Genomic DNA, 72,089 nt, shown 5'->3' with positions numbered 1-72,089 from the left:
AGCAGAGATCACTGGGACACTACAGACTGTACAGGAACCCAGCAGAGATCACTGGGACACTGCAGTCAGTACATCAGCCAGCGGAGATCACTGGGACACTGCAGTCAGTACAGGCACCCAGCAGAGATCACTGGGACACTGCAGTCAGTACAGCCACTCAGCGGTGATCGCTGGTCCACTGCAGTCAGTACATCAGCCAGCAGAGATCACTGGGACACTGCAGTACATCCCCCAGCAGAGATCACTGGGACACTGCAGTCAGTACAGACACTCAGCAGAGATCACTGGGACACTGCAGTCAGTACATCAGCCAGCAGAGATCACTGGGACACTGCAGTACATTTCCCCAGCGGAGATCATTGGGACACTGCAGTCAGTACAGGCACCCAGCAGAGATCACTGGGACACTGCAGTCTGCATATCACCCAGCAGAGATCACTGGAACACTGCAGTCAGTACAGCCACCCAGCAGAGATCACTGGGCCACAGCAGTCAGTACATCAGCCAGCAGAGATCACTGGGACACTGCAGTCAGTTCAGGAACCCAGCAGGGATCACTGGACACTGCAGTCAGTACATCAGCCAGCAGAGATCACTGGACACTACAGACAGTACAGGCACCCAGCAGAGATCACTGGGATGCTCCAGACAGTACAGGCACCCAGCAGAGATCACTGGGACGCTACAGACAGTACAGGCACCCAGCAGAGATCACTGGGACACGGCAATCAGTATGTCACCCAGCAGAGATCACTGGAACACTGCAGTCAGTACATCAGCCAGCAGAGATCACTGGGACACTGCAGTTAGTACAGACACCCAGCAGAGATCCCAGGGACACTGCAATCAGTACATCAGCCAGCAGAGATCACTGGCACACTGCAGTCAGTACAGCCACCCAGCAGAGATCACTGGGACATGCACTCAGTCCAGGCACCCAGCAGAGATCACTGGGACACTGCAGTCAGTACAGGCACTCAGCAGAGATCACTCGGACACAGCTGTCAGTACAGGCACACAGCAGAGATTACTGGAACTCTGCAGTCAGTCCAGGCACCCAGCAGAGATCACTGGGACACTGCAGTCAGTACATCAGCCAGCAGAGATCACTGCCACATTGCAGTCAGTACAGGCACCCAGCAGGGATCACTGAAACACTGCAGTCAGTATATCAGCCAGCAGAGATTACTGGGACACTGCAGTCAGTACAGGCACCCAGCAGAGATCACTGGAACACTGTAGTCAGTACATCAGCCAGCAGAGATCACCGGGACACTGCTGTCAGTACAGCCACCCAGCAGAGATCACTGGGACACTGCAGTCAGTACATCAGCCAGCAGAGATCACTGCCACATTGCAGTCAGTACAGGCACCCAGCAGAGATCACTGGGACACTGCAGTTGGTACATCAGCCAGCAGAGATCACTGGGACACTGCTGTCAGTACAGGCACCCAGCAGAGATCACTGGGACACTGCAGTCAGTACATCAGCCAGCAGAGATCACTGTGACACTGCAGTACATCCGCCAGCAGAGATCACTGGGACACGGCAGTCAGTATAGCCACCCAGCGGAGATCACTGGGACACTGCAATCAGTACATCAGCCAGCAGAGATCACTGTGACACTGCAGTACATCCGCCAGCAGAGATCACTGGGACACGGCAGTCAGTATAGCCACTCAGCAGAGATCATTGGGACACTGCAGTCAGTACAGGCGCCCAGCAGAGATCACTGGGACACCGCAGTCAGTACAGACACCCAGCAGTGATCACTGGGACACTGCAGTTGGTACATCAGCCAGCAGAGATCACTGGGACACTGCAGTCAGTACAGGCACCCAGCAGAGATCACTGGGACACTGCAGTCAGTACAGCCACCCAGCGAAGATCACTGGGCCACAGCAATCAGTACATCAGCCAGCAGAGATCACTGTGACACTGCAGTACATCCGCCAGCTGAGATCACTGGGACACTGCAGTCAGTATAGCCACCCAGCGGAGATCACTTGGCAACTGCAGTCAGTACATCAGCCAGCAGAGATCACTGGGACACTGCAGTCAGTACATCAGCCAGCAGAGATCACTGGGACACTGCAGTACATCCACCAGCAGAGATCACTGGGACACTGCAGTTAGTACAGACACCCAGCCGAGATCCCTGGGACACTGCAGTCAGTATAGACACCAAGCAGAGATCACTGGGACACTGCTGTCAGTACAGCCACCCAGCAGAGATCACTGGGACACTGCTGTCAGTACCGCCACCCAGCAGAGATCACTGGGACTCAGCAGTCAGTACAGGCACCCAATAGAGATCACTGGGCCACTGCAATCAATACATCAGCCAGCAGAGATCACTGGGACACTGCAGTCAGTACAGGCACCCAATAGAGATCACTGGGACACTGCAGTCAGTACATCAGCCAGCAGAGATCACTGGAAAACTGCAGTCAGTACAGGCACCCAGCAGAGATCACTGGAACACTGCAGTCAGTACAGGCACATAGCAGAGATCACTGGGACACTGCAGTCAGTACCGGCACCCTGCAGAGATCACTGGGACTCTGCAGTCAGTACAGACACCCAGCAGAGATCACTGGGACCATGCTGTCAGTACAGCCACCCAACAGAGATCACTGGGACACTGCAGTCAGTACATCACCTCGCAGAGATCACTGGGACACTGCAGTCATCACAGGCACCCAGCAGAGATCACTGTGATACTGCAGTCAGTACAGACCCCCAGCAGTGATCACTGGGACACTGCAGTTGGTACATCAGCCAGCGGAGATCACTGGGACACTGCGGTCAGTACAGGCACCCAGCAGAAAGCACTGGGACACTGCAGTCAGTACAGGCACCCAGCGGAGATCACTGGGACACTGCAGTCAGTACATCAGCCAGCAGAGATCACTGGGACACTACAGACTGTACAGGAACCCAGCAGAGATCACTGGGACACTGCAGTCAGTACAGCCACTCAGCGGTGATCGCTGGTCCACTGCAGTCAGTACATCAGCCTGCAGAGATCACTGGGACACTGCAGTACATCCCCCAGCAGAGATCACTGGGACACTGCAGTTAGTACAGGCACCCAGCAGGGATCACTGGAACACTGCAGTCAGTACATCAGATAGCAGAGATCACTGGGACACTGCAGTCAGTACAGAGACCCAGCAGAGATCACTGGGACACTGCAGTTAGTACAGACACTCAGCAGAGATCACTGGGACACTGCAGTCAGTACATCAGCCAGCAGAGATCACTGGGACACTGCAGTACATTCCCCCAGCGGAGATCATTGGGACACTGCAGTCAGTACAGGCACCCAGCAGAGATCACTGGGACACTGCAGTCTGTATATCACCCAGCCGAGATCACTGGAACACTGCAGTCAGTACAGCCACCCAGCAGAGATCACTGGGCCACAGCAGTCAGTACATCAGCCAGCAGAGATCACTGGGACACTGCAGTAAGTTCAGGAACCCAGCAGGGATCACTGGACACTGCAGTCAGTACATCAGCCAGCAGAGATCACTGGACACTGCAGTCAGTACATCAGCCAGCAGAGATCACTGGACACTACAGACAGTACAGGCACTCAGCAGAGATCACTGGGACGCTACAGACAGTACAGGCACCCAGCAGAGATCACTGGGACACGGCAATCAGTATGTCACCCAGCAGAGATCACTGGAACACTGCAGTCAGTACATCAGCCAGCAGAGATCACTGGGACACTGCAGTCAGTACAGACACCCAGGAGAGATCCCAGGGACACTGCAATCAGTACATCAGCCAGCAGAGATCACAGGGACACTGCAGTCAGTACAGCCACCCAGCAGAGATCACTGGAACTCTGCAGTCAGTCCAGGCACCCAGCAGATATCACAGGGACACTGCAGTCAGTATAGCCACCCAGCAGAGATCACTGGGACACTGCAGTCAGTACATCAGCCAGCAGAGATCACTGGGACACTGCAGTCAGTGTAGCCACCCAGCAGAGATCACTGGAACACTGCAGTCAGTCCAGGCACCCAGCTGTGATCACTGGGACACTGCATTCAGTACAGGCACCCAGCAGGGATCACTGGGACACTGCAGTCAGTACAGGCACCCAGCAGGAATCACTGGGACACTGCAGTCAGTACAGCGACCCAGCAGAGATCACTGGGACACTGCAGTCAGTACAGCCACCCAGCAGAGATCACTGGGACACTGCAGTCACTCCAGGCACCCAGCAGAGATCACTGGGACACTGCAGTCAGTACAGCCACCCAGCAGAGATCACTGGGCCACAGCAGTCAGTACATCAGCCAGCAGAGATCACTGGGACACTGCAGTCAGTCCAGGCACAAAGCAGAGATCACTGGGACACTGCAGTCAGTACAGGCACCCAGCAGGGATTACTGGGACACTGCAGTCAGTACATCAGCCAGCAGAGATCACTGGGACACTGCAGTCAGTACAGACACCCCGCAGAGATCACTGGGACACCGCAGTCAGTACAGACACCCAGCAGAGATCACTGGGACACTGCAGTCAGTACAGGCACCCAGCAGAGACCACTGGGACACTGCAGTCAGTACATCACCCAATTTCGATCGCACCACTCTGTCATCCTCTCCAAGGAGAATGTGTGAAGTTCTGAGGTTATCAGTGAGCTAGAATCACCTGCTATAGCCACCTCTTGAAATCTGCTCCACTGAGCAAACAGCACTGCTTCGGGATGTCTCAGGTCATCTTGCTCCAAGCAGTATACCAGAGGTGATCAGATTCAATAGAATTATGTTAAAGGAAACTGGATAAGGAGTTGTACTGAAAAACATACGAGGGCCATTGAGAAAAAAATAGTGGAATTGTTTGACTTAATTAGCTCTTCCAAAGACTCAGCTCAGACAAAATCCTCTCTGCTGTATCAAACCTATAAGCTCCAGCTCTCAAAGCTACTCCCCTGTCTGTTAAGCCACTAGAGCTATTCCAGTTGCTACCTTCCTGTTTGTGACTCATCCCTTTGCACTCGTATGATCATAGTTCATATCATTTTGTGGACCAGCTGTTTTCTTTTATTAGCAAACATATTAGTCTGAATCTTGTGGTTAGTCGTGAAACCAGATTCCTCTCCAATGACCTTGAAGAAACGTCACTGAGAGATCTCGTGATCTCTGTCTCTTTTTCACATTTTTATTCATGGTGATTCCAGACATGGAGCTTCAGTGATGTCAGCAAGCTGACCAAGAACCCAATCAGATTGCAAAGAGATGTTGCGAACTAAAGTGAATGGGTAAGACTGTGTCAGGGGAACTTCACTGCACCTAAGTGTGTGCTAATCCAAACAGAATTGCTTTGAGTATTTTTAAGTAGTGACAAGTTCAGAATAGTGAAGGTTAAAAGTCTTTACTGCTTTAGAATGAATGAACCCAGATCTTCTAAGATAGTTGTAACTGGTTTGAAAGTCGTCCTCCAAAACTGATATATTTTTCATACACCATTCAGACAATTGTGATATAGGAAAGGAAGTATCAGTGAAAATAGGGATGCTGAACAGGAGCTGTCAAGATTACATAATGACAAGAAAATTTCCTGTAACAAAGTGTTTCAGGGCAAAACTAACCACCCCAGATGGGACTTGAACCCACAATCCCTGGCTTAGGAGGCCAGTGCCTTATCCATTAGGCCACTGAGGCCACAGCAATGGTTACAATCACATTATATTAATACCAAACATCCCCAAACAATAATTCAATTTGTTACAGATTCTTAGTAATTGGCATTGTTAATCACTGTGTAAAATGTTGATGGGATATGAAATGTTGACCCACCTCAATGTTTCAGTCACTTACAGCATGGAAACTGGGCTTCATTAGTGTGTTTCATAATGAGGAATAAAGAGCAGGTATTCACAGAATAAAGATTAACTGCATTCCTAGTGGGACTGAACCTCACAAATGCAAACACTCCTGAAGGCAGTACCTTATTTATTCAGCTACAAGAACACAACATCATCCTTTGTGCACTTGGTGTTTGCTGTGGGTTCATTTTAAATCCCACTTGTACTTGTGACCACCCACTTTATTTGCAGCAGCTTATCACCAATTCCATGGAGCAATGACTGGTAGCAGTGTGGAAGGATCTAATTTTCAGAAGCCATTTGTTCAATGATAATGTTTTACCCTCTTGTGAACATTACAACCGATCACTAGGAAAAAGAGCTCATTAAGCAGCTGTCCTTTGACTTTGAAAAGCGATATCACGTTGATTAGGGTCCTACTACTGGATATGTTCCCTCCCTTTGTAGTGATGTGAGGTCCATTCTGATGAGTGAACATTAACTTGCTTTATTGAACGTAACCATTTATTAGAGATGGTGAGAGGGGTCATCCTGCTGGAACCTTACCAGACTCTGAAATCACCAACAAAGCTCTTTTTGCACATACTCGGTGCTATTTTCAAAGATATAATTAACCCTTAAATTTCCATTCCAGCCCCCAAGTTCTTTCACAGTATCCCATTTAACTATGAATATTTAGCATTTTATTCTGGCTTACCAGACACCCCAGATCTCTAACAAGTCTCAGATTGCAAGAAACTACAGTAGTGAACACAGCCCAGTCCATAGGGCAAGCCAGCCTTTTGACTCCATCTTTATTTCCTGCTGCCTCTGGAAAATAGCCAACATAATCAAAGACTGCTCCCAGTCCGGTTACACTCTCTTCCACCTTCTTCCTTTCGGCAGGAGATATAGAAGTTTGAATACACGTATGAACAGATTCAAAAACAGCTACTTCCCCATTGTTACCAATGGGGAACTGACCTCTCAAACTTTAATATTGATCTCTCTCTCTGCACCCTTCTTTGCACTGTAACTCTTTATTCTGCTTTCTGTTCTGCCACACTGATGCACTTTGTATGGTCAAATCTGCCTGCAGACATGCAAAACAACACTTTTCACTGTACATGTGACAACAATAAATCAAACTCAATCCCCAACAGCATACTCAGCTCCCTTAGCGGACATGTACGATGTATGGACTCCCTTGTTGTCATCAGGTAGGATGCGGAAAAGGTTAGAGTAGAATTCCACCTTCTCTGTTAACATGAACATTTATGGAACTCCATCAGAAAGTAGAATTGCATCCTAATAGGTGAGGAAATAAACCTCACAACCAGAATCGATGAGCTGTTCCAATGTGGCTGTGCAATTTGCAGCTGGATGGTAAGTTGGGTTACTTCCTTATGCATTGCTAAGCCTTTAGTGTTTTACTTTTATTTACAAGAATTAATTTATTTATTTAAATGTCATTACAGTTGCTGCACTTTCTTGTAAAATTCTTGTGAAATAATTAGACAACTTAAACTCTTTTTACAAATAATTTCTTTAATAAATTAGTAATTCCCCTCAAAAGGAATTATTTTGGGCAGCACGGTAGCTCAGTGATTAGCACTGCTGCCTCAGAGCGCCAGGAACCCGGGCTCGATTCTAGCCTCGGGCGACTGTCTGTGTGCAGTTTGCACATTCTCCCTGTGTCTGCATGGGTTTCCTCCAGGTGCTCCGGTTTCCTCCCACAATACAAAGATGTGCAGGTTTGGTGATTTGGCCGTGCTAAATTGCCCATAGAGTTAGGTGCATTAGTTAGGGGGAATGAGTCTGGGTGGGTTACTTTCCGGAGGGTCGGTGTGGACTTGCTGGGCCGAAGGGCCAGTTTCCACACTGTAGGGTGTGAAATCTAATTCCGCACAAAAGGAAATGTAGACAGTTCTAGGACAGTGCCGCTCAAATCCAAGAATTCAAGGAGTGTGTGTAGAATGAACTTCCAGAGGAAGTGGTGGATGTGGGTACAAATACATTTAAAAGTACATGATCAAGAAATGTTTGGAGGTATACGGGCCACGCGCAGGCAGATGGAATTAGTTTAGTTTGGGATTATGATTAGCGTGGACGGATTGGACTGAAAAGTCTGTTTCTGTGCTGTACGACTATGACTTTATGATTAAATACTTTGCCTCCAATAAATGAATGACATGAGTTGTGGGTTCCTTCTCTATGACTGTATCTTGAAAGAGAAAAGCAAGTAGAATGCCTTTTGGTGGATGCTCTCCTTCAACTTGCTACCGTGTTTAACCACTTGGCTTTGAACTTGTAAAGCTTTACAAAAATGCCTGTTTGTTCTTATGGGATGAGAACATCATTGGCTAGGCCAGCATTTATTGCCCTTCCTTAATTGCCCTTGAGAAGGTAGTGGAGTATCACTTTCTTGAACTGCTGCAGTACAGAGGGGTAAGTACATCCATAGTGCTATTAGGGAGACGATTCTAGGAAATTTCCACGTGATGGTGTTCCATGCATCTGCTGGTATTTTCCTTCTAGGTGGTAGATATCACAGGATTAGAAGCTGCTGTTGGAGAAAGTTTGGTAAGTTGTTTGATTACATCCTGCATATAGTTACACTGTGCATCAGCTAGGCATTGATAAGAAAGGAGGGTAGTAACATATTGCATAATTCCCAGCCTCTGGCCTACTCAGAGTCATAGCTGGTCCAGTTCAGTTTCTGAATGCCGATAGTTGGTAAATCAGCATGAGTAATGCCATTAACTGTCAAGGGGCAATGGTTAGGTTGTCTCTTGGTGAAGATGGTCATTGCCTGGCATTCTAATGACACACCTGTTACTTGCCACTTATCTGGCCAAGCCTGATGTTGTCCAGGATGCAGACTGCTTCACCTTCTGATGACACACAAATGGTACTGACACAAGAATGGTCTGAAAGTTTTCCACTTCCACATTGAACAGAGGTCCAACCATTCCCCATCCACCACCATCTATTTTTTGCCTGGCTGAACTTGTTCTCTCATTGAACATTTTTTTTTCTCAACTCCACTCCTTTCCTCTAAATAAAATGTGTTGCTTTGTGTAGTCACATAGGTTCTGGTGGTGATGTAGAGTTTCTGATTGTCAATTATTTTACTCTGATACCTTCCCTTTTGATCTTTTCTCCAGTTTCTCCTACATCAAACCCGTCACATTTTCCCATCTCTGAGACATTTACAGGTTTTCTCATCACTTCAGGCGCTGCCTGGCTTGGTAGAAATAGAATCTCTCCACAAATTCTGCCAGACTTGAGGACTTTCTCCAGCACTTCTGGCTTTCATTTACCCGTCCGTGTCAGCCAATGGAAATGATCGGGTGGGGTTTACCTGCACATCCACCGATGTCATTTATTGTATCCGTTGCTCCCGATGTGATGTCCTCTACATTGGGGAAACTGGACGCCTCCTAGCAGAGCGCTTTACGGAACATCTTCGGGACACTCACACCAATCAACCACACCGCCCCGTGGCCCAACATTTCAACTCCCCCTCCCACTCTGCCGAGGACATGGAGGTCCTGGGCTTCCTTCACCGCCGCTCCCTCACCACCAGACGCCTGGAAGAAGAACGCCTCATCTTCCGCCTCGGAACACTTCAACCCCAGGGCATCAATGTGGACTTCAACAGTTTCCTCATTTCCCCTTCCCCCACCTCACCCTAGTTCCAAACTTCCAGCTCAGCACTGTCCCCATGACTTGTCCTACCTGCCTATCTTCTTTTCCACCTATCCACTCCACCCTCCTCCCTGACCTATCACCTTCATCCCCTCCCCCACTCACCCATTGTACTCTATGCCACTCTCTCCCCACCCCCACCCTCCCCTAGCTTATCTCTCCACGCTTCAGGCTCTCTACCTTTATTCCTGATGAAGGCATCCTCGGATGCTGCCTGAACTGCTGTGCTCTTCCAGCACCACTCTGATCTAAACTTGACCCAGCAGAGTCAACCAATGGAAATGAGGGGACGCCTGTGAGCCGATGGAGGCGGGGATTGCCTGTCAGCATCAGCCAATGGGACTGAAAGGGGCGGGATTACCTTTCCCGTGGCAGCCAATGGGAGTTTGGATGGCGGAGATTACCTGGCAATGTTAGCCATTGGGAGAGAGGGAGGCGGGGATTAAATGGCAGCGTCGGCCAATGGAGTGAGAGGGGCGGGAATTACCTGGCGGTGTTAACCAATGGGGGCGGGGGAGCCCTGGCATTGTCGACCAATGGAGGCAATGGGGCGCGGCTTGCTGACAGAGTCAGCCAATGGGAGCGACACTGGCTGGTTTTATCGGGCAGTGTCAGCCAATGGTGGTGACGGGAGCGCGTCTTACCCGGCGGCATCAGCCAATGGCGGTGGCCGATGCTGCGGGGCGGGGTCTGCCCGGCAGCGGCGGCAGGGACAGGGTCAAGATGGCGGCGGTGAGCGGCCTGTCAGGACCGGAGTTGCTGGAGGACGCGGCGCACGCCCGGGCCTTACTCCGGGAGCTCAAATCCTTCTATGACGCCCGGCTGCTGGTGGATGTGACCTTGGAGGTGGAGAGCGGCAGCCGCTTCCTGTGTAACCGCAATGTCCTGGCCGCCGCCAGCCCGTATTTCAGGAGTATGTTCACCGGCGGCCTGTTCGAGAGTAAACAGCAGAGAATCACCATCCACGAGGTGGACTCGGACTCCATGGCCCTGATCATTGATTACTGCTACACCGGCCGGGTCACCGTCTCCGAGGCCAGCGTCCAGAAACTCTACGTCGCCGCCAACATGCTGCAGCTCGAGTATGTCCGGCAGGCGTGCGCCGCCTTCATGGCCCGGAGGCTGGACCTCTACAATTGCACCGGCATCTTCAAGGTGAGGGGTGAGAAGGGAGGGGAGGGGCATGTGGAAGAGGGCGGGGCAAAGGTGAGGCGTGGGGGGCGGGGCAAAGGTGAGGCGTGGGGGGCGGGGCAAAGGTGAGGCGTGGGGGGCGGGGCAAGGTATGGTCAAGGGAAGGTGCGTGGACAAGGAGTTCGAGGGGCGGGGCAGGGGGCGGGGCGAAGGTGAGATGAGGGGGCGGGGCGAAGGTGAGATGAGGGGGCGGGGCGAAGGTGAGATGAGGGGGCGGGGCGAAGGTGAGATGAGGGGGCGGGGCGAAGGTGAGATGAGGGGGCGGGGCGAAGGTGAGATGAGGGGGCGGGGCGAAGGTGAGATGAGGGGGCGGGGCGAAGGTGAGATGAGGGGGCGGGGCGAAGGTGAGATGAGGGGGCGGGGCGAAGGTGAGATGAGGGGGCGGGGCGAAGGTGAGATGAGGGGGCGGGGCGAAGGTGAGATGAGGGGGCGGGGCGAAGGTGAGATGAGGGGGCGGGGCGAAGGTGAGAGGAGGGGGCGGGGCGAAGGTGAGAGGAGGGGGCGGGGCGAAGGTGAGAGGAGGGGGCGGGGCGAAGGTGAGAGGAGGGGGCGGGGCGAAGGTGAGAGGAGGGGGCGGGGCGAAGGTGAGAGGAGGGGGCGGGGCGAAGGTGAGAGGAGGGGGCGGGGCGAAGGTGAGAGGAGGGGGCGGGGCGAAGGTGAGAGGAGGGGGCGGGGCGAAGGTGAGAGGAGGGGGCGGGGCGAAGGTGAGAGGAGGGGGCGGGGCGAAGGTGAGAGGAGGGGGCGGGGCGAAGGTGAGAGGAGAGGAGGGGGCGGGGCGAAGGTGAGAGGAGAGGAGGGGGCGGGGCGAAGGTGAGAGGAGAGGAGGGGGCGGGGCGAAGGTGAGAGGAGAGGAGGGGGCGGGGCGAAGGTGAGAGGAGAGGAGGGGGCGGGGCGAAGGTGAGATGAGAGGAGGGGGCGGGGCGAAGGTGAGATGAGAGGAGGGGGCGGGGCGAAGGTGAGATGAGAGGAGGGGGCGGGGCAAAGGTGAGGCGTGGAGAGGAGGGGGCGGGGCAAAGGTGAGGCGTGGAGAGGAGGGGGCGGGGCGAGGTATGGTCAAGGGAAGGTGCGTGGACAAGGTCGAGGGGTGGGGCAGGGGGCGTGGCATGGTCAAGGGAAGGTGCGTGGACAAGGTCGAGGGGTGGGGCAGGGGGCGTGGCATGGTCAAGGGAAGGTGCGTGGACAAGGTCGAGGGGTGGGGCAGGGGGCGTGGCAAAGGTGAGACGTGGAGAGGTGGGGGCGGGGCAAAGGTGAGACGTGAGGTGGGGGCGGGGCAAGGTGTGGGCTGGGTAGGAATATCTAAATATTCCATTCACCTTGCAATAATGACAAGTCTCTTTGCCTTACTACTCACTTCCTGTACCTGCCCAATAGTGTATGATTTCATGTGCTGGGATATCCAAGACCCTCTGTACTGAAGAATTCTGCCATCTTTCCATCAAATTACTAACTCCACTGTAAATTATTTCTATCATTGTGAACCTTTGCTGTGTGCAAGTGACACACCTATGTGACGGCAGTAACTACAGTTCAAAAAGTACTTGATTAGGTTGTGTAATGTCTTTATCACTGCACTTTCAAAACTGTCTATCCATACATTTCCTTATATGAGAAGTGCTTGTCAGACTCAACTATTCTGTGTCTTAGTTTGCAGATGCCTTTGATAATGTGGAACTGAAAGAGAAGGCACGTGCGTTCATTGCACGCAACTTGCAACATCTATGCAGGATGGAGGAATTGTGTGAGCTCTCATCTGAGCAGATAAAAGAAATCCTCAGTTTGGACACGCTGGATGTGGACAACGAGAGGAAAGTGTGTATGGCTGCAATTCAGTGGATTAAAGCAAATTTCAGTGAACGTGCTGCACACGCAATGGATGTACTCAAGTGTGTCCGGTGGCATCACTTCACTGAGAAGGACAGAATGTACCTTGATGGTCTTAAATCTCAGCTCTTTATCAAAAACAAGCCTCTCTGCTCCATCATAGAAGACATTTCTGCATCCCAGGGGGCTGATGTGCCCGCAACGATACAAAACTCTTCCAAGAGGATTGGATTCAGTGCTAAGGAAATGGTTATATTCTTTGGCCATCGGAAGGAACCTTTCCTCTGTTATGATCCATACTCTGGTGACATTTATACAATGGCTTCACCTTTGACTAGTCCTGCACTTACCAAGTCCATCAGTTCACTGGCTGTTTGTGTTTCACCAGACAATGATGTCTTTTTGGCAGCACAGCCGACCAAGCAGCTTTGGGTGTACAATGCAGTTCAGAACAGCTGGCAACAACTGGCCGAGCGGTTGCTGGCAAGAGAGAGAATGGATGTTGCTTACCTTAACGGATATATTTACATCCTTGGTGGTCGTGATCCATCTACAGGCCTGAAAATTAAGGAGGTTGAGTGTTACAGTATTCAGAGAAATCAGTGGATATTTGTGACACCCCTGCCTCATGCATTGCACTTGTTTGAACTGATCACAGTTGGAGACTGTTTGTACGCTGTTAATAACAAGAGAATGTTGTGCTATGTGCCAGAAAGGAATCAGTGGCTGAACTGTGCCTCTCTCAAACGGAGTGAGTTCCAGGAGGCATGTGTTTTCAATGATGAAATCTATTGCATATGTGACATTCCAGTCATCAAGGTTTATAACCCTTCAAAGGGAGAATGGCGAAGGATTAGCGATATCCCGATTGACGCCAACATCCACAACTTTCAAATTGTGTGTCATGGGAATAAACTGCTTCTCATCACCACCACTGTTCCACAGTGGAAGAAGAACAGGGTGACAGTTCATCAGTATGATACAACTGGGGATCAGTGGGTCAATGTTGGTACCATGTTGGGACTGCTGCACTATGACAGTGACTTCATATGTCTTTCAGCGCGTCTATATCCTTCGTGTCTGGAGCCGGGCCAAAGCTTTATCAGTGAGGAGGATGATGTGCGCAGTGAGTCGAGTGCAGACTGGGATTTTGAAGGCTCCAGTGATATTGACTCTGAGTCGGGGAGCTCGAGTTCATTTTCAGATGATGACTGGCAGCCACCAGAAGGTCTCAGAGTTGAAAGAATACAGCGAAATGGTCACTTGGCACCAGCAGAGAACAGAGCGTCTCATATCAATGGCCAATTGGGAAACTAACGAGCGCCGTCTTAAATGGCCATCAATGAGACGAATCAAAAGTCATAAAAGAAAACTAGTTTTTTTTCTGATTGTTGCAGATATGGTAGTTTTGGACAAATATAGACAGTTATATTTTGCAGTATGTGTTAAAGTCTTTGGAGGAACTGAAAAAATAAAAGTTGCTTTGAAAATATCTTTCCCCTCATTGGCAGATACACTAGTTTTTTTTTCCTGTTCTATCCTTCTGCACGTAGGCCTCACTTTTTAAAGAAATGATTAGGGTAGTTTAAATAGATTCAGTATTCTTCTTAGCAACAATGGAGAGTTCAGTCTTTTAGCTGTTATACTGCTTTGTGAAATCTTTAAAAAAAATACTCAGAAGATATATTGTAGTTTGGAAGTTGCTGAAGCGATGGTAATGAAATAGGCAGTTTCACCTGGCTGATTTGAAGAGACAGTGACATTGTTTTGCACTGGCCTACAGGAACTGCCAGCTCTGGCTTATTGAAGGAGAACTCTTTTTTTTGAGAGCACGAAGAAATCCAAAGTTTTATCCTGCAAGTTTCCTCTGGTTAATTTGCCATCTCTTAATGAGGTTAAGTAACTTGGCAGCTTCATGATGTTGCATATTGGAAGAAAGCAGACTTGATGGTTGGAGTAATTGTGTTTCATATACCCTAACGTCAATGTGAATTCTTCTGTAAAGCTGGTTGTTAGAACTTTGGTAGTGTTCACATGCTTCAGAAATTTATCACATTGAAAATCTTTTTCGTGTATTTCTGTATAAATTTATCTATTTGTTTTATTTTGCTTTGCTGCAAGTAACAATGTAAATGATGATCAGTGATAATGGTGCTGGTCCTTCTGAGCCGGGCTGCATGAAGTACAACGAAAGATAAAGTTCTAAGTAATGAAATGTGGATAATCAGGGCACAGGAGAAGCCTGTTGTGTCACTGTTTTTCACATTTCACTTCAGAATTAATCCCCCCCCCCCCCCCCCACTGCTGACTCTCTCAGGTCTGCACTGTCCTCCGAGATAACCCTTTGATCTTTGAAGCTTTTCACATGTAATTTAATTTCTGCTAACTTTCCTGGGCCATTTGAAATTTTAAAAAATTTCTGAAATTGATGGAAGAACAAAGAACAGCAATGTCAGTTGCTAGACATTTTTAAAAAATGTTTTAGAACTCTTCAGTTAGCTTCTGGGTGACATTCTCTGAGGCTGGTCACCAAAAGTGGGGGTTTCTCCAATCACTACGTTCTGTGCCATTGGGAAAAAAAAAGCTTCAAAAATTTGTGTGGGATTGAAACTGAATTGATACCTCCCTTCTTTTGAATAAAAGAACTGACGAGGCCACGTCCATGCTTTAAAAAGAAAGTTGAATTCTATGGTAATTTGAATTAAATAGCTGAATCAATTGATTGATTGACCCATTGATTTTATTTTTGTCATTCATTCTTGTCTTAATCTTGATGTAGGTGTTACTGAAAATGCCAGCATTTGTTAGCTGTCCTTCATTGAGCAAGCCGCTCAGTTCAAGAGTAATCATTGCAGAGGGCAAATAAAAGTCCACTACGTTGCTGGAGTCATACCTAGGCTTGGCCTGGGCATGATGGCAGATTTCCTTCTCTACTTTCAGCTGTCATGTTTTGGATGTGGAATCAAATCTAACCATTATTCTTGGCCTCTAGTTTATCAGTTGAGGTGCCATTACTAATAAACCATAATCACCCCTCTGCTAAACCTTGATGTTCAAATTTGGACGAATGGAATAAGTGATGTTTCAAACTGGCTTTTTAAATATTTTTGTTAACTATTAGTGAACAAAAGGAATTTTCTGGATGTTTAGAAATACCACCTTCTGGCCCAACACCAGCGTTTAAACACTATTTGATTTTAGTGTAATTTCCATTTATTTATCTGAACAGACATGGAAGCAGAAGATATGACCTCTTTCTGTGCACGTGATCCTGTCAGCATTTTGGACAAAGTGGGTTTAAAATAGAGCATTTTTGCCTTTTGATTACCAGTAAATGAACTAAACTTCGTGAACTGATTTAAAGGCCTGTTTCCTGAAATCATCCTCCCTCACTCCACAAGATAGAAACAATCTCTGGTTTACAAAATCATCACAAGCCTTCATAGGTTTCACTGGGGAGTTAAATAAATTGAGTGAAAATACGTATTAGTAATGTGCAGTGTGTTTAAAGTACAGATTAGGGAGCAAATGTTTTGCAAGACATGCCACAACGTTTTATATTCTGTAAAATTGTTTACGTGATAGACGGTTAACCCACACTCAGAATTTTGCTTTTTTGTAATATTTTCAATAAACACTATCTTTTGCATTTGTCCAAGTATTCAAATTATTTACTTGGAACTTACTTGGATTTAAACTGTCCTAATTTAAAATATTAAAAATCACACAACACCAGGTTATAGTCCAACAGCTTTATTCGGAAGCATTAGCTTTCGGAGCGCTGCTCCTTCATCAGGTGGTTGTGGAGAATAAGACCGTAAGACACAGAATTTATAGCAAAAGATTACAGTGTCATGCAACTGAAATGATATATTGAACAAACGTGGATTGTTAAGTCTTCCATCTTTCAGAATGTTTCCATTCATTAATAATGTAATTCCCAGAACTTATTTTAAGTCACCTTCTCGAGATAACAAAGTTTTATAGCAAAAGGTGACATCTCTGCACAGACAATGCATTAAAAGGTATTTGCAGAATTACATTTGCAGATGCACAAAATAGAAATGTATCTGCAAATGTAATTCTGCAAATATTTAGTAAATTCCACTTTGGAAATAAAACCAGTCTGACTCAAGATTGGGACACAGACTGAGTTTAACCTCACACCTTTTAATGCATTGTCTGTGCAGAGATGTCACCTTTTGCTATAAAACTTTGTTATCTCGAGAAGGTGACTTAAAATAAGTTCTGGGAATTACATTATTAATGAATGGAAACATTCTGTAAGATGGAAGACTTAATAACAATCCACGTTTGTTCAATATATCATTTCAGTTGCATGACACTGTAATCTTTTGCTATAAATTCTGTGTCTTATGGTCTTATTCTCCACATCCACCTGGTGAAGGAGCAGCGCTGTAAAAGCTAGTGCTTCTAAATAAAGCTGTTGGACTATAACCTGGTGTTGTGATTTTTAACTTTGTCCACCCCAGTCCAACACCAGCTCTTCCACATCAATTTTAAATGGGCATTGCTGCCTTTAATGTTTGCAATATCCAGGTCTATTATTTACAGACAATAATATTATCTATATGTATGGTTGTAAAATTGTGACGAAAATGATGCGCTGCCTTCCAGCCCCAAATTCTTTGCAATTTACTCTGTGCATGTGAACGTGGAGGTAATAATAGACTGGTTCATTATCTAGTTCTAAAACTATTGTATTTATCTTGTTTATGGTATGACAGCTAGCTACTGGCCTGTGGGTATGTGATTCAACTCAAAAGTTAGTTAATCCTGGCTTTTAGGGTACGAGTTAAGGAAAAGCTACAGTTTGAAAATAAGATTTGATTGTGTTGGTTTGAATGCATTTATATTTAATTGACTTTGGATACATGTGTTTGTGATGAGAAAATGGCCAACAGTTGCACCTTTTAATGGAAGCTTTAAGTAGCAAACGCCCTTCTTTATCAAGCCCTGCAAATTGCTTTCCTTTTCCAACAATTGTTTTTCTACACCACTGTCATGTAATATGATAATTCCATTTAACAGCTTTTATGATAAATAGGCTATCATCATTTCCCCATACCTCTAACCTCATGAGTATTTAATAAATATACAGCTTGCATTTGTACAGCACCTTTCATCAACATGGTAAAATACTCAAAACTGTACTCTTTTTCAATTGAAAAATCTAGGTTTCAGGCTTTAAGGCATAACAAAGGTTGGAAAAAAATTAGATTAGATTCACTACAGTGTGGCAACAGGCCCTTCGGCCCAATGAGTCCACACCAACCCTCCGAAGAGTAACCCACCTAGTCCCATTTCCCTCCGACTGATGTACCTAACACTATGGGCAATTAAGTATGGCCAATTCACCTAACCTGCACATCTTTGGACAGTGGGAGGAAATCCACACAGACAGTCGTCCAAGGCTGGAATCGAACCTGGATCCCTGGTGCTGTGAGGCAGCAGTGCTAACCACTGAGCCACCGTACTTTAATTTATTACTGGCACGTGTAGTGAGGTACAGTGAAAGTGTTTTGCCTTACAAGTGTATCAGGGTAACAACAGAATGCAGAAGTTGTTTTCTCTCTGTACTATTAACAGTTGAGGTCTATTCAAAAGTCTGGTAACAGCAGGAAGAGGCTATTCTTGAAACTGTTTGCACATGTATGCAAACTTTTATAATCTTCTGCCTAATGGAAGAAGGTGCAAGAGGTCTTTGATTCAAATGGGTCTGATGAAGTTGGCACTTCTGGACTGGCAGGACTGATGTATGAGGAGAAGTTGAGTCAGTTAGAATTGTGTGGAAAAGGGGGAAGAATTTCACAGAAACCAATATAATTCGAACAGGTTAGATGCAGAAAAGGATGCTCCCAATAGTGAGGGAGTCTAGAACCAGGGGTCACAGTTTAAAGGACTGTCTGGGTGAAGAAATTTCTCCTTATCAATGGTGAGCCTGTGGAATTCACAACAACAGAAAGTAGTTGAGGCCAAAGTTTTTTGTTTTGCAAGGAAGAGGTAGACTGTGGCTGAAGGGATCCAGTGATTGGGGGGAGTAGGATTAGGGTATTATGCTTGATTAATGGAGCAGGCTTGAGGTTTCAAATGAATTACCCCCCTTAGCTATGTTTCTACGTTTCAATTCATACATTGTAGAATAGGAGAATAATGCTGGCTGTTTTGAAGAGCTATCCAATTAGCCCTAAATCCCTGCAAAATCTTTTTCCTTCAATCCCTTAATTTAGTCCCTTTTTGTTGAGGTCTACTATTTCATTGTGTATCAAACAATGAAGTCTGAGGACACGGTACTTTTCTATTGTTTCAGATGGAAAGGCATTTAAAACTGCTTGAATAATTACATACACTTTTAGATCATAATTGATGTTCCAGTTGTAATATTTCATGTCACTTTTGAAAATGTGGTATTTCTAACTTTTATACAAAGTACTGGGTCAGTGTAAATGTCACTGAAGTATTCCTTACTGCATCCTTCCCAGGAAACCCGTGTCAAAGGAACCAGGACACTGCAAACAGACTTGCTGCCTGGTTTTAATTGATTCAACTAAATGACAGCATCCACAATTTACAACTCAACATAGCCAGAACTTGAATCTTAATAAGAAGAGGTTGCTTTTAGAAAATCATACATTAGTCTGCATCGTTTCTTTTAAATATTTAATTCTACAATTATTTTAGCTTTACCTCGCTTCAGTAATTCATTTATTTCTAGTTTCTATAAGTTCCAGAACAGCTTCGTTTTCTGCTGCCTCCAGAAGCTTATCAATCAATTCATTCAGTTGTCTCCCACCATTCAGAAGCTCCTAAAACAGAACAGAAGTGTAAGCCACAGGACATGGTGCTATTTCAAGTAACTGAAAACTGGGTTGAAGAACCCCTTTGTTAAATGCTGCTACTGATAATTCAGTCGATGGTTTATGGATCTCCATTAAAGAACCGCGCTCAGTCTGGAATTGGAGACTCAACACTTTTTTTTGTCTGCAGACAGAATTCATAGTTCTGTAGGTCAGACCAATCCAAAAGAGTGATCAAGCCAAACAACAGTGTTTGAACTGAGGGGGCAAAATAAAAAAGAGGTATTTGAAAGGACTCCTACTACATTTTTTTTATGGACAGCCAATTAAATAAACAAAGCCGGTGGTGAGAGGAACTTACTTGAAGTAGTGATATCAAGAAAGCTCAAATAATTTGGACATATAATCAAGCCATTTGGAAAAAGAGTTTCTGCAAGACAAAACACTGTGGAATATGTGCACAAGGAAGACCAGAGATAGACATAAATGTGAACAGGCAGTGAGGACAGCAGAGAATTAAACTCAGTGGGGTAAGATTGTGTCACGTACTCCGAATTAAAGGATGGATGAAAGACAGCACAGGATAAGACTAGAAATCTCATATGGGGCCTCGAACTTAAAATCTGTCCGAATAAACATTTATTTCCTAAACAATTTTAAACAAGCTTTAATGACCACTCCCTCACCTTAATGTCTCTGATAACGTAGTTAATCCGGTGGTCAGTCACTCTGTCTTGGGTGAAGTTGTACGTTCGAATTCTCTCTGATTGTGCTCTTGTTCCAACCTATAGTGAAAATACAGTTCAAGTAAATCTCCCAGCTGAAAGATACATATCATTTGATCAAAGTAATTGTAGAGTCATACAGCATGTATTATGGACCAGATTTCCCCCCTCAGTATATTTTAAGAAGGAGCCCAGACCCTAACATTGTCTTATTTTAAAGGTAAATGTGAAGTGCGTGTCCCACACACAATGCGACTGGTCAAACAACCTGACATCAAGCAAAATACAATTTATTTAAACGCTATTATAAAAATATAAACAAAAGAATTTAAAATAACAACTATTAGAAAACAGCTAAATAATAGATAGAATACCTATTACTAATTAATTGTTTCAATATAGTAAGATCCCAAGAACACACCCCTCAGCAAAAAGGCAAATTCTTACACAGATCCTCAGATACAGTTTTCCAGTCGAGAAGAAAAAACACTGAGAAAATTGAGAGAAAGTAGCAGCTAGGAGACTGAAGCTTCCAACTTTTTGAGACACCCAAGGCTTCTGCTCAAAACTAAACCTAAAAACTTAAAAAAAAAACTAGAAAGTCTTATGATTAGATTAGATTACTTACAGTGTGGAAACAGGCCCTTCGGCCCAACAAGTCCACACCGACCCGCCGAAGCGCAACCCAGGCTCCACCCAGGTGTGAGAGTGGTGGAGCCTGGCTCCACCCAGGCTGCTACCATAGTTCCAACTTTAAAAATAACCCCAAAGCCTCACAAATTGTTTATTTTCCTAGAGACAGCTTGGTGCCTCTACCTCACAAACTCTCTTCAAATAAAAAACAATCAGGACAAAATAACCCCTCTTAAAGTGACAGCATTGTGACGTGGAAACAACCCCTTCGAAACAACCAGTCCAGGCCGACCATGTTCTCAAACTAAACTAGGATATACTTGCTGAGCTTTAGGCCTGTATTGGGAATGCTTTGAGATACTTCAAAATCCCTGCACCATCAACACAACAGGTGTTATGATGAAAAAGGAGGCCGATTGACCTCCAGGCTCTCCAATGAGCTTAATGATTTAATGCCAATCTCCTACCTTTTTTCCACAGCCTTACACATTGGTTTAATAGAAACAATGTCCAATGCCCTCTTGAATGCCTCAATTGAAACTGCCTCCACACCACCTCCTGGCAGCACATTCCAGATTTGAACCATATATTGCAAGAAAATGCTTGTTTCTTTTGCAAATAACTTTAAATCTGGGCCCTCTAAGTCTCAATCCTTTTAACGAGTGGGAACAGTTTCTCCCTATTTACTCTTTGCAGCCCCCTCGATATTTTTGGAAACCTAATTCCCAGTCACAACCTTTCCAATGTATCCTCACACTTGAAGTTTCTCATCCTTGGAACTGTTCTAGTAGACCTCTTCAGCACTCTTTCCAATGCATTCACATTCTTTCTATAGTGTGGCGCCCGGAACTAGACACAATATTCCAACTGTGGTTAGACCTCAGACACAGGACAAGTCACAGCAAAGCCAATGACCAAGTTAAAAGCTATCCCTCTAGCAGTTTGTACTCTCTTAAGCAGTACAATCAGAAACTTGAGGAAATTACTTGAGTGAATCCAGAGTGTCAGATTTCAGGAAACTGGACTCATCCAAAACCTGCCATCCACTGATGAGACTGAACTGTGTTCCTTATGAACTAGGAGAAAGTGAGGACTGCAGATGCTGGAGATCAGAGCTGAAAATGTGTTGCTGGAAAAGCGCAGCAGGTCAGGCAGCATCCAAGGAGCAGGAGAATGCCCGAAACGTCAATTCTCCTGTTCCTTGGATGCTGCCTGACCTGCTGCGCTTTTCCAGCAACATATTTTCAGCTCCTTATGAACTAACCTGTAATTTCCGAGTACTCTGCCTCTGCTCCAGCCCTCTCTCTGCAACCTGCTGATATAGTTTTGCTTCCAATATGCGCATGGCAAGCTTCCTGTTCTCCAATTGTGATCGGTGCTGTTGGCATTCTACTGTTAAACCTAGAAAGGTCACACTGAAATTAATGACAATTTGGATATCATAAACAACACATTTTTCAGGAGCATTACAAATTTCATATCCCCTTTGGCACTGTAGTGGTATGGATCACTGAGTATGTTCAGGATTGGCATGTCATAAAAGGCACATCATGTGTCTAACACCAGGTTATCCTTGTAATCTGAATCGGACCTTAGGATGTTTGCTTATGCCCAACTCCAACTTGCTCGCAGTAAGCAGAGGCCTCGTATAAACAGTTTATCTTGCAGACTGCTGGGAACACACAGTAATAGGCACTCTTAAAAAATCTAACTTTGGTGGTTTACTGACATTCTGACATTGGTGTAACATCGAGGGCTGAAGGGCCTGTACTGCGCTGTAATGTTCTATGTTCTCATTATCATCTTCCCCATTTAATGACTATCCCGTAGACTTGCCAAAGCCAGCTCTCTTTCCTCTGCCTTGCTCAGTGGAGAACGGGCTTGTTCTCAGCTGAACATGAACCATGCTAACAGCCTCAATGTGAAGCTTCCCTAGCCCTCTGCCCAACACTAGCAGAAGCGCTGACGGGTTGAACAAAAAAACATGGCAACTGAGTGTGTACCAGACTTCCACAGTGCAAATGGGAAACCAACTGGAATTTAACAGCTGCAGTTCAGGTATTCCAGGGCTTGGGAAAGGTGGCACAGGAAGTGGGTGCTGCAGGCTCCGCAAGTCCAGTGTTCTTTACAGAACTTCCCAATTCAGGAGATGCAGGAGTACTCTTTCTTGGTCTACTTCTCTGACATCACCCCAGCCCCTTGCGGATGCTCTTGTCTTGCTGCCTAGCCCCGCCCAGCTCAACTGATATCTCCGAAGCCCCCCCAACATCGTAGATCTTCCTGATAATCTTCCTTACCGATAGTCCTCAGTTGTGGTTTCCTGGCTGCACCCAATCAGCCAAGAAATGGAAACAGGAAGTGTTGATGTGGTCCTTCTGTTTAAATTCAGTAGGATCCTCAGACATTTGCAGCCTCGCCCACTCTAAATATCATGAGCAACGAGTCAATGGACTGCTGCCCGAGTTTCAACATAAACCGGAACGTCTCATGCACTTTAACATATACCTTCAATATCTGATCCCTTAACATGAATAAGAGGAGGAATAGATCACTCCATTTTGTAATGGGATCATGGATAATCTGCTGTACTTCAACACTACTCCTCTGTACCATCCCTCTGCAAATCTTGAGTTTCCAAAGGCCTTTGAGACGTTGAATTCCACAGATTCATCTCCCCCTTGATGAATAAACTCCTCCTCACCCAAGTCCTTAATAACCAACCCCTTATTCCAAGACTGTATCCTACCCATCACTACCTCAGTCTGGGAGAATGGTTAAAATGTCCAAAAGGCAATGGCACTAGTGACAGTAATATTAGTGGCACTTTGTTACCTGAGTAAACACATATTGTTACTCAGATAAACATGTGCACTTAAAAAAGGTAAAGTGGACAGTCACTCACTTGTTGGAATATGAACAATTCTCACTGCGCTGTCTGTTGTATTCACATGCTGTCCCCCTGCTCCTTTAGCTCGAAAGGTATCAATCCTCAAATCGTTGATATCTACTTTAATGTCGACCTGAAACAGGTAACAGATTAAAGCAAAACATTAACCCTTTGTGGTTCTGAATTGACTGCAGCATCCTAGTTGCAGCATACTCCCAAAAAGACAGTTTTCTTTTTACACGTTTTGGCAGTTGTTTAAATGCAATGACTAAATTATCAGGAACTCTGTCAAGCGTCATGCATGAATCTTTGCACTGGGCAAAACTGGATGCTCAGAAATGGACACAGACAAGAAATCAATCTGCTCCTGCCTTTTGCAGAGTTGTTGTCACATTCTGTTTAACTAGTTTTGAAAGTGGTGGTGGTAGCTTCTGTCTCATAAGATAATGGTTAGTGCTGTGGTGATCGGATCTATGGGAAGCATTATCTGGTTGTGGCAGAGAAGCCCCACTCTGGTATAGAGGTCGGTTGAATTTGCTGCAGAGGAAGACAGCACAATTTGCTGGCCTCTCTTTCCTCTAGGCCCTCTCCTCAGGCGCTGTGCTTTTCTCATTTGTTCTTCCAACATCCTCCTTCAGCGTCCAGTGACAGCGACTGTCACCTACTTGGCAGTGTCAATCTCTGCTGTCGTCATATCTCATTTACATTTATCCTTGTTGCAGAGATATGGATGCCCTGGAGGAGGTCATGACCTAGTGAACAGTTGTAAGAAGGTTGGTTTTGGGTGTACAGCTGTCATCTTGTCTGATGAACATGACCAAGTCAGTACAGACATCATTGGCTTAGTAACAAATGTTTGCTGATGAAATTAGCACGGCGTAGGATCTGAACTCGTGACCTTTTCCTGCCAAGGGATGATGAGGATACACTGAAATAGTGATGACCTGCTGGTATTACCACTTGATTCTCATTCCTGATGAAGGGCTTTTGCCCGAAACATTGATTCTCCTGCTTCTCCAATGCTGCCTGACCTGCTGTGCTTTTCCATCACCATTCTAATCTTGACTCTAATCTCCAGCATCTGCAGTACCCACTTCTGCCTTATCACTTGATTGTTAATCTAGAGAACCAGCTAAATGTTCTCGGGACATGGGTTCAAATCCTACGATAGCAAATAGTGGAATCTTAATTAATAGAGATGTACACCACAGAAACAGACCCTTTGGTCCAACCCGTCCATGCCGACCAGATATCCCAACTAATCTAGTCCCACCTGCCAGCATCCAGCCCATATCCCTCCAAATCCTTCCTATTCATATACCCATCCAAATGCCTCTTAAATGTTGCAATTGTACCAGCCTCCACCACTTCCTCTGGCAGCTCATTCCATACACATACCACCCTCTGAATGAAAACGTTGCCCCTTAGGTCTCTTTTATATCTTTCCCCTCTCACCTATGCCCTCTAGTTCTGGACTCCCCTGACCCCAGGGAAAAGACTTTGTCTATTTATCCTATCCATGTCCCTCATGATTTTATAAACCTCTATAAGGTCACCCCTCAGCCTCCGATGCTCCAGGGAAAACAGCCCCAGGCTGTTCAGCCTCTCCATATAGCTCAAATCCTCCAACCCTGGCAACATCCTTGTAAATCTTTTCTGAACTCTTTCAAGTTTCACAACATCCTTCCGATAGGAAAGAGACCAGAACTGCACACAATATTTCATAAGTGGCCTAACCAATGTACTATACAGCTGCAACATGATCTCCCAACTCCTGTACTCAATACTCTGACCAATAAAGGAAAGCATACCAAATGCCTTCTTCACTATCCCACCTACCTGCGACTCCACTTTCAAGGAACTATGAACCTGCCCTCCAAGGAGTTTTTGTTCAGCAACACTCCCTAGGACCTTACCATTAAGTGTATAAGTCCTGCTAAGATTTGCTTTTCCAAAATGCAGCACTTCACATTTATCTGAATTAAACTCCATCTGCCACTCCTCAGCCCATTGGTCCATCTGATCAAGATCCCATTGTAATTAGATTCCATACAATGTGGAAACAGGCCCTTCGGCTCAACCAGTCCACACCAACCCTGCAAAGAATAACCCACCCAGACCCATTTCCCTCTGACTAATGCACCTAACATTATGGGCAATTTAGCATGGCCAATTCACCTGACCTGCACATCTTTGGACTGTGGGAGGAAACTGGAGCACCCTTAAGAAACCCACGCAGACACAGGGAGAATGTGCAAACTCCACACAGACAGTAATCTGAGGCAACCTTCTTCACTGTCCAATACAGCTCTAATTTTAGTGTCATCTGCAAACTTACTAACTATACCTCTTATTCTCACATCCAAATCATTTATATGAATGATGACAAGTAGAGGACCCAGCACCAATCCTTGTGGCACTCCAATGATCACAGATCTCCAGCCTGAAAAACAACCCTCCACCACCACCCTCTGTCTTCTACTTTTGAGCCAGTTCTGTATCCAAATGGCTAGTTCTCTCTGTATTCCATGAGATCTAACCATGGTCAACAGTCTCCCATGGGGAACCTTGTCGAATGCCTTACTGAAGTCCATTTTTATCAAGTCTACTGCTCTGCCCTCATCAATCCTCTTTGTTACTTCTTCAAAAAAATCAATCAAGTTTGTGAGACATGATTTCCTACGCACAAAGCCACTGATCTGGAATCAAGTGCTAAACGAAACCATTGCTGGAAAAACCCATCTGGTTCACTAATGCCCTTCAGGGAAGGAAATGTACATGTGATTCCAGACCCATGGCAATATGGTTGACTCTTAAACAATTAATGCTGACCTAAACAGCGACTGAATTTTAAAAAAACCTGAGCAGCCTTTTCCCCTGCTCAGTGTACACTGTCCAGGTCTTGCCATTATACAGGAGTGCACTGAGGACACAGGTTTATGGAGACTTAGTTCTCAGTCAGGTTTAACGCAGTCTCACTTGGACAGAATTACAGCTTTCATGGTTGATGCAGAATTTAACGCTGACTGACAGTGGTGGTGACTAAAGTTTAGATATGTGTGAAATCAAGCTCCTGCAGCATTACATTTTTCATGCTGATACATGGCATTGTGACAATCATCTGTGCTTTCTTGATGCTGATGGTTAAACCAAACTCTTGACAGACCTGAGTCTGTCCAGTTGCTACTGAAGGTGTTTGTCAGTATGGAACGCTCGTGCAACCTAATCAGTGTACAGTAAATTTCTGATAAGGACTTGGATCTCCAGTGATGTCTTGATGATGTGAGCAGCTTTCCCTCAGTCCTGATTTGAGAGTAGACAGCTTGTGTAGATCTGAAGGCATAGGACATCAGCATAGAAAGGAACACACCAAATAGTGTTGGTGTCAGATCACAACCACATTTGACCCCATTGCAGATTTTAAAGGGTTTCAATGTTGCCCTGTTACAGCTGACCTTACATCAGGTTATCATGGTAGGAGGATATGGCTTTGAGCAGCCTTTGGTGGACAACCAGTTATCTACCTAAGTAGATCACCTCTTTTCTCAGTGAGATTGATTAAGTAGTCTCTTTTATTCACAGCGTTTTTCTTGCTGGATTGAGAAGATCATGTTAACTGTAGATTTTGCAGATCTGAAACACACATATGTGCTGAACAGGGAGATAATGGTTGTGATTATTGCAACCCCCTATGTGTTTTGACAGGGTCACAGTTTTTCCATTCAGCATTCCCGCCCACCACCTGACCTACACCACCCCATCCCATCCACTCACCCTCTACCCCATCCACACGCCCACCACCACAACCTCCCCATTCCCCTTTTGCCCCCCACCCCCAGCAGAGAAGAACAAGTTTGTGCAGAAACACCAGTTTCAGTTCTAGGTTGTATAAATATAAGTGTGGAAGCCTTGGAGAGGGTGCAGAGGAGATTTACCAGGATGCTGCCTGAACTGGAGGGCATGTCTTATGAAGAAAGGTTGAGGGAATTAGGGCTTTTCTCTTTGGAGTGAAGGAGGATGACAGATGACTTGATAGCAGTGTACAAAATATTGAGAGGCATAGATAGAGTGGATAGCCAGAGACTTATTCCCAGGGCAGAAATGTCTGTCATAAGGGGACATAATTTTAAAGTTTGGGGAAATGTCAGAGGTATGTTCTTTACACAGAGTGTGGTGGGTGCATGGAATGCACTGCCAGCAGTAATAGTAGAGCCAGAGACATTAGGATGTTTAAGCGACTCTTGAATAGGCACATTGAAGATAGTACAATGAAGGATATGCAGGTTAGGTCTAATCTTAGAGTGGGGGCCAGCAGAACATAGAGGAAGAAAGTGATTGTACTATGCTGTACTGTTCTATGTTCTAAGTTATTGGGCAGGTTGGACAGAAAGAGCCTTTTTCCTTGGAAGGCAATGGCTAGCACGAGGGGACAATGCTTTAAATCGAGGGGTGATAGATATAGGACAAATGTCAGAGGTAGTTTCTTTACTCAGAGAGTAGTGGGGGCGTGGAACGCACTGCTGGCAACAGTAGTGGACTTACCAACTTTAAGGGCATTTAAATGGTCATTGGATAAACATATGGACAAGAATGGAATAGTGTAGGATTGATGGGCTTCAGATTGGTTCCACAGATCAGTGCAACATTAAAGGCCGAAGAGTCTGTACTGAGTTGTAATGTTCTATGTTCTTATTGTAAAATTAGTTTTTGGAGCTTTGCCCAAGTTGAGTGAAACAATAGCTTTCCTAAGTCTTTCATATTGGGTTTGATATCCAGCACTTGCATGACAGGCAGGTTTTTTAAGAAGACAACACATTCCATCCATTTTTCAGACTGTTATTTGCAACTGGTGATGACCTCCCCTGCACTTTCTTTTTTCTTTGCTGGTGGACACGATATGTTTTGATCCCTTCATGCGCTCCCCTATCATTACCTGTGCTGAAGGACATCTGGATTTTTTTATTAATTCAAGGGATGTGGGCGTTGCTGGCTGGGTCGGGATTTATTGCCCTTTTCTAGTTTCTCTTGTGAAGGGAACAGTGACCCACTGCAATCCAGTGCTAAAGGTTGACCCACAATGCCATTAGGGACAGAATTCAAAATTTTGATCCAGCGACATTGAAGGAATGATGATTTTTTTTCTGAGTCAGGATGCTAAATGGGTTTGAGGGAAACTAGCAAGAGGTGGTGTTCCCAGATACCTGCTGCTCTTGTCTTTCTAGATGGAAATGGTCATGGGTTTGAATGTGCTGTCTAAGGACAGATGGTGGACAGGCTCTGGGGAGTCAGGAATGAGTTACTCATTGCAGTAGTCCTAACCTCTGAGCTGCTTTTGAAGCCACTGTATTTATATGGCGAGTCCAGATGAGTTTCTGATCAATGGTAATTCCCAGGATGTTTTTAGTGGATTCACTGATGATGAATGTCAAGAAGCAGTGGTTAGATTGTCTCTTATTGGAGATAGTTATTGTCTGGCATTTATGTGGTATGAATGCTACTTTTCATTTGTCAGCCCAAGCCTGGATATTTTCCAGATCTTGTTGCAGTTAAACATGGACTTCAGCATTCCAGGGACCATGAATTATGCTGAACATTGTGCATTCATTGGCGAACATTCCCACTTCTGATCTTTTGATAGAGGGAAGGTCATTGATGAAGTAGCTGAAGATGGTTGCCCCTATGTTACTACCATGAGGAACTCCTGCAAAGATATCCTGAAGCTGAGACGACTGACTTCCAATAACCACAACCATCTTCCTATGTTCCAGGAATGACTCCGACAAGTAGAACGTTTGCCCCTGATACCCAATGATTCCTGGTCAAATGTACCCTTGACATCAAGAGCGGTCACTCTCGCCTCACCTCTGCCAAATATGGACAGGAGCTGATTTCCAATGAGGTCAGGAGCTGAGTGGCACTGGCAGACTCACTGGCAAAGTTGTAATCAGTAGTCATTGGTGCACCACCTAGATATCTGTTGGACTTTACTTTAAGTGCATTTTAGTGCATTCAGTCTTCTTGCTCAGATCTCTCTTGTAATTGATGACAGCAGACAACTTGGTTCTGATGACAGGTTTCAGCACAGCAGGGTTAGCCTCAAACTAATCAACATTTTTCCCCTCTTGCTTATTACATGTTAGAAGTGCTCCTTTGTGGACAATGTTTTGAAGTGCGGTCCATTTTACTTCTGCAATTATGTGGGACTGCTGGACAGAATGTGTCTATTCAATTCCAGGAACTGCTGGATTTTATCTGGGAAGGCAGTATGGCTGACGTTATAGGTGGATGACATTTTTGCCTTGAATTAATTAATTTCAAGGGTTGTGTCCTCATGCTGGTGCACACCAGGTAGTGATCTTCATCACAGCCAGTGCTTGGCAGCTCAAGGTGTTGAGAATATTGTTCAGAAAATAATGTCTAGTCCAGACTGATCTTGGATGTCTCCAGGGCATCTTCATGCGTGATTTGTTCTAAAAGGTGTTAGTGACACAGAGCATGTGGTATCACCGAGACCCAGTTGGATCTCATTGATTGTTATCAGGCCAGGATGTCTGAGGGAGTAGTGCCAGATCTCATTGACTATGCTGAAAACCCCCAGTAGCACCAGGGTGATACTAGGGATTGCAGGTCTGTCCTATGAGGAGAGATTGGTTTGACTGGGCCTGTGTTCACCGGAGTTAAGAAAGATGAGAGGGGGAATTTGACTGAAACATACAAAATTCTAATGGACGAGATGCAGGGAGGATGTTTTCCCTGATTGGAGAGTTTAGCACTAGAAGTTACACTCTCAGGACATGGGGAGGACCATTTAGGATTGAGATGAGGAAAACTTTCTTCACTGTGAAACTCAAGCAAGAGATAGATAAGTTTTTAGACTTTAAAGGCATTGAGGTGCATGAGGAGATGGTGAGAATATGGCATTGAGATAGAGAATCAGCCATGATCCTAGTGTATGGTGGACAGGCTTGAAGAGCGAATGGCCTACTTCTACTGTTGGCTGTTATGTTTCTATGTTTCCTGTATATTAAACAGAGTACTGTTAGCTGTCAGTTCATTTCAGAGTTCTTTCTCCCTCTCTTCATCAATATCAGGCAAACTGCGGTGGCAGGGCAGGTGCTGACAGAATCGATGTGCTGTCTATCTTACCTTATCAGCCTGGGGGAGAACGATGACAGTCATGGTGCCAGTATGGATCCGTTGCATTCGCGATGATAGGCCCATTTCAGGAATCCTCTGAACTCTGTGGGTCCCGCCTTCATTTTTTAAAAAGCGATAGACACTCTCCCCTGAAATACTTGCTGATGCATGATGCAATCCTCCTTAACAGGGAGGACACAAATAAAAAGAGCTTGGATAAAAGAATCGACCGCGGGGAGAGATGAAGCAGTTGGACGTTTTATTCATGGATGAGGCGCGGCAAAGATTTGGAATCTATTCCAAACTAGAAATGCTACTTTTAACCCTAATCTTCTGCTGAAATACTTGAAATCAGTTTGTACTAGCAACATGGTGAAGTTTCAGTGCTGCCTCTAACCTGCTGCATTAGCTGAGCAGGCAATGCATTGGTTGGTGTAACCCAACTAGCAAGACAAAGGAGAAGAAAATCAACCAACATTCTGAAGCCTGACCACGATCCACTCCTAGTTTGGAAGTATGTTTGTGTCCTTGTGTGAACATGTATGTGGACGTGTGTGTACATGGATGTGTGCTGACATTCACGGACATATGCAGACTCTTGTCCATATGAATGTTAACACGCATCTATACATGTATTCATATGTAGATGTGTACATTTGTGATCTTACAAATAAGTAGCATACAATCCTAGCCAGTCTAACTTTCATCGTAAGAAAACTCTCCCATTTACGTATGAGTCTGGTTTTCCAAACTACTCACAAGGCATTTTACATCTTTGCCTCAATAACGAGATTAAACTTTTACAGTTCTCCAGACGTGGTCTTACCAATTCCCTGCATAAATGAAGCATAACCTTTATGTATTCAATTTCCCTTAGAATAAACATTAACATTCTACTAGCTTTCTTTATCATTTGCTGAAACTACATACTAATGCTTTGTGATTCTGCACTCAGACACCCGGATCCCCCTCCGCATGTCAAAGCTCTGTAATCTCTCACTGGTTAGATAATACACTTGTTCATTCTTACTTCCAAAATGGAGAGTTTCACATTTTCCCACATTATATTCTGTCTGCTAGATCTTTGCTGACTCACCTAACCTATTTGCATCGCTTTTGTAGCTTTCTTATATTCTCTTCACAATTCATTTTCCTTCCTGTTTTTGTATCATCAGCATATTTAGCAGTCATACATACCTTCGATCCCCAATCCAAATCATTTATATAAATTATTAAAAAAAAGTTGGAGGCCCTAACAGTGATCACTGTGGCACATGACTTAATACATGTTGTCAACCAGAAAATGACCCATTCATGCCAATCTCTTATCTATACCAACATGTTACCCCTTTATTTTCTGCAGTTACCTTTAATGTGGCATCTTACCAAATATCTTCTGGAAATCTAAGTTCAGGACATCACAGCATCACATCACAGTTTTTCTGCAGTATTTTAAATTATCAAAGACCTCCAATACATTGGTGAAAAATGTTTTCCCTTTCACAAAAACCATGTTGACTCTGCCTGGTTACCTTGTATCTATTTTAAACACCCTGATGTAAAATCTTTAATAATAAGTTTTTAGTATCATACCTTGGACAGATATTAAGCTAACTGGCATGTCATTTTCTGCTGTGTGTCTCCCTCCCTTTAGAACAAAGGAGTTACGCTTACTATTTCCAATCTAATGGAACCATGATTCTCGGGAATTTCGCAAAATTCTTACTTGCTACTTCTTTTACAGCGCCAAGATGAAACTCATCTGGACCTAAGTATTTGTCAAGAACTGCCATTTGCCAAGAATTGGACACAAAGTTCCAGTTGAAGCCAAGCCTGTGTTTTATAAATGTTCACCATGCATGTGATATTTATCTTTGTCAATCAGACCTTGTGAGAACTGTGCCTGGGCTTCATCTCAGGATCGGAATGCCTGAGCTCACTCTTCTCCACTTCCTCCAGCTGAAACATCATGGTGTTCATCTGATGATTATACATTCCAGAATCTTTAACCAGTGTGTGGGTCTATGGCCATGTGTGAACTTGCTTTTTATGTTTTTTAACAATTTTCTCAGCCTACCCTGCTATCTCCAAGAATGTGTGCACATGTACACTCAAGTTGTCCCAGTAACATCTTTCAAATTGTATCATTTAGGTTTTATTGCCTTCCCCGGTTTGCCTAACCGAAATGTGTCATCTCTGCATTACTTCATCTGCCATGTGCCCAGCTATCACTCGAGTCTAAAGCTATGCTCTGCACAGTCAACCATTCTTTGACGAGTTTGTCAGCTGCAAATTGTGAAATTGTACAGTATTCACCCAAGTCATTAATGTGTGTGAAAGAAAAATAAAATTATGTGAGATATAAATAGAGTTAATGGTAGGTGTCTTTTCCTTAGAATGAGGGATTTCAAGACAAGGGGTCATATTTTTAAGTTGGGAGGAGAGAGATTTAGAAATGACGTAAGCGACAACTGTTTTACAGACAGGGATTTCAAGACTGTGGGGGAGGGGCACACCTTTAAGGTGAGAGGAGAGAGATTTAATCTACACGTGAGACACTTTTATACAGCGGGTTGTTCGCATGTGGAATGAACTTCCTGAGGAAGTGGTGGGCGTGGGTACAATTAAAAATTTTAAAAGACATTTGGATAAATACATGAAAAGGAAAGGTTTGGAGAGATATGGGTCAGGAGCAGGCTAGTTGAGTTTAGGATTGGTTGAACCAAAGGGTCTGTTTCTGTGCTGTATGACTCCTTATAACAACCCCTAGGAAGGCTGACTGTAAAGTTTCCTCCAGCCCCAAAAGCAACCATTCACCACTCCTGCCACTTGGCAAATTCTGTATCCATTTTCCCTTTTAAGCCTGGGATTTCCAACATCCTACGGCATTCTCTCTCTCTTTAGTAGTCACATTCTCTTTAATTAATAATGCCATTCCTGCTGCATTTTTTCCTTCCCAACCTTCCCTGAACACTTTGTATTTAAGAATAATTAGCATCCTATTTTCTCAGCCAGATCCTTGTTAATACGAGACCATCGTAACTACACACGGTTATTTGAGCCGATAGCTCATCAGCCTCCTTTGTCATATTTAATGCACGTAAACCTGTCCGTATTTCGTCTTACCTCACCTTTTTTCTCTTCTCTCTGGTGCCAAAGGTTTCTCCTAATCCTTTTCAAAACTTATTTCTTCTCGATAATGTAGTTCAAATGATTTTTCTGGAACATCGGGGAATATTGGAGAACATTGTCCCTTTACATATAATCCTTGGGCATGTGTTCTGCATTTAAGCAAAAACCTCCAAGATCAAGGACTGAGCAGCTTTGACCCCACAAAGTGGGGATGGGGGGTGGCAGAGAGGAGGTGGAGTGGCATTTTTGATAAGGGATAGCATTACTGCTGTACTTCAGGAGGATATTCCCGGGAATACATCCAGGGAAGTGATTTGGGTGAAACTGAGAAATAAGGAAGGGATCACCACCTTATTGGAATTGTATTATAGACCCCTCGAATAGTCAGCGGGAGATTTCAGTTATCTGTAACAATAATAGGGTGGTTATGGTAACTTTCCAAACATAGTCTGGGACTGCCATAGTGTTAAGGGTTTAGATGGATAGGGATTTCTTAAGTGTGTACAAGAAAATGTTCTGATTCAGTATGTGGATGTACCTACTAGAGAAGGTGCAAACCTTGACCTACTCTTGGGAAATAAGGCAGGGCAGGTGTCAGTGAGGGAGCACTTTGGGGCCAGCGTTCATAATTCTATTCGTTTTATAATAGTGATGGAAAAGGATAGACAGGATCTAAAAGTTGAAGTTCTAAATTGGAGGAAGGCTAATTTTGACGGTATTAGGCAAGGGCTTTCAAAAGCTGATTGGAGGCAGATGTTCGCAGGTAAAGGGACGGCTGGAAAACGTGAAGCCTTCAGAAATGAGATAACGAGAGTACAGAGAAAGTATATTCCTGTCAGGGTGAAGGAAAGCTGGTAGGTATAGGGAATGCTGGATGACTAAAGAAATTGAGGGTTTGGTTAAGAAAAAGAAGGAAGCATATGTCAGGTATAGACAGGATAGATTGAGGGAATCCTTACAAGAGTATAAAGGCAATAGGGGTATACTTAAGAGGGAAATCAGTAGGGCAAAAAGAGGATATGAGGTAGCTTTGGCAAATAGGATTAAGGAGAATCCAAAGGGTTTTTACAAATATATGAAGGACAAAAGGGTAACTAGGGAGAAAATAGGACCCCTCAAAGATCAGAAAGGCTGCAGGAGATGGGGGAGATACCTTGCATCAGTGTTTACTGTGGAGAAGGACATGGAAGATAAGAATGTGGGGAAATAGATGGTGACATCTGGAAAAATGTCCATATTACAGAGGATGTCTTGAAATACATAAAAGTGGATAAATCCCCAGGACCTGATCAGGTACTCTGTGGTCTCTATGTTCAGCAATGCTCCCTAGGACCTTACGATTAAGTGGATAAGTACTGTTCTGATTTGCCTTTCCAAAATGCAGCACCTCACATTTATCTAAATTAAACTCCATCTGCCACCCCTCAGCCCGTTGACCCACCTGATCAAGATTGCTTTGTACTCTAAGATAACCTTCCTCACTACACCTCCAATTTTGGTGTCATCTGCAAACTTACTAACCATACCTCCTATGTTTGTGGTACTCTGTGGAAAGCTAGGGAAGTGATTGCTGGGCCACTTACTGAGGTATTTGTATCAATAGTCACAGGTGAAGTGCCGGAAGACCGGAGGTTGGCTAACGTGGTGCCACTATTTAAAAAGGGTGATAAGGACAAGCCAGGGAACTATAGACCAGTGAGCCTGACCTCGGTGGTGGGCAAATTGTTGGAGGGAATCCTGAGGGACAGGATGTACATGTATTTGGAAAGGCAAGGACTGATTAGGGATAGTCAACATGGATTTGTGCATGGGAAATCATGTCTCACGAACTTGATTGAGTTTTTTGAAGATTAGGGCAGAGCAGCAGATGTGATCTGTTTAGACTTCAGTAAGGCATTCGACAAGGCTCCCCATGGGACACTGGTTAGCAAGGTTAGACCTCATGGAATACAGGGAGAACTAGCCATTCGGATACAGAACTGACTCAAAGGTGGTGATGGAGGGTTGATTTTTCGGATTAGAGGCCTGTGACCAGTGAGTGCCACAATGATCAGTGTGAGGTCCACTACTTTGCATCATTTATATAAACGATTTGGATGTGAACATAGGAGGTATGGTTAGTAAGTTTGCAGATGACACCAAAATTGGAGGTGTAGTGAGGAAGGTTATCTTAGAGTACAAAGCAATCTTGATCAGGTGGGTCAACGGGCTGAGGGGTGGCAGATGGAGTTTAATTTAGATAAATGTGAGGTGCTGCATTTTGGAAAGGCAAATCAGAACAGTACTTATCCACTTAATCGTAAGGTCCTAGGGAGCATTGCTGAACATAGAGACCATAGAGTGCAGGTTCATAGTTCTTTGCAATTTGAGTTGCAGGTAGATAGGATAGTGAAGAATGTGTTTGATATGCTTTCCTTTATTGGACAGAGCATGGAGTACAGGAGTTGGGAGGTCATGTTATGGTTGTACAGGACATTTGTTAGGCTACTTTTGGAATACTGCATTCAATTCTGGTCTCCTTCCTATCAGAAGGATATTATGAAACTTGAAAGGGTTCAGAAAGGATTTACAAGGATGTTGCCAGGGTTGGAGGATTTCAGCTGTAGGGAGAGGCTGAATAGGCTGGGGCTGTTTTCCCGGCAGCGTCAGAGGCTGAGGGATGACCTTATAGAGTTTATAAAATCATAAGGGGCATGGATGGGATAGATAGACAAAGTCTTTTCCCTGGGGTGGGGGAGTCAAGAACTACTGGAGGTTTAGAGTGAGAGGGGAAAGATATAAAAGAGACCTAAGGAGCAACGTTTTCACGCAGAGGGTGGTGTGTGTATGGAATGACCTGCCAGAGGAAGTGGTGGAGGTTGGTACAATTGCAACATTTAAAAGGCAAATGGATGGATATTTGAATAGAAAGGATTTAGAAACATATGGGTCAAATGCTGGCAAAGTAGGTCAGGATATCTGGTCGGCATGGACGAGTTGGACTGAAGGGTCTGTTTCCATGCTGTATGTCTCTATGACTCTATGACAAGAATTGAAACACAGTGAAGAAACTTTACCATAGTCTGAAGGAGTGTAGTTCAACACTTCAAAGTTCCAGTCCTTGAAGCCTGCATAGTGTTTGTACATATCGAAAATCTCCCTTGTAAACTGCTGGCAAATGTCACCTGGAAAAATAAGATCAAGAGTTAACACCACTTGTGAGCAGCCCACACTCAGCAGAATTGGTCCAGTTTTGACCTGAGAACAACCGAGATAATAAACAGCAGTTTACTAGAGGGTGTGGTCCCATCAGAAATTTAGGACTTTCCAGCACAGCTCACTGGACAGACATCAAGTCTAGGAACCTCCTGTGATTCTCCTTATCTCGAATGCAGGGCTTGAGGGTGGCAGCAATTGCTGCCACATGAGTGAAGCACAGAGCAGGAACAAAATCCAAAACCTCTTGATTTGGTGGAATTATGTGATAGTTCAGCAGCAACTCAATGCACTGACATGGGGAGAATGTCCAGCAGTCACTTTTCAATGCAAATGAGGAGATGAATGGTATCAGAGAACAGTAAACTATCAGAGTCTGGAAACTGAGCAAGTGAGAGATAAGATGACATTGTGGGAAAAAGTAAAGCACAGAATGGAAATATAAACTCAGTGAGAGGACATGTAAGTCGTGGACAAATAAAGACAAAATTCCTTGAAGTTCCATCTAGATAAAGCTGTGAAATGATTAATAGATTTGTGTGCTTTAGATAGACATAGACTGCAAACACAGCAATGTTTTTCTGCAAATTATCGGTTCAGCCACATTAGATTATTGTTTGGACTAATGTCTGGTCACCTCAAAGTTTATTAATGTCATTACCTAAGGCTAAGAAATAGCAGGCTGTGGCTATTAATTGTCCAAGTACCCATGTGTTAGGAGCACCTATAACACAGGGGAGGGAGGATTTAGAAGGAGTTGTGGGACTGAGTAGTTAATAAACTCTATCCATAAAGGAGGGGGAACTTGATTTATGCCTCACTTATTGCCTTGGATCCAAACTGAAAACACATGAGGAAAGATGTCAAAAATGAGCACAAAGACACAAACTGTTATATGGCTCTGAAATGAAGAAAAACTGCTTCTGCTCAGGTTTAAATATTCCCAGCTCTTCACAATAATGGAAAAAAGTTTAAATATATTAAAGCCTTAAGAAGCAATTCAAAAGGCCTCTAGCCTCCTGCTGTTTCTCCATAGCTGGATAATATTGTAGTGACTGGACCTATAACACAGGATTGTAGAGACCGGACATTTACAGATGGACAGTGACTGAAATCTTCATATTGAACATCACAACAAAGTCTGGAATACTTATAATGAACATTACAGCAGAGTCAGTACAGTCAGTCTATACAGAAACAGACCCTTCAATCCAACTCATCCATGCTGTCCAGACACCCCAATCTGACCTGGTCCCATTTGCCAACACTTGGCCTGTATTCCTCTGAACCCTTCCTATTCATGTATCCATCCCGATGCCTTTTAAAATGTTGTAATTGTACCAGCCTCCACCACAGCTCATTCCATAGACGTACCACCGTCTGAGCGGAAAAGTTGCTCCTTGGGTCCTTTTAAATCTTTCCCCTCTCATCTTAAAGCTATACCCTCTAATTTTGGACTCCCCCACCCTAGGTAAATGACCTTAGCTGTTCACCCTATTCATGACCCTCATGACTTTATAAACCTCAATAAGGTCACCCCCGCAGCCTCCGATGCTCCAGGGGAAAAAGCCAATTCAGCTTATCCCTGTAGCTCAATCACTCCGATCCAGTGTCTGGAATACTGAAGATAGATATTACACCAGAGGCATGAATATTCACAACTGGGTGATTCCACAGGCTCTATTCACTCTCTTAGGTGAATATTATTTGGAGATCACACTAATCAGCTAATGCTGAAACATTGTTCACTGTATGTGCCACTGTGACCGTGCCCAACCCCAGTGTCCGCTGTTCCCTGCACACCAGTCAGTGGAGGAGTGGTCAAAGCAAACTCTGACAACATATCCTGGCAGAGGACCTGCCTCCATTGACTGTACCTTAACTGCTGGCACAGCAGAGACTGGAGCATCTCATGTGGTACTTACTCAGGTCTCTGACCACATGTGAATGTGGAGTCAGAGGGAACTCCATGCAGTGAGGCATTTAATGGCAATTGTAAATTGCATGGATTCTCACCTCCTGTTGTTCTTCCTGCCGTCACCTCAAGGATCACATTGCTTTCATCATGTTTCTCCTTTTGCACCAGCATCCGTAGGATCTAAAGGTGTAGGAAAGGAAGCAATTCGCTGAAAGGAATGAACACGCTTAAAACATCACTGACACGCTGTTTATTTTGTTTGCAGAAAGATGGGCTTTCAGAAACACTCTTTAAAAATTGTAGTTACATCATTACATTTCCACCTCAGCTTCTGATCGACAGACCGCACTGTAACACGCAGACATCAGCAATCCTACAATTACACACAAACTTGCTACAGAGTGCACAGACACACTGGAGGGAAAGAGGTTTCAGGACTTGATCGGGGGAAATCAAGAGTTGGGCTCAAGGCTTGGGTTGAAAGTGTGTGTCTCTGTGAGTGTGGGTCTGTGTGTTTCTGTGTCTGTGTGTGCGTGGTCGGGTGTAGGCTTGAGGCTGAAGGGGTCAGGTACAAGCCTCAGATTAGGGTGTTGGGTCAGGGACACAGAGCCATGCTTTTGATCACTTTAATGACTCCTGAAATAGCAGGGTCATGATGTTAGAAGATATTTATTGAGTGCTTTTGATGACAATTGAGTATTGGAGTTGAGACATTGTTTTGCAGTTGTACAGGACATTGGTGAGACCATTTCTAGAGGACTGTGCACAGTTCTGGTCACCCTGCTATAGGAAGGATATTATTAAATTGGAGGAGCTGCAGAAAAGATTTACAAGGATGTTACCAGGACTGGAGGGTTTGAGTTTTAAGGAGAGGCTGGATAAGCTGGGACTTTTTTCACCAAAGTATAGGCGGTTGAGGGGTGACCTTAAACAAGTTTAAAAAATCATGAGGGGCATTGATAAGGTGAATGGCCAAAATCATTTGCCCAGGCTGCAGGAGTCCAAAACTTGATAGCATAGGTTTGAGGTGAGAGGGGAAATATTTAAAAGGGACTTGAGGGGCTACTTTTTCACACAGAGGGTGGCTTGTAAGTGGATTGAACTGCCAGAGGAAGTGGTAGTTTCAGGTACAGTTACAACAATTAAAAGACATTTAGACACGTACATAAATACGAAAGGTTTAGAGGGACATAGGCCAAATGCAGATAAATGTTTCAATAAGATCACCTCTCCTTCTCAATTCCAATGGATACAGGTTTAATCTCAACCTTATTGCAAAAGCCCATCCCTTTATCCAAACAATCAGTTACATAAATGTTCTTTGATCTGTTTCCAATATTCAAGTTTCCCTCTTCAAATAAGGAGCTGTCCACAGTACTCCATGTGCAGTCTGACTTATGTCTATACAGTTGTAACAAGACTTCCCTACTTCTAAACTTTTACAATAAAAGCCAACATTGAATTTGCCTTCCTAATAACCTGCTGCACTTGTACTGTATGTCAGGCACAAGGTCGTCCAAATCTCTCCACACCACAGCATTCTACAATCACTCTCTGTTTAAATAATATTCTGCTTTTCTGTTCTTCCTGAGAAATTGGACCTCACACAATGTACTACATTTGCCACATTTTACCCCACTCGCTTAGCCTCAATTTATATCCACTTGAAGACATCCTGTGCTCCCCTCAACATTTGCTTTCTGATCTTTGTGCCATCTTTGGCTACAATGTAGTCTATCCCTTCAGCGAGTCATCAATATAGGTCACGAACAGCTGAGGACTGAGCAACGATCTTTGCAGCACACCACAAGTTGTCAACGTGTAAACAACAAATTCATCCCAATTTTCCTTTTTAGTTTCTTCATCCATTGGATAGGCATTTACTGCCCACTCTTTTATTGCCCTGGGAAGGTTGGCACTGAGCTGTCTTCTTGAACTGCTACAGTCCACCTGGTATGAGTACGCCCACAGTGCTGTTTGGAAGGGTACTGCAGGATATTTACTCAGCAACAGTTAAGGAATTATTGTTATTGTTCTAATTCAGGATGGTGTGGGGCTTGGGCAAGAACATATTGCTAGTGGTGGTCTCCCACACCAGCTGCCCTTGTCCTTCTCAGTGGTACTGGCTGAGAGTTTGGAAGATGTTTGGTGTAAGCTGATCCTCTATCCACACTAACGTATTTCCCCAATGCATGGGGAAGCAGTGACATAGAGGTAATATCACTGGATTAACAATCCGGAATCCCAGCCCAATGTCCTGAGGACATAGATTCAAATCCTATCGTGGTATGTGGAGAAATCTGAATATTATAATAATAATAATAATAATAATAATAATAATATTGATCTAATAGCAAACATGTGACCACTGTCAATATTATAAAAACCCACCGGGTTCATTCATATCTCTTTCGGGAAGGAAATCTGCTGTACTCATCTCGACTGGCCTACATGTGACTCCAGACTCACAGTAATGTGGTTGACCCTTGACTGTCCTCTGGGCAATAAATGCTGGCCTAGTCAGCGACGCCCACATGCCACAGATAAATAAAGAAATCACATGGTGCTGTGCAGTAACCTTTTATATCGCACTTTAGCAAATATCTTTTTGAAGTGCCAGATAACCTTTAGACCAAACATGACATTGTGTCCTATTCAGAGGCAAGTGACAGAGGTTGGGTCAATGGCTAGAGAATATAGTCTGTAAGAACAAGTGGACACCGATAGAGGCCTACAGCACAGAGACAGGCCCTTTGGCCAATACTGGTCCATGCCGATCAAAATGTCTATCCACGCTAATCCCATTTCCCTGCACATGGCCCATATCCTTCTAAACCTTTCCTATCCATGTATTTGTCCAAATGCCACTTAAATGTTGTTAATGAACCCCCCTCAATCACTTCAGCTGGCAGCTCATTCCAAATGTGTACCACCCTCTGTATAAAAAGTTTGCCCCTTGGGTTCCCTTTTATTCTTTCCCCTCTAACCTTAAACTGATGCCCTCTAGTCCTCGATACCTCAACCCTGCAAAAAAGACTGAGCGCATTCACCCTATCCATGCCTCTCATGATCTTATACATTTCTAGAAGATGCCGCTCCCCCCACCAGAGTCCCCTACGCTCTGAAGAAAAAAGTTCTAGCTTGCCCGACCTGTTCGCTATAACTCAGAACCTTGAGTCCTGGCAGCATCCTTGTAAATTTCTTCTGCATTCTTTCAAGTTTAATAACATCCTTCCTATAGCAAGGTGACCAGAACTAAACTCAATACTCCAAGTGCAGCCTCACCAATGTCCTGTACAACAGCAACAGAACTTCCCCACCACCTGATGAAGGAGCAGTGCTCCGAAAGCTACTGCTTCCAATTAAACCTGTTAGACTATAACTTGGTGTTGTGTGATTTTTAACTTTGTATTTCCCAACTTCTATACTCAATGCCCTGACTGATGAAAGCCAGTGCCAAGAGCCTTCTTCACTGCCCTGTCTGCCTGTGACTCCACTTTCAGAGAACCATGCACGTGAACTCCAAGGTCCCTCTGTTCCAGCGCACTCCTTAAGGCCCTACCACTCACCCTGAAACTCTTACCTTGATTTGACCTTCCAAAATGTAAGACCTCACACTTATCTATATTAAACTCCATTTGCCATTTCTTGGCCCAATTCCCCAGCTGAGCAAGATCCTGCTGCAATTTCTGATAACATAGAACAGTACAGCTCAGAACAGGCCCTTCAGCCCCCGACGTTGTGCCGACCATTGATCCTCATGTAAGGTAAACCTAATGTACGAACCCTCAAATTTCTGTGACCATATGTATGTCCAGCAGTCTCTTAAATATCCCCAATGACCTTGCTTCCGCAACTGCTGCTGGCAACGCATTCCATGCTCTCACAACTCTCTGTGTAAAGAACCTGCCTCTGACAACCCTTCTTTACTTTCCGCCAAACAGCTCAAAACTATGACCCCTCATGTTAGCCATTTCTGCCCTGGGAAAAAGTCTCTGGCTATCGACTCTATCTATGCCTCTCATTATCTTGTATACCTCAATTAGGTCCCCTCTCTTCCTTCTTCTTTCTGATGAAAAAAGTCCGAGCCCAGTCAACCTCTCTTCGTAAGATAAGCCCTCCATTGCAGGCAGCATCCTGGTAAACCTCCTCTCCAAAGCATCCACATCTTTCCTATAATAGGGCAACCAGAACTGGACACAGTATTCCAAGTGCGGTCTAACCAAAGTTTTATAGAGCTGCAACAAGATCCTCATGATAGTGTTAAGCACATTAGTCAGAGGGAAATGGGTTACTCTTCGGAGGGTCGAAGGGCCTGTTTCCACACTGTAGGGAATCTAGTCTAATCATTAGTAGAGGGGTCAATAAACAGGAGGCATAGACTTAAAGTAAAATGCAAAAGGGTATGCTGAGAGTTAAAGAGAACTCTGCCTGTAAGGGTGCTTTAATCAGAAACTCTCCTAACATTTAAACAGTATTTAGATGTTAACTTGTATTGCCATAGTCTCCAGAGCTACAGGGCAAGAGCTGAAAAATGGGATTCCTATGATCAGATCTTTAACCAACACAGATACAATGGGCCCAACGGGCTTCCTCTGGGGTCTAAGTGTTTGAATCCACTTAAAGAAAACTTCTGCTGCTTCAGTAGTGGAAGTTGGACAAGCTATCCAACAAATGAACCGGACCACTTTTTAAAGAATTTCCTGGATGCCCATTTACACTCACATTTCCCTGTAAAACCGTCAAATTTTTGTTCAGCTGCTGGCGTTCTTCAAGGACCAATGGTATCAACTCCTGGTCATCTCGGGCCTTCAGATCTGAAAGCAAGGTGGTTAAAACTTAGTAATAAATAAACACTTTAAAACTACCCAAGAAATTCAAAGGCTTTTTTGTTTAGTTTCAGGTTATTTAAATTGTCCAATAGCCAGAATATAGCAGTTCTAACTAGTCCACAAATTTGTAGGGCTATATCAAACATGAAGTGCTCAGTATCTACCCACAATGTTTCAATCTCATTCACTTCTGCTTGACTCACTCATATCGTCACCATTCTTTTAAGCAGAAGTTTACAGCACAGAACCCAACTATTCAGACCACAGGTTAGCTTAGTGTTTAACCTTTCCTCATAGCTCAGGCCCTCCAGCCCAGGTAGCATTCTGGTGAATCTCCTCCATTCCTTCTCTAATGCAATCACATCTTTCCTAGAATGCGGTGACCAGAACTGCACACAGAACACCAGAACTAACCAACATAAGCTTCCTCCCACCTCACTTCATCTCATTCCTTTCATACAAACACTGGAGCTGAGGTAAGCCTCGGTCCCACGAGCCTGCTCTGCCATTCTAAGTTATGGTTGATCATCTACCTCCACCATTTTCTCATGCTATCTGCTTATCCCTTGATAGCACTGGTATCTGGGTAATATTGATCTCTGACTTGAACCAGCTCAATGATTTGAGTTTCCACAACCCTTTGGGGTTGAGAATTCCAATACAGAATTGGGTAGTGCAGTCTCTCTGTCTCTGCAAAGGGCAATCCCACCATCCAGAATTAGTCTGGTGAACCACTACTGCACTCCCTTCCATAGCAATTTTATCTTTATTCTATAAAGAAGACCTAGATTAGAACATCTATAATACTGGCCTCAATTATTTTACGTTATCGAGTTCCACATTCTCAACACTGTCCAGATAAAAACATTTCTCCTGATCTCCCGAATGGAATACTTTGTGACGATCTCATATTTATGGCACCCCGAGTTGGTCTCTGCAGTAAATTATCTATTCAATCAAACCCTTTCATGGTTTTATAGATCACTCTATGAAGTCTCGAGGTCAGCCTTCTCTTGTTGAATATTTTGACTTTGATGTACTAGCACTTAATCTGCAACAATTTGTAATTATACAGACTCCTCAATAAGAGAGGACCCAAGAATCTTGTGGGATGGTGGTAGTGTTCCCACCACTAGGCCTGAAGGTCTGGGTTCAAATTCCACCTTTCATACTGTGTCTGAACTGGTCAATCAAAGCAAAATAAAAAGGCCTTTGCAATTCCCTGAGGAGATATGGGCGTGCAGCTGGAGTTGGAATGGTAGGTAGACGTACCAAGGCAAGGTTAGATAAAAGATTGGTCAGGAGGATGTTGGGAAAGCAAAGGGTTATAAGGACAGGAGTTTCAGGAAGGGAGAACCTGATGGCTGGTGGGTCTGGTATTGATGATGGGCCATGGGCACAGGGATACAGAAACATGGAGTACTTCATAAGCAGAGATCACATTCTGGAATCTGAAGCCAGTTGAAAATTAAATGCCACACTTGCACAACTTCTCAAGGGAGGTTGTACCATATTGTTGAGGTATCAAACACTTTATCAAATAAAATTCTTTGCCAGAAAAGAAAGGCTTAATGCAGACATTGGGTTCAATCAGCAGATAACTATGCATTCACCTCAACTGTGCTATCTCATCTGTCTGTTGCAGAGCAGAGTTACTTTGGGCTGTTTGAACCACCAGTTATCAGAGAGGATTTAACAAACCAATTTTGTAGATGGAAGGCATATCAGTGTTATATGTGCTTCTCTATGTGCTTCACTCCACATGAAGAGCTCTGGTAACATCAGGAAGACAGTGGAACATCAGACATAAAAGCAGGAGTAGACCATTTCCGTCTATTCTGCCTTTCATTAAAATTATTGCTGATCGGGTCGTGATCTTAGCTCCACTTTCCTGTCTGACCCCCATAATCTTTGACTCCCTTATCTGACAAAAATCTACCTACTTCAGCCTTGAACAAAGACCCAGACTCCGTTACCTTCTGCAGAAGAGAATTCTATATTCGAACAATCCACAGAGAAGACATTTCTCCTCATCCCCGTCTTTAAGGGGAGATCTTTTATTCTCAAAACAAGTTGCTTGCTCAACATAGTCGTGTTGCTACAATCCAATGAGTTTAGAGGAAGAATTAGCACAGAACCAGGCTATTTAGCCTAACTGCTCTATGCAACTGCTCCACACAAACCTCCTCTCAATCTATCTACAGATCCCTTTGTGCTTTTATCCCTCATTTAATTTCTTCTTAGGTGCATTTCTGCCATTCACCTTAACATAGGGGTGAATTCCACATTTTCGTGTGCTTCCAACTTCCTCTTTAATTCCCTATCGAATTTATCAGTGGTACCTCATGTTAGACTCTCCCGCAGGTTGGTTTAAAATAGCCCACACTTGGAGGTCATTAAAAGCAACACAAAGAAAATGCCGAAGATTGACAAAACGATATCAATGCCAAATATAAAAGTAGAACTCTGATTACTATTGTACATTGATTCCAACTCGAACAAATCTTTTTCTGACGACTGCAGCTCTTCCAAAAGTGAAGCAAGTGGAGCCAGGTTGACGTGGCGTCTACTTAATAACCTTCCATCTTCCTCACGTGGCTGAATGCAACTCAATCTGTTCTTGATTTCTTTGTATTCATCTTTCAGACCATCAATGTACTTCCTCACAGCTTCCAGCTGAAGTAGTTCACTGAAGTCATTATGATGGTGCCTCTCTGACTGGGGCTTGTAAATGGTGCTTGGCACATTTCTGGGGAGATGCCACCACCAAAATCTGGCGGTCCGTCCACGCGCTGTTACGTTTCGTGTCAGCCGGCAAACGCGTCTGCAGGTCCTCCCAAGGTGACCCTGCCTCCGGAGGGAGTTGCTGATGAACCAACTGAGTCCATGTTCCATAATCTGAACAATCTGTCAAGCTCAGGAAGAGGAGGGTATGGTCATCTGAGAGAGTCAGGAGAGATAGCAGATTAGTTGCGGGCTGAACACAAACAGTGTATTGACATATACTCGGCATGCAACATTTTGAAAAACCTCACAGTTGGAGTGGAGGTTTATCAGCAAAATGGTCAAGAGAAGTGGGGTTGATCTCCTTGCAAAGTGAAGGTTAATGGTAGATTTAACCTCATTGTTCACAATAAGGAAGGGGGTTGATATGCAAGAAGAAACAGTTTCCATTTCCAGAGTATCAGTAACCAGAAGGGACAGTTATAAAAATCTTAAGGGATTGGAGTAAAAATAGGCCTTTCGCCCATTCAATGAGATCACGGCTGACTTGATTATCCTCAGCTCCACTTTCCTGTCATTTCCCTTGATTCCTTTACTGATTAAAAATCTCTCAGCTTTAAATGTACTTAATGAGTCAACCTTAACAGCCCTCTGTGGTAAAGAAATCCACAGATTCACCACCATCTGAGAGAAGGAACTCCTGCCCACCTCTGTATCAAATGTGCAAGTCCCGAAAAGTCAGCACTTAAGTGGAGAATTACTGTTCTTTTCTCCACTGTCTTATGATCTTTAATGCAGTCACTAATGAAAGTATGTTTCACACAGTAACTATCGACATGGGACCAGATAAATATAGTTTGGCCATTTGCTCCCTTGAGTCTGTTCCACCATCCAAATAGATCATGGCTGACCCACCTCAACTTTTTCCCCATATCCCTTAATATCTACTGATCTCAGTTTTGACTATATTCAATGAATGAACCTCCACAAATTCCCAAGATTCACCTTCCTCTGGATGAAGAAATTCCTCACCTCAGTCCAAAATGACCTGTGCCTTATTGTGAGACGATATATCTGGTTCTAGACCACAAAGCCAGGGAGGCATCCTTTGTGCCTTTACCCTGTCTGTCCTACACACATTTTGTACTCTTCAACGAGATAATTCCTCATTCTTCTAAACTCCAGAAAATACAGGTCCACTCTCATCAAAACCTCCTCATTGGGCATTCTTAACGTGGAAGAGATATATTTTGTGAACTTCTATTGCTATTCGTTAATGGGTAGTATATCCTTCCTTAGCAAGGAGACAAAAAATTTATTTTTCTTTTCAATAATCAAGGCAAGTATGTTTAACAAAAATGTACCACGCATAAGGCAGGTGAAAATGCACACAAGGCTACATATTTTAATGTACTGAAGATTTTTCTGTATAAATCGATCCATCCCTTTCTGCTAATAAACTCTGTCAACTACCTGGATTATACCAGTATTAAAAAAAAAGTTTTTTTTTTAAATACTGAAATGCAGCACAACTATTATTTCAATCATAACTTTATTGACCTTTAGTAAGTCCGTTTTCCATCTGAACATAACTGAACAGAAATAATGAATTGAAACCAGACTGGGAATTTACAAGAAAAACATGTTAATTTTTTATCCTATTAACATCTTTAACTGCTTTGTGACCCATTAAACTATCCAATGTACAAAATTTTGTAGGTGTTGTGTCACATTGACTCTGGGAATTGCTATAACATGTAGTTTTGTGGAGGTCCTGATAATTGCTGCAGTTTAAGGAGGGCCACTAATGATCAATAAAAGTGTCCTAAAGACCATTCCTAAAGATCTACCTTTAAAATGAGTTCTCGAGATGTATTAAGAAATGAACAGTTTTTATCTTAACCAAGTGTGCAGGATTTTAACTGACACGAAAGCAGGATGAGGAGCTTTTAGGGAGTTATATGTGCAATTAGTCAACTACAGATTGACACTCCCAATGTTGTTTTCCTAATGAGAGATAATAGAGAGGGAGAGCAAAACTTGAATTTAGCCATGGAATTTATTATGTGTTCAGTGCATATCCCAAGGAGGTAATTCTATTGTGAAAGAGAGGGAATACTGGGAGTAACTTTAGGGGGAAGGAACACCAGGTGGTAACTTTAGGGGGAAGGAGGGACAGAATTTCAGGGTAACTTTAGGGGGAAGGAAGGATGGAACATTAGGGGGTAACAACATCAGAGGGTAACTTTAGGGGGAAGGAGGTAAGGAACATCAGAGGGTAACTTTAGGGGGAAGGAACATCAGAGGGTAACTTTACAGGGAAGGAGGTAAGGAACATCAGAGGGTAACTTTGGGGGAAGGAAGGACAGAAGATCAAGGCTACCTTTGGGGGAAGGAATATCAGGGGGTAACTTTAGGGGGAAGGAATATCGGGGGGTAACTTTAGGGGGAAGAAATATCAGGGGGTAACTTTAGGGGGAAGGAATATCAGGGGGTAACTTTAGGGGGAAGGAATATCGGGGGGTAACTTTGGGGGGAAGGTCGGGAACAGAAGGACCAGCAGTTCATCATAGTGACTGTTTGTGTACACGATGAGAATCTGCGTCAACAAATACTGTATGCAGCACACACTCAAACCCGACACCCTGTCAATACCTTGACAATAGGGCCACCAGTCACCAAGACCCCATCCCCAATCCCACTCCCTCTGCCCCTCCCCCTCCCCCTCCCCCTCCACGCTCCTTACCTCAGGAGTATGCGCACAGCTCGTGAAGCCCGGAGCACTCTGGGAAATGTTCTCAGAAACTACATGTCCCGGCAGGCTGTGCGACGGGAGTCTACTTCCGGAACCTCAGCCCAGACCAGCTCCTTTCAGACATGGCAGTGCCAAGGTCAATGAGATCCTGGAGAGAGCAGGGTCATGGTGACACTTGGGGTGTTGTTCAAGTGGAACGCGAACTATACCCATCAATCACCAGTTCAGTGAATCAGCAATAAAATACTTATAACTCCACACTCTGCTTCTGACTGCATAATAATCTAATTCCTTTTTGAAAGCCTTGATTAAACCTACACCAACCCCCACACTCCCCCCAACACTCTCAGACAGGACATTCCAAACCCTAACCATTCAAGTGATTCTGCCTCAAACTCTCAGACACAAATGGGAACTGTTTCTATCCATTCTGTCCAGTAATTTTGAATATGTCAATCGAGTTTCCTGTCCTCCAAGGAAAAGAGTCCTAACATTTCCGACCTATCTTTATACTGAAGTTCCTGAAGCTTGGAAGCATCTTGGAAGTCCTCTCCACACCCTCCAAGACTGTCACATACGAAAGTAAGGCAAGCAGACTGTACATGATACTTCACCTGAGGACAAACTAGTATCTTATTGAAGTTGAATTCAAGTTGCTCCATTCATTCATGGGATGTAGACTTGGCTGGTTGTGCCATCATTTATTGACTATCTCTAGTTGTCCTAGAGAAGCTGGTAGTGAATTTCATGATGTTGTAATCGATGTCCACTTAATAAAGCCCAGGAGACTGTATACTTTATTAACCATGGTCTTATTTCATTTCTGTACAGAGATACCTCAATTATCCGGCATTCGTTTATCCGAATTTTGGATTATCCGGCAAGATCACAAGGTCCCGATGCTTGACTAAACTGTATAATCTGGCACTCGATTATCCGAACATTCGATCATCCAACAAAACATTCCCCACCTGTGTTGTTCGGATAATCAAGGCCCCTCTGTACTCCTGTCCTTCTTTTTGCATTGACTAGTTTATTGATTTTTTTTATTGTTCAATTATTTGAAAGATTATACACCCTGCCCCTTCTGGTCTGCTACCCCTTTACTTTATACGGTGGCTCAGTGGTTAGCACTGCTGTTTCACAGCACCAGGGACCCAGGTTTGATTCCACCCTTGGGTGACTGTGTGGAGTTTGCACATTCTCCCGTGTCTGTGTGGGTTTCCTCTGGGTGCTCTGGTTTCCTCCCAGAGACCAAAGATGTGCAGGTTAGGTGGATTGGCCATGCTAAATTGCCCATTAGTGTCCAGGGATGTGCAGGTTAGTTGGACTAGCTATGGGAAATGTGGGGTTACAGGTAAAGGGTAAGGGGTAGGTCTGGGTAGGATGCTGTTCAGTGGGTCAAGGACTCAAAGAATCAAATGGTCTGCTTTTACACTATAGGGATTTTATGATTCTATATTGTCTCTCCACTTTCACTCTACAACAATGAATCACCACATTGAAATTAATCTGTCACTTGGCCACTTATTCAACCTATTTGTTTATGCCCTTTCAAAATTTGACACTATCCTTCTCACAGCTTCAAGATGTTGTATCATTGGCATTGCTGTGTGAGCTGGACTGGGAATGAGATGAGGGTAGAATTTTCCAGTGGAGGCAACCACTGGAAAATTGTGATCACTGGTAACACAAAGAGCTAAGGCAAGGGCAGCAATGGAATATGTTGGAGACCCTCATTAGAAGATAGCCAGAGAACCATAATGTCCCTACAACATGGAAGCAGGCTATTTGGCCCTTTGAGTCTACAGCAACCCTTCAAAGACCATTCCACCATGCGCACCCATCCCCCACGCCTATAATCCTGCAATTCCGACAGCTAATTCCCCCTAGCCTGCACATCTCTAGACTCAATGGGCAATTTAGAATGGCCAATCCACTTAGCCTGCGCATTTTTGCATTGCTAGAGGAAAGTGGAGCACCCAGAGGAAATCCCCGCAGACACAGGGAGAATGTGCAAACTCTACACATTCAGTCACTCAAGATGGAATCAAGCCTGGGTCCCTGGCGCTGTAAGGCAGCAGTGCTAACCACTGAGCCACCATAAAAGTCATCAAGAAATCCAACAGGGAATCCAGGAGAAACTCAGTTACCCAAAACTGGTTGAGAATCTGGAACTTGCTACCACAGGAAGTGGTTGAAGAGGTTGAATAGAGTCATAGAGTCATACAGCACAGAAACAGACCCTTCAGTCCAACTCATCCATGCCAATCAGACATCCCAATCTGACCCGGTCCCATTTTCCAGAAAATGGCCCTATCCCTTTAAACTCTTCCTAGTTATATACCTTTCCAGGTGCTTTTTAAAGGTTGGAATTATACCTACCTCCACAACCTCCCCTGGCAGAAAGTTCTGAAGATATTTATAGAGAGGTTAGAATTATGAGGGATTTTGATGCATTCAACAGGAGAAAAAGCTTTATTAATGTTAAGAGATTTAAAGAGATGTTATAATTTGGACCATGACTTTAAATTTAGGTTTTAAAAAAGAAGTGAAAGTGAGTACTGCAGATGCTGGAGATTAGAGTTGAGAGTGTGGTGCTGGAAAAGCACAGCAGCTCAGGCAGCATCCTAAGAGCAGGAATATCGCATTTTGGGCAAAAGCCCTTCATTAGGAATTCCTGATGAAGGGCTTTTGCCTGAAAGGTTGATTTTTCTGCTCCTCAGATGCTGCCTGAGCTGCTGGCTTTTCCAGCACCACACTCTCAACTTTAAAAAAGGGGGTCAAGTGATTATTCCAAATTCTGACCAACATTAAGCCTGAGTTTCTATAAGCAAAGTGTGAGGTTCTCACACCAGGGAACAAAGGCAAGGACAGCAGTGCTAACAGTGAATAGACTTAATGACTCCAAGATTTGTGGGTAAGAGAGAGCAGCTTTGGTGTGGATAGTACAGGTGCGTTTGACAGGAGGTTAGACAAGTGCATGAAGGAGAAGGGAATAGGTGGTAATCATTATAGATGATGGGAGACACTAGTGCAGTACAAACTGTGGCATGGACTGGTCGAATAAATGACCTGTTTCTGTGCCATATATTCTATGGTGGTGGCAGTATCGGGCTTGTTGAATTTGGTGGTTATCTAGATGTCCAGTGCAAGGCAGCAGCTGGGGGCTTGACCCGGGATTCTTGGTGAGTTCCTGATGCCTGGACCGAAGGTGAGACTGAGGCCTGGCGGGAACAACACCTGGATCGGGTCTGAGATCCCACGAGCGGCAGTCCCCAGTCGTTTGCAGCGGTGACAAGAGCAGGGGAGATTGAGCTGGTGCGGATGAAAGCGTACCAGAGCAGGGGAGATCAAGCCCTCGTAGGAAGTGCATTCTCATCATGGCAAATCACTTCAGAAAGCCTGCAATGGCTGAACGTTTAGTTCCATTTCTTTACTTTTTGACTTAACACGAAGAAGGACTGTTGGACTATAACCTGGTGTTGTGTGATTTTTAACTTTGTACACCCCAGTCCAACACCGGCATCTCCGAATCATAAGAAGGACTGTAATGTTTAACTTTAACTTTATGTCTTTACTTTTTTTACACTATACTAAGGGTGACTTTTAACTTTGTTCCTTATTTCTTTGTACCTTGTTCCTACGCTTTTGAACCTGGGTACTTGTACTTAAGATGGTGCTGTGTGTGGTGACATTGAAAACTCTTCACTGTACTTTTGTACTTGAGTACATGTGACAATAAGGATTAAATCTAATCTAAATCTAAAGGTAACACCACTTACGTAATGTGACAGTGTTTGAATTTGATAAAAATGTGGAGCTGGAAAGGCACAGCAGGTCAGGCAGCATCAGCAGAGCAGGGAAGTCAACATTTCGAGTCGGGACCCTGCATCAGTACTGGGGAGGGGGAAGGGAGCTCAGAAACGAGTAGAGGGAGGAGGGGTGGGGCTGGGGGAAAGGTGGGTGGGATGGTGGTGGGTGGATGCAGATAAGGGGTTACTGTGATTGGTCGGTAGGAAGGGTGGAGCGGATAGGTGAGGAGGAAGATGGACAGGTCAGGTCCAGTCAAGGAGGCAGAGAAGAGAGGGAAGGCTGGACATGGGATGAGGTTGGAGAGGGGAGATTTTGAAGCTGGTGAACTCTATGTTAAGGCCTTTGGGCTGTCAGCCTTTGAGGCGGAATAGTGTTTGGATTTGGCTGTTTTAACGGCAGACAAGATCCTAGATCAGAATTAACTGAGCCCGATGTTGACTATGATTCCAACCTTACAAATTTGGTGGCAGGGAATTTAAGGTAACGGGTTTGATTTTCCAAATGTTTAATTGGAGGAAATTGCCATTCATTCAAAATAGTATGTCAGGTCAGCTGTCTGGCAGTAGATGCAGTTGATGGGTCAAGGCAGATGGTGGAGCTATTGAGCTGGGTGTCTGCAGTGGATGTGTGGCCCCTTAGCCCATCAGAGAAAGGGAGGTGGGCTTTTTGCTGGGCTGGCTTGACAATGGAGAGTCAGAAGAAGGATGGAAGGATGTGATACAGGAAGGATGTAATCGCACTGGAGGGGGTACAGAGGAGGTTCACCAGGATGTTGCATGGGTTGGAAAAATTGAGCCAGAAGGAGAGACTAGGTAGGCTTGGATTGTTTTCTTTGGAGCAGAGAAGACTGACAGGGGACATGACTGAGGTGTATAAGTTTATGAGGGGGGTATAGACAGGGTGAATAGAGAGCAGCTGGTTGAGAGGTCAATCACAAGGGGGCATAGTTTTAGGATAACAGGCAGGAGATTCACAAGGAGTTTGGGGGAAAAAAAAACCTTTCCATTCAGCAAGTGGTCGGAATTTGGAATGCACTGCCTGGGAATGTAGTGGAGGCTGGAAACCTTACAATCTTCAAAAATATTTGGATGAGAACTTCAAATATCATAAAATTAAAGGATATGGAACAAGGGCAGAAAATTGGGATTAGCATATTTTTTGTGGTAGTTATGTTGGTTCTGACCTGATGGGCTAAACGCCCTTTGCTGCACTCTGAATCTATAGCAAAAGTCATTGCGCTCAAAACATTAACTCTGTCTCTCTCCAATGGCTGCCAGACCAGCTGAATTTCTCCAGCAGACTCTTGTTTTTATTTCAAATATTCAGCATCTGCAGTATTTTGCTTTCATTGACTAGTGGTGTTTGCTGGCTTAATACAGTGGGACTGGGTTAGTGACAAGGGGGAGTGATTGGGTCAGTCTTGGGGGGTTGAAACTTTATTGCTGGAACAGCACAGCAGGTCAGGCAGCATCCAGGGAACAGGAGATTCGACGTTTCGGGCACAGGCCCTTCTTCAGGAATTAATTCTGATCTCTGTCTTACAAGGTGCAACAGGGTTATCAGAATACAGTTTTACAGCTGTTCAGAAGGTGCAAAGACAGACAGAGATCAGAATTAATTCCTGAAGAAGGGCCTGTGCCCGAAACGTCGAATCTCCTGTTCCCTGGATGCTGCCTGACCTGCTGTGCTGTTCCAGCAATAAAGTTTCAACTTTGATCTCCAGCATCTGCAGACCTCACTTTCTCCTCAGTCTTGGGGGGGCTTTGGCTGGGGAGGAGTAGATTGGTGATGAAGGGATGAGTTTGAAAGAGGGTTCTTATGGAGGGAAGATGAGTGATATTGGTTCCTGGGGACTGGGGTTGTAGGGGGTGGATGGTTTGGAAAATCATGCACTCGAGTCTGATGGGTTGGGACATTGAACAGTATAGAACAGATATTGGCTGACAGCAGAGTTAATGACTTACAATAAATCTCAAAGTGGTGTTTCAATTACTGATTGAGTAATTGATTGTTTTTGTATGTACCGAGATACAGTGAAAAGTGTTGTTTTCCATGCTATATAGGCAGCTTGCACCGTACGAGGTGCATCAGGGTTATCAGAATACAGTTTTACAGCTGTTCAGAAGGTGCAAAGACAGACAGAGATCAGAATTAATGTTTGAGAGATCCATTCAAAAGTTTGATAACAGTGGGTAAAAAGCTGTTCTTTAATCTATTTGATGGAAGAGAGTATAACTGGGATGGGACGGGTCTTTGATTATGCTGGCTTCTTTCCCAAGGCACAGGGAAGTATGGATGGAAGGCTGTTTTGTGTGATGGACTGGGCTATGTTCACAACCCGCTATGGTTTCTTGCGATCTTGGCAAGAGCAGTTGCCATACCACGCTGAGAAAGCATCCTAATGGTGCATGTATGAAAATTGTTAGGACATGCTGAATTTCCTTAGCCACCTGAGGGAGTGGAGACATTGTTGTGTTTTCTCGACTGTTGTCTTTACATAGGTGGACAGGGACAGATTGTTGGTCCAGAATTAATCTGGAGGGGCTGGAGAAAAGGGCAATAAAGAGCATTAAATAAACCAAATTGTTGAGTTACTACAGTCACTGTGTGAAGGTTTAGACTATGAACCAGGCAGTTTTCCTCAGGCCAGTCAAACTGTTGCCAAATTTCTATCATGTGTGAAGAATGATCCCACAAAACAGAGCCAGTGTTTTTTTTTTGTAGCTTCTAGTGTGACCTTGCATGTCACTGTTCCAGATTGATTAAAACCACAGCATATTTTACAGATGGTACACCTGCACTGTAACATTAAATGCAGAGTACAGAAGTTACCACTTAGTTTGACAACACTTAGTTGAGTATAACAGCAGTGTTGTGTTAACCAATCTATTGTAAGTTGTGAGCAGTTTTGGAACGCCCCCTGTTCAGAGATTTGAATTTATTTCCTCTGCCCTCTTTCCGAAAACAGTCACCTTTTCATAGAATCCCTACAGTGGCGAAGCAGGCCATTTGGCCTATTGAGTCCAATGCAGCCCGCCAAAGAGCATCCCACCCAGAACCATCCCCCTGCTCCCTCCCACCCAGCCTTATTCCCTGTAACCCTACATTTCCCACGAATAATCCACCTAACCCCCACATCCCTGGGTACTATGGGTAATTTAACATGGCCAATCCACCTAACCTGCACAACATTAAACTGTAAAAGGAAACTAGTTTTGGTAAAAGGACCAGTTTTTGTCCCCACACCTCAGGAAGGACATACTGGCACTGGAACGTGTCCAGCGGAGATTCACACGGATGATCCCTGGAATGACAGGTCTAACATATGAGGAACGGCTGAGGATACTGGGATTGTATTCGTTGGAGTTTAGAAGATTAAGGGGAGACTTAATAGAGACGTACAAAATAATACATGGCTTGGAAAAGGTGGATGCTAGGAAATTGTTTCAGTTAGACGAGGAGACTAGGACCCGTGGACACAGCCTTAGAATTAGAGGGAGTCATTTCAGAACAGAAATGCGGAGACATTTCTTCAGCCAGAGAGTGGTGGGCCTGTGGAATTCATTGCCACGGAGTGCAGTGGAAGCCGGGACGCTAAATGTCTTCAAGGCCGAGATTGATAGATTCTTGTTGTCATAAGGAATTAAGGGCTACGGGGAGAACGCTAGTAAGTGGAGCTGAAATGCGCATCAGCCATGATTGAATGGTGGAGTGGACTCGATGGGCCGAATGGCCTTACTTCCACTCCTATGTCTTATGGTCTTATGGTCTTATAGAGCACCCAGAGTAAACCCGTACAGGTGTGGGGAGAATATGCAAAACCCACACAGACAGTCGCTCAAGGGTGGAAGTGAACCCAGGTCCCTGGCGCTGTGAGCAAAGCAACCCTGAACCACTGAAAAAGTGCTTTGGGTACTTGTACACCCAGGCTTATTCATTCAGGGTGAACACAGTATTTATTGCCCACATTTATAATTGACCTTCACCACGTGGTAGTGAGCGACCAAGCTGAGTGGTTTTCTGGGCCATTTCGAAGTGTAACTCAGAGTCAGCCATATTGCCCTGTCTCTGGAGTCCCACAAAGACCAGACCAGGCTTGGACAGAAGATTTCCTTCCCTGAAGGACATGAAGGGAACCAGAGGGAAACCAGATGGTTTTCGAATCAATCTGGTAGTTTTATAATGAGGCTAACATTTAATACGGGTTTATTCTATTACTTAATTGAGTTAAACTCTCCCAGGTAGTCATGGTGGGATTTGAACTCTTCTCTCTGGATTAGCCTGGGCCTCTCAATCGTTGTGACAGTGACCCAGCCACTATGCTGCCCTCCTCTAAAGGTTCTCCAGGAAGCCAAGCCACAGATAGAACCCAGTATCTAACCAGGAACTGCATTATATATTCACCTTTATGAAAATGATGACCTCAGCATCTAGAATACCAAAATACCATCAATACATCTCCTGTCCCACCAAATGTCCAAACACCCTTGATCATTGCTATACAATCATCAAATTCCCCATCCAATTTTGGAAAATTAGATCACAATGCTGCGCTACCCCAGCGCACTTTGTACAGTATGATTTACCTGTATAGCACGCAAACCAACACTTTTCATTGCATCTCGGTACATGCATTTTGGTAAAACTAACAGGGGCAGCACTTGTACAATTAATGGTAGGGCCTTGGGTAGTGTTGTCGAACAGAGAGACTTAGGAGTTCAGGTACATAATTCTTTGAAGTTTGCATCACATATAGACAGGGTGGTTAAAAGGCATTTAGCACGCTTGACTTCATTGCTCAGTCCTTTGAGTAGAGGAGCTGGGGAGTCAAATTGAGGTTGTACAGGACATTGGTGGGGTCTCTTCTGGAGTATCACCATTACCTGTGAGGACACCACCCACTGTGTACTCATGTGACTTAGCCAATGTTGCCTATCTGTAGGCAAGGATGCCCTGAGGCATGGTACATTGGCGAGACATTATGACAACGGATGAAGGGACACCGCACAACAATCAACAGACAGGGGTGGGACCCAAGATGGCGGCGACCCAGCAAGTCTGAGTCTATAGTGCTCCTCCCAAGACTTGGGTAAAGTGGGTCACCCACCACCACCACACTCACCAAATCATTCATAATATCTGTTTAATTTAATTAGTTGCTTAGTATTACATTTAAACAATCTAATATTTAGTAAAAATGACCAAAGGGAAGGGAGCCCGCAGCTCTCAGCAAACAGGAACCCCTCCCCCACCCTCTCCAGCTGCAGCTGAGGCGTCCACAGCTGCCCCGGGGGACTTACCAACAGTGACAAGCCTTGTGGAGATGATCTCCAAGCTGGATATGAAGATCGCTGCTTTCATTGAAGAATCCCAAAATCGATGGGACTCACTCTCGGCCGCGCTGCAGAAGCACGACCGAGACATCCAGGAAATTGAGCGCCGAGTTGGAGGGGCGGAGTTAAAGGCCGCGACCTCCGAAACTACAGCGCAATTGGCCGTGGATCAGGTCCGGACTCTCGAACAGCGAGTCCGGACCTTAGAGAATTACATTGACGACTTCGATAATCGAGGTCGTCGAAAAAATATTCATTTGCTGGGCCTTCCCGAACGGGAAGAGGAAGGCCAGCTTACAGCATTCCTCCAGCAGTGGCTGCCACAGCTTTTAAATCTGGAAGCTGGATCAGGCCGGGTAAGGGTGGAGTGGGCCTACCGGGTCGCAATACACGGGCCCGGCTCGAACCAACGCCCACGCCCGGTCATTTTCCGGCTGCAGAGCTATAGGGAGAGGCAGATACTCCTAGAAGCTTCTAGAAATCTTGGAAAAGACCACCAAGCTATGATCTATAAAGGATCCAAGATCATGTTATTCCAGGACTTTTCCCCAGCTCTGGTCTGAAAGAGGAAGGCATTCGATGAGGCGAAGAAGTGTTTAAGGGTCTTAAATATTCAGTACTCCTTACGCTACCCAGCGACGCTACGCTTTAACCATGAAGGATCCGTGTATAACTTCGGATCGCCAGAAAAGGCTAAGGAATTCTTGGATTCTCTTAGATAATTTGTAAGACATAATGCATGTTGGTTTGCCTTTCCCCCTGCTTTGGTTTATATCCCCCCCCCTTTTTTTCTTTTTTCTTACCTTACTGTTTAATACTATCATGGGGGGTGGGGAGAGGGATTTGATTTTCTCCCCCACCCGGGGTTGTTTTCTTTTATTATTTTATATTTTGTGGGTGGCACGGTGGCACAGTGGTTAGCACTGCTGCCTCACAGCGCCTGAGACCCGGGTTCAATTCCCGCCTCAGGCGACTGACTGTGTGGAGTTTGCACGTTCTCCCCGTGTCTGTGTGGGTTTCCTTCGGGTGCTCCGTTTTCCTCCCACAGTCGAAAGATGTGCAGGTCTGGTGAATTGGCCATGCTAAATTGTCCGTAGTGTTAGGTAAGGGGTAAATGCAGGGGTATGGGTGGGTTGCGCTTCGGTGGGTAGGTGTGGACTTGTTGGGCCGAAGGGCCTGTTTCCACACTGTAATGTAATGTAATGTAATGTAAAATGTAATGTATGTGAGTATGTATGTGTGTGTATATATATATATATATATAAGCCGGAGGGTTTGGTTAATGTTGGTGGGGGGAGGAGGTTACCTTATTCTATTTTACCTCTGTCTTTAGGAGCGGGGTTGTTTTTCCCTTGTTATTTTGTATAATTATATTTAATTATTATTTGTTGAGGTTGTAATTTTATAGTTATATGTTTATATATGGTATTAACATTACCAAATATATCCAGGTGTTGGTATGGGTGGGGGTAGGGTGCTCACTGTTAACTCTAGCTTTGTATTATATCTGAATTCTCCTCATTTTATTGAGGAGCGCCTGGGTCAAGGGTGGGGCATTGGTTGGGAGAGGATATGATGGACCTTTGGAGAGGAAGTGACACCCCCTAGGAACAAGGGGGAAAGTCTTCACTTAGATATGTTTTATATTTTTTTTATTATTTAGAAATAGTTTTTTATTATACTGTTGTGAGTGTATTAGAGAGCCTTTATTTTTGTAAATTTTATATGCTCTATGCTCGGGATGTTCTGGATAGGGATCCCCCTCCCGAGGGGTCTCGGATTGGCCCAGAGGATTATGGTTGATCAGTCGGTTAAGTGGTGCACCTGGAATGTCAAGGGGAGTAATTTGCCAGTCAAAAGGAAGAAAATATTATCAAATCTTAAGAAAGAGTTGATATAGCTCTCCTACAGGAGACACACCTGTCGGATAAAGAACACTTGAATACGACAGGGTGGATTTGATCAGGCCTTTTTTCTTCTTTTAGCTCAAAAAGCAGGGGAGTTGTTATTCTTGTTCGGAAGAATTTCCCTTTCTAAATCCTAAATCAGATAAAAGACGAATCCGGACGATATATTTTGATTAAAACCCTTATAAATGGAGAGGAATATGGGATTTTAAATTTGTACTGCCCCCCCGGCACACCCCTTTAAATTTATAACGGAAGCCTTTTCAAAATTGATGGCTTTTGGTGCCCGTCATACAATTATAGGGGGAGACTTTAATTGTATTATGGATCCGGAAATAGATAGGATTCCCAAGAGTACTGCAGGAGTATCTCCCAGATCTAGACAATTGGTGGATCTGAACAAAGAATTAGGATTAGTAGATGTATGGAGATGTCTTCATCCACAGGGCAGAGATTTTTCTTTCTACTCCAATCCACATAAATGTCATACTAGAATTGATATGTTTTTTGCCCCCTCGATTTTTTTAAATTCCATATCATCCTGTAAAATAGGTAGTATAGCAATTTCCGACCACGCTGCTGTATATATGGAAACTAAGGCGAGGAACAATGGGACATCCCCTCGGCATTGGCGTATGGACCCCTTCCTAATGAAAGATAGTAAATTTGTAAAGCATTTCTCTCAAGAATTTAAAACTTTTTTAGAAATTAATTCAGGTACAGCTAGCAACCCATCAATGATGTGGGAGACCATCAAAGCTTACATGCAAGGTTTGATCATCTCCTACTCAGCGACCCAGAAAAAATTGAAGGGAGAACAACAGCATCTGCTTGAAGCTCGCTTAAAAGCAGCTGAAACAGCATACACTGATAGACCTTCTATTATTAAATTGCAAAGGATTACGGCCCTTATGACAGCTCTAAACACTACGCTTACTCAAACGGCTAAGAGGGAAATATTATTTGCAAAACAAAGGTTATATGAATATGGCGACAAACCGGGTAGATACTTAGCATTTCATGCAAAGATAAAAAAGGCCCCTCAGACTATTACGCCTATCAAGGAAAGTACGGGTATTCTGACTCATGATCATAAAAAGATTAATGCGATCTTTAGAGAATTTTATTCTGAGTTATATAAATCGCAGGATTGTGAAGACAGGACTAGGAGGATGCAGTCATTTTTTAAAAATTTGACCTTTTCGGGCCTAACTCCAGAACAGGTATCGGTCCTAAATGCTCCTCTAACAGCCCAAGAAATACTTGATGCAATCAGGCAACTTCAGAGTGGTAAGGCACCTGGCCCAGATGGTTTTCAAGCTGAATTCTATAAAGAATTTACAGAAATATTGGCTGGTCCACTTATGGACATGTATAACGATGCATATAGTCAGGGCTGTCTCCCGCCTTCGCTGAAAGAGGCAAATATCTCTCTTATCCTTAAAAAAGGAAAGGATCCAGAAGATTGTGCGTCATACAGACCAATATCCTTGCTAAATGTAGATTTTAAAATCCTTTCTAAAACGTTAGCATTGAGACTAGAAAGGGTACTGCCACATATCATAAAGGAGGATCAGACGGGGTTTATTAAGGGCCGTAGATCATCAAATAATATTAGAAGGGTTTTGAATATGATTCAAGCCTGCCATCAGGGAAAGATACCAAGAGTAGTAGTTTCATTAGACGCGGAAAAGGCATTCGATAGGGTTGAATGGTCATATTTGTTTTACACATTGGAAAGGTTTGGCGTTGGAAAGGTGTTTACCAAATGGGTCTCAACATTGTATAGTGATCCCAAAGCAGTTGTGATTACCAATGGATTAGGTTCAGATAGCTTCAATGTGGGTAGGGGCTGCCGTCAGGGATGTCCCCTCTTGCCATTGTTATTTACGCTAATAATTGAACCACTAGCAGAAGCTATACGGGCTGATCCTAATATAACGGCCTTGAGGATTGGTACAGGTAAACATAAAATTACCCTTTGTGCAGATGATGTTCTTCTATTCCTCAGTAATCCTCTGATGTCCGTACCTCGCCTAATCCAAGTTATTAATACATTTAGCGCATTCTCAGGCTATAAAATTAATTTTTCAAAATCGGAGGCTATGCCAATGGGTGGCCTTGCTATGATACCCCACTTAGTGGACGGATCCCATTTTCCCTTTCATTGGTCCCTGGAGGGCTTCTTATATTTAGGCATTTTTATTACCCCAGTATTTGGTCAGTTGTATAAGGCTAATTTTATGCATTTACTGGAAAGGACAAGGCAGGACCTCCAGCGATGGGGACACCTTCCAATTTCCTGGTTGGGTAGAATAGCACTAGTTAAAATCAATATCCTGCCCCGTGTCCTATACCCTATGAGAATGCTTCCGGTGATGCTGCCGAGGCTGGCTCTACGTAAATTATACGGCTGGCTGGGTTCCTTTATCTGGAATCATAGATGGCCCCTCATTAAGCTGAAGAAGCTACAGCTTCCACAGGCAAGGGGAGGATTGGACTTCCCAGATTTTAGGAAATATCAGTTAAGTTCCCTATTAAGTTACATAGCTGATTGGGTCTTGTCTGATCCACAATCAATCTGGTTGGACATCGAGGCCTCTCAAGTAAAATACCCACTTATTTACCTCTTATTTTCAGACAAGAGGAAAATCATTAAAGGCTTGGAATATAATGTGGCAAAATGAGGGTAATTCACATAAAACATCCCCCTATGCACCGATAGTGGGAGCATGGGGATTCCAACCGGGGTTTACAGACGCCACTTTTAAACTCTGGAGATCCAGGGGTATCTCATGTCTTGGGGACCTATTTAAGGATGGGGTCCTGATGTCTTTTGAACAGCTGGGTCAGAAATTCGGATTACCTAATGGAGACCTCTTTCCATACTTCCAAATTCGAGACTATATACAGAAGAAGACTACGTTATTAGATAGTCTTTATAAATCAGATAGAGAATGTAGTGTCCTACGACCAGTTGGGGTATCCTCCATCAGTACTATTTATCATTTACTACATGATGAAGTATCGGGAGATATGGATAATCTGCTTAAAACATGGGATCAGGATTTGGGACTAGAAATCTCTATAGAAACGTGGAATGATATTTGGGAAAACGCCAGAAGAATCACCATCTGTAAAAGAACCCAGGCTATTCGGCTGGAGATACTTCATAGGGCCCATATAGCACCGGATCGATTGGCAAAATTTAAGGCAGGAGCATCTCCAATGTGTCCTAAATGTAAAATAGAGGTGGGCACTCTTGTACATTGCCTATGGACCTGTCATAAGATCCGTAGATATTGGACTAAAGTAGCAAGTACCCTGACAGAAATTTTAGGAACAGAAATTAAAGTGGACCCTGTATCTCTCCTTTTGGGCTTTTCGAACTTTCCCTCCCTGGACATGTACGGAAGGGACTATTTTCTATTCTCTCTTTCTGTGCAAGGAAAATATTTTGGTGAACTGGGTGGCTGAGAGCCCCCCGGACTTTCAAATTGGCACAGATTAATTATGGAATGTATTCCCCTTGACTTCCTTACAAATATGGTGCACCGAAAGACCGAATTATTTTATAAAATATGGCAGCCCTTTTTGAATTACATAAATACAGATATCTCGGTTATCCTAACAAGGGCTTTTATTTAATTGAGATTAGAAACCTGGCTGGTCCGGGGCCCCTTAGGAGAGGAATCCCGCACGGATACGGGTTTTATTACATTTGATGTTAACACATTCCGAGCATGTAAGAGACTTAAATATACACTCTGGTTAGTTGTAGGTTAGATTAGTAGACAGTTGAGTTTTTTTTTCTTTTTCGGTATTTTTTCTTTTGTTAAATTTTGGCTATTGTATATTTGATTTAATTGTATATCAATGTTTGTATTTGAGAGTTTTGTTTATTTTTGTAAACTTGTAAAAATGTTAAATCTCTAATAAAAATATTTATAAAAAAAACAGACAGGGGTGTGTCAGTGAACACTTCAGCGGTCCGAGACATTCGACCACTGATCTTCTGGTCACCATCCTCCAAGGCAGACTTTGGGACAGGCAACAACGCAAAGTGGCCGAGCAGAGGCTGATAGCGAAGTTTGGTACCCACGAGGTTGGCCTAACCGGGATTTTGGATTCATGTCACACTACAGGTGACCCCACTAGACTATACACTCTCTCACAAGCACACATACACACATACTCACGCAGACCCTCTGTCGTACACATGCTCTCTCTCATACACTCACATACAGACACCCACCCACACTCACACGTACCCTCTCACAGGCTTATACTCCATCACACCCATACACACTTTACCAAGCTTTCACACATGCAAACACAAACTCTCTCACGTGCACTCACACTCACATGCACACACTCTCTCTCATGTAGGCACACACACTTATAAGTCTATGGGGTGAATTTGTATTTGCAGAACTATATTTGCAGATACATTCTATTTTGCTCAAAGAATGCACAATCTGCAGATAGTCAATGCAGGCTGGCAATACATGTATTATTTTGTAAATTCCGTTTTAGAAATAGAACCAGTCTGACTCAAGATTGGGATACAGACAGACTCTAGCCTCACATCTTCAATGCATTGTCTGAGCTGAGACGTCAACTTTTGTTATAAAACCTTAAGTTGTCTCAAGAAGTTCACTTTAAAGAAGTTCTGGAATTTTCATGGCGAAAGTGAGGACTGCAGATGCTGGAGATTAGAGTTGACAATGTGGCGCTGGAAAAGCACAGCAAGTCAGGCAGCATCCGAGGAGCAGGAGAATCAATGTTTCGGGCAAGAGCCCTTCATCAGGATTCCTGGGGTTGCCACCGAAACCTGCAACCCATTCTAAAAGATAAAAGACTTACCAATCCAGGTTTGTCCATTTCAGTTGCATTACACTGTAATCTTTTCCTATAAATTCTGTGTCTTATGATCTTATACTCTACAACCACCTGATGAAGGAGCAGTGCTCTGAAAGCTAGTGCTTCCAAATAAGCCCATTGGACTATAACCTGGTGTTGTGTGATTTTTAACTTCTTCTGGAATACTGTGTCCATTTCTGGTCACCCAGTTGTAGGAAGTATATTCAGAAGAGATTTACCAGGATGTCACCAGGTATGGAAGGTTTAAGTTTGAAAGAAAGACTGGATATACTAGGACTTTTTTCACTGGAGTGTAGGAGGTGACCTTACAGAGGTTTATAAAATCATGAGGGGTATAGATAGAGTTAATGGTAGATGTCTCTTCCTTAGAATGGAAGAATTCAAGAAAAGGTGTCATATTTTTAAGGTCAGAGGAGAGAGATTTAAAGCAGCTATGAGGGACAATTTTTTTTATACAAAGGATGCAGAATGAACTTCCTGAGGACATGGTAGATGCGGGCACAGTTATGTTTAAAAGACGTTTAGATGAGTACATGAATGGGAAAGGTTTAGAGGGATATGGGCCAGGAGCAGGCAGGTGGGACTAGTTTAATTTGGAATTATGTTCGGCGTGAACTGGTTGGACCAAAGGGTCTATTTCCGTGCTGTGTGACTCCATGTGACAACAGTAACCCAATCAATTAAATTATAATGTCATTCCAAAAACTGCAGTGATAGAAGAACACACCCATCCACAGCCTTGAACTTGTCTGTTTGATTTCATTCAGCGTCTTTAGCTGGATTACAGACAATATTACTTAATCGCTAAATTAATGGCACTGGGTAAAACAGCAGGCTCCTGATAGGGTATTATTAAAGAGAATTGTACACTCTATCTACAGGATATTTGGGTGGAAGGATCTTTATAGCTTCACTGTAAAGACTTTTTTGTACTGACAACCAAAGAGGATTTATTTTTGATGTGCTGCTTTTGACAGTGCTGCCATTTCGTTTGAAAGGTACAGATTTGGTAGCCCATCAAATCTTCACTGGCAGTATTCTCTCAATGCCAGTCTCAAGCATCTTGCATGGTCTGTGCAAATATGGAGTGTAAGTGGGTGTTGGAGGGAGTACAGTTATCATATCTTAAGCTCAGTGTTGCTGAAGGTATTCCTTGTGTCTCTAAAGGGTTTGCACTTCCAATAACCACAGCCATGTTCCTTTGTGTTGTGATTCACACCGGCGACAGATTTTCCCTCAATCCCATTGACCCGAGTTTTCCGAGGGGTCCTTGACACCACGCTCGGTCAAATGCTGCATCAAGGGGGTGTCACCTCACCATTAGAATTCAGCTTTTTGTACTTTGTTTGGACCAAAAACTGTGATGAGTTCAGAACCAGGATGTCGCTGGTGAACCACAAACTTATTGAGAAACTGCCACTTAATAGCACCGTCAATGATCCTTTCCATCAGTTTGCTGATCTTTGAGAGTAGACTGATGAGAGTGTAATTGTCTTCCCTGGATTTTTCCTACTTTTTGTATGCAGGACATACCTTGGTATTTTTCCACATTGTCGGGTAGATGTCAGCATTGGCTAGAGGAGTGGCAAATTCTGAAGCAGATGTCTCCAGTACTATTGCCAGAATGTTTCAGGGCCAATAGCCATTGTGATATCCAATGTCTCCAACTATTTCTTGATATCACGTGGAGCAAATCGACTTAGATTGGGATCTGTAATGCTGGAGACATCAGATTCATTGAATCCCTATAGTGTGGAAGCAGGCCATTCAGCCCACCAAGTCCACACCAACCCTCCAAAGAGCATCCCACCCGGACCCCCCCCCCCTACCCTATCCCTGTAACCTTGCATTTCCCATGGCTAACCCACTTACCCTGCACATTCCTGGACACTGTCAGCAATTTAGCATGGCCAATTCACCTAACTTGAACAACTTTGGACTATGGGAAGAAACTAGAGCACCCAACTGAAACCCATGCAGATATGGGGAGAGCATGCAAACTCCACAAAGACAGTTGCCCAAGGCTGGAATCAGTAACCACTCAGCCACCATGCCGCCCACTAAAGGAGGAGATCGAGATAGATGTAAGAGAGGGGGAAGTGTTCCTTACTGTTCTTGAATTAATTTCCCAATCTCTGACTGTAATTGCTCAGGCTGCGTTGAACCTGGCCTATAACACACAACACACAAACTAATCAGTCTGTGCCTTTGTGTATCATCCAATTGAGCAAATATTCCTGATCACGTTGACATAGCCTGTACCCACAATCCATCATCCCCTTGCCTTTCAGCCACCCCAACAATCTAACCTTGAATGTTGACACAGTTTCTATCTCAAATGTGAACCCTGGAAATTGCTCCACAGCCTTGCAAAGTTTAACCTCTCTGTGCTAATACTTCACTCTTACCTTTAATCGTGCATCAGTGACTCTCAGTCTAGGCCTTTCAAATACTGAAGACAATCTGCTACTTTTATAATGTCCCATTCTTTCACAATTTTAAACACTTATAAAATATCAGCACATGATTAGACTTCTGCTAATAAAAATTGATTCAATTTGAAATTTTTTCTTCTTGATGGTTCATCATTCTAGGCAGAGTTCAAGTGACAAGGCTGCACCATTTCTGAAGCCTTGCTTTCTTTCCAATTTTGTGGAACCCAATGCCAGAGGGACCGGCTGTCCTGTATTTTAAGGGATTATCCCAGCTTATATCATGCCCCTTCTGTTTCTTATTTCTCAGACAGCACCTGCATACTGTTATGTTCCCAATTGATGCTAGACAAATCAGATCGTAGACAGAAATCTGGCTTGATCGATCATGTTTTGTTTTCAATTTGATGTGTTGCTTTTTCAGCAAAACAGAACCATGCAATGCAGCATTTTTGATTTTGAGAATAAAACAGAAGTCCATTACTCAAGAGAGTTGAAGATAAAATAAATGCAGCTACTTATTTAACATAACTTGAAAGATGTCAGAACACACAGCAAAATAATATCCCGTCCATTTCTGTCACCATCACTACCATACTCAAATACCAACAAGATAGTTCCCTTCTCTGTCAAATCTATAGGTTTTATTTAACATTTCTTCCTATTTCTGGTCTTCAGAAATTGATAGCCTTTTCCTTTTTGATACAACTGAGCTTAAATTTTCTTAGCTTCAAATAACCCCTTCAGTATTTTAACCCAACACTTCTGGACTTGGATTTCAAACTAAAACCTTTACATCAAGGAACCTAACTGTTGTAAACTAACTCTTTTCTCCAGGTAGATCTTCTACAAATTGAAACAAAACTTTTCTTTCCAAATCAAAACTCAATTATTGATTGTCCTAAACCATTAATGTTTTCTCTCTCCAGTTATAAAACTCCACAATGCAAACAAATACACGTTGTTGGACTAGGAGGGCCCAAATCTCTGATACATGCTGGTTCAAAATTATGGCTCCAGAAACACTGACCAGTTTGTTATTAAACATATTTCACATAGATGAAAACCCACATGCCACTAGTTCAAAATCTAAACTCTAAGATAAATGATATTAACATATATGTACATAAAAATTTAGCATGGTAAACGCACCTAACCCGCATATCTTTGGACTGTGGGAGGAAACTGGAGCACCCGGAGGAAGCCTACGCAGACTACAGAGTGGTTGGAGGGGGTAAGAATAAATCTTATGGTGCTGTTCATCTGCTGACACATACCTGGAATATACCTGAGAAATCTCTCCTCAACAAACAGTGCTCAAGACTGGCGAGGATCTTAATTTAGAGTCATAGAGATGTACAGCATGGAAACGGACCCTTCGGTCCAACCCGTCCATACTGACCAGATATCCCAACCCAATCTAGTCCCACCTATCAGCACCCCGCCCATATCCCTCCAAACCCTTCCTATGCATATACCCATCCAAATGCCTCTTAAATGTTACAATTGTACCAGCCTCCACCACTTCCTCTGGCAGCTCATTCCATACATGTACCACCCTCTGTATGAAAAAGCTGCCCCTTCGGTCTCTTTTATACCTTTCCCCTCTCACACTAAACCTATGCCCTCTAGTTCTGGACTCCACAACCCCAGGGAAAAGACTTTGCCTATTTACCCCATCCATGCCCCTCATAATTTTGTAAACTTCTATAAAGTCACCCCTCAGCCTCCGATGCTCCAGGGAAAACAGCCCCAGCCTGTTCAGCCTCTCCCTGTAGCTCAAATCCTCCAACCCTGGCAACATCCTTGTAAATCTTTTCTGAACCCTTTCAAGTTTCACAACATCTTTCCAATAGGAAGGAGACCAGAATTACACACAATATTCCAACAGTGGCCTAACCAATGTCCTGTACAGCTGCAACGTGACCTCCCAACTCCTGTACTCAATACTCTGACTGATAAAAGAAAGCATACCAAATGCCTTCTTCACTATCCTATCTACCTGCGACTCCACTTTCAAGGAGCTATGAACTTGTACTCCAAAGTCTCTTTGTTCAGCAACATGCCCTAGGACCTTACCATTAAGTGTATAAGTCCTGCTAAAATTTGCTTTCCCAAAATGCAGCACCTCGCATTTATCTGAATAAAGCTCCATCTGCCACTTCTCAGCCCATTGGCCCATCTGGTCCAGATCCTGTTGTAATCTGAGGTAACCCTCTTCGCTGTCCACTACACCTCCAATTTTGGTGTCATCTGCAAACTTACTAACTGTACCTCTTATATTCGCATCCAAATCATTTATGTAAATGACAAAAATGTTTAAAAAGTTTTATTAAAAATCGGACATATCATTACAACTGTGGCCACAATAAATATCACTGACCAACTGTGTGTTCTTCATGATTCACTAAGCATTACCTGCTTACTTCTCCAAAGACTAGAAGCAAGCAGGGTCAACATTGTGTCTGGTGACTGAAGAAGCAAAGTCAGGCACACAGCTCCAACATAAGGTTAAAACAGCAAATAGAAAATTGGAATTGGCAAACTAATCTGCCACCGATCCCGAAGATGGTTACGGTGAAACAGTATTGGAATCTTGCTGTGTAATCACAGACAGCTCACTGCAATTAATACCATGGAGCAATTATAAAAGCAACAGAGAAGGAAACTATTCAATCCTACAATATTTCCCCTTCGTGCATTTATCCAATTTTGTTTCAAAACTTGCTATTGAGAGTGCTTCCTGTTTTATTAGGTAATGGTTCTGAAACAGTTAATGTGAGCTTGCTTTGACCTCCCCCCCCCAATCTGATGATGGCATGTGGCCTTTGAGTGGAGAATTGAGCAGTACAGCACATGTATTATGATTAACTCATTAATGTAATTTGTATCTATTTTGATCATGCAATAAATTGGCTCATTTTGTATGACAAGTGCCTCTTCTTGTTAAAACTCGCCAGTGGTATTTCCTCTGCTGGTTATAATTTGATTCAGAGTAGAAATGAAAATCCCCTATTTTGTGATTCTGTCTGTGCTTGGGTGTCTGTGGAGGGGGAGTATGCAGTGTCTGCTAGCATGATAGAGGCCTTTAGAGACTGGTGGACATGGTTGAGATGCATCATCACCCCCAATGTAATTTTGACCTAACAAGTTTCCATTCACCCGTTATATGTTTCCATTAACCGTTATAGAATCATAGAGTCATACAGCATGGAAACAAACCTTTTGGTTCAACCAGTCCACACCGACTGTAATCCCAAACTAAACTAGTCCCACCTGCTTGTGCTTGGCCCATATCCCTCCAAACATTTCCTATTCATGATCTTATCCAAATGTCTTTTAAACATTGCAATTGTATCCACATCCACCACTTCCACTGGAAGTTCATTCAACACACTCTCTATGCAAAAAAAAATTGCCCCTCATGTCTTTTTTAAAATTTTTATCCTCTCACCTTAAAAAGAGGCCCCGTTGTCATGAAATCACCCACCCTAGGGAAAAGACATATGGTATTCACCCCTCACCTCTCAACTTCCTACACTCCAGTGAAAATAGTCCCAGCCTTTCCAGCCTCTCCTTATAACTCAAACCCTCCATTCCTGGCAACATCCTGGGAAATTTCTTCTGAATCCTCTCCAGCTTAACAATAACCTTCCTGTAACAGGGTGACCAGAACTGGATCATTAGTTTGTGTTCTCGCTACAGAGTCACCACCTTCTCGCTGAAGAAATGCCTCCTCAGCTGAGTTCTGAAGGGTCACTGCTTTACTCTGAGGCCGTGCTCTCAGGTCCTTGTCACTCCTGCTATTGGAAAAATTATCCCCACGTCCAGTCTATCCAGACCGTTTGGTATTCTGTAAGTTTTAATGAGATCCTCCTCATCATTCTAATCTCCATTTAGTGCAGACCCCCCCCCCCAGAGTCCTCAACTGCTCCTCATATGACAAATCCTTCATCCCTGGGATAATTCTTGTGAACTTCCCCTCCAAAGTCAGCCCATCTTCTTTAGATATGGGACCCAAAATTGCTCATAATATTCCCAGAGCAATTTGACCAGAGCCTTTTACAGCTTCAACAATCCATCTCTGCTAATGTTGCCTTTCTCTAACAGCCAACCCAAGCTACATATTAACCTGAAGAGAAGCTGAACTCCCAAGTCCCTTTGTGTTTCAGATTTCCAAAATCTTTCCCCATTTAGAAAATCGTCTATGCCTCTAATCTTCTTCTCAAAGTGTCATAATCTCACAAATAACAACAGAAATTGCTCAAAAAAGTGCAGCAAGTCTGGCAGCACCTGTGGAGAGAAATCAGAGTTAATGTTTCAGGTCCAGTGGCTCTTTCTCAGAATTGATGGTGGCTAGGAAAGCGTTAGATTAGATTCCCTACAGCATGGAAACAGGCCCTATGG

The 72,089-nt window shown here is 44.0% G+C and overlaps 2 protein-coding genes and 1 non-coding gene across 3 annotated transcripts; 1 reads left to right on the top strand and 2 right to left on the bottom strand.

The window, feature by feature from the left end:
* Nucleotides 1-5,615: 5,615 nt before the first annotated feature.
* Nucleotides 5,616-5,688, bottom strand: trnar-ccu (transfer RNA arginine (anticodon CCU)). The gene has a single exon. It is a non-coding gene; the product is annotated as a tRNA-Arg (tRNA).
* Nucleotides 5,689-10,249: 4,561 nt separating this feature from the next.
* kbtbd7 (kelch repeat and BTB (POZ) domain containing 7) lies at nucleotides 10,250-14,046 on the top strand. The gene is made up of 2 exons (XM_043700243.2): nucleotides 10,250-10,697; nucleotides 12,378-14,046. Exons 1-2 carry the CDS (start codon nucleotides 10,266-10,268, stop codon nucleotides 13,869-13,871), a joined length of 1,926 nt encoding a protein of 641 aa, XP_043556178.2. The 5' UTR covers nucleotides 10,250-10,265; the 3' UTR covers nucleotides 13,872-14,046.
* Nucleotides 14,047-19,091: 5,045 nt separating this feature from the next.
* On the bottom strand, nucleotides 19,092-47,176 carry mtrf1 (mitochondrial translational release factor 1). The gene is made up of 9 exons (XM_043700246.2): nucleotides 46,306-47,176; nucleotides 43,725-43,816; nucleotides 39,098-39,179; nucleotides 36,943-37,050; nucleotides 30,764-30,936; nucleotides 23,633-23,750; nucleotides 21,995-22,131; nucleotides 20,059-20,157; nucleotides 19,092-19,381 (listed from the first exon to the last, which is right to left on the bottom strand). Exons 1-9 carry the CDS (start codon nucleotides 46,724-46,726, stop codon nucleotides 19,277-19,279), a joined length of 1,335 nt encoding a protein of 444 aa, XP_043556181.2. The 5' UTR covers nucleotides 46,727-47,176; the 3' UTR covers nucleotides 19,092-19,276.
* Nucleotides 47,177-72,089: the final 24,913 nt, after the last annotated feature.

Source organism: Chiloscyllium plagiosum, unplaced genomic scaffold (genome assembly GCF_037043375.1).
Source record: "Chiloscyllium plagiosum isolate Xiang-an unplaced genomic scaffold, Cpla_swu_hap1 HiC_scaffold_12, whole genome shotgun sequence".
Taxonomy (NCBI): Eukaryota; Metazoa; Chordata; class Chondrichthyes; order Orectolobiformes; family Hemiscylliidae; genus Chiloscyllium; species Chiloscyllium plagiosum.
This window is presented reverse-complemented; position numbering and strand designations above follow the sequence as displayed.

Bases quoted from the DNA above. Each gene is read 5' to 3' on its own strand.
- kbtbd7 (XM_043700243.2), top strand. From the start codon at position 10,266: ATGGCGGCGGTGAGCGGCCTGTCAGGACCGGAGTTGCTGGAGGACGCG. The intron at 10,698-12,377 runs GTGAGGGGTGAG...TCTGTGTCTTAG, and splicing joins ATTGCACCGGCATCTTCAAG to TTTGCAGATGCCTTTGATAA.
- mtrf1 (XM_043700246.2), bottom strand. From the start codon at position 46,726: ATGGAACATGGACTCAGTTGGTTCATCAGCAACTCCCTCCGGAGGCAG. The intron at 43,817-46,305 runs GTAATCAGAGTT...CCTTGCTTTCAG, and splicing joins GTTGGAATCAATGTACAATA to ATCTGAAGGCCCGAGATGAC. The intron at 20,158-21,994 runs GTTAGTTCATAA...TTTTCACTATAG, and splicing joins AGAGTACTCGGAAATTACAG to GTTGGAACAAGAGCACAATC.